The following is a 72,089-nucleotide window of genomic DNA, read 5'->3' on the forward strand; positions in this document are numbered from 1 at the left end:
TGCCTCTTTTTGTATTGCCTGACAAATCTGTTATTGTTGTTGTTTTTGCTCAATAATTAAAAAAAAATTGGTTAATGTCCTGATAAAACAGAACTATCCATTAAAAATGCCTTTATTCATGTTGTTTAGGCTACCTCCTGCTCCAAATTTGAAGGTGTGGTTCAATTTACATCTTTCTTTGCTGAGGCCTTCTGATTTACCTAGCCTCCTCAGACATGAGTTCCATAGAGATTAGGTGACTTACCCAAGGTCACACAGCTTGTAAGCAACCAAATTGAGATTCAAAACTAGGTCCTCTGACAACAAATTAAACATTCTTTCCTCTCCACCATGCTATATTTAATTTTATAATTAATTTTCATCACATTCTACATGTTATGGCCTATCAACAAAGACAGATATGAGCATAATGCTTAATAGATCTTAATGTTTTCATTCTTTTATCCCATTTTCAGCTCTACAAGACATGAAATTAATATTAGAATATACTGATAGAAATTTTTCTCCCCTATTCCAGGTTCAGTCATATTCATGTTTAACAATTTGCTTTTCAGGGCATGAAGTCACAGGTTTGGCTCTGTGACCTGTTAATTAACATTTACTTATTCATTAGTCATTCATTAACTCATTGTTCATTTGTTTTCACACTTGCAATTTAAAAACTCATTTGAACTATAGTAGTAATACAGACAAATGACTTTAGTAACACAGTCCATTTGGTTCAACACTTGAATGACTCTTTTTTCCATAGGAAAAAAAAAGCTCAAGAAAATATAATAAGAGGGTTGAAATCACAATTGACCTTATATTACATAAGGGCACATAGAGAGAGTGATAACTCTTCAATGTGACTTGAACTCCAAATACCTGGGATTGTTAACAGTACCTTGTACTGTTTATCAAAACAAACAATGTAGTCTTGACAAAGTTTTTAGAAAGCATTAACCCTTAATCTGGGTATAAGGTTCCTAGTTTATTGATCATTTTTCTTGGTATTAGAAAGCTTTCCTCTGATGAATAGTTTTATGAAGGCCTGTGTTCTAAAGGCTGTTTTGAATATAACCAAATATTTTATAAAACTAATACAGCAGGGGCAGCTAGGTGGTGCAGTGGATAGAGCACGGGCTCTGGAGTCAGGAGTACCTGAGTTCAAATCCGGCCTCAGACACTTAACACTTACTAGCTGTGTGATCCTGGGCAAGTCACTTAATCCCAATTGCCTCACTAAAAAAAAAAACCCCAAAAACCAATACAGCAAGGTATTTGATCCATATTTTGTAAATATCCAATTTCAAGAACTCCACTAAACTATTTTCCTAGTTTATGGTTATATTACATGAAATATGCTATAATTGACAATCTCCCCAATACTCCCCATTTAATAGTAACAGAGAAGAATATAGTTTTTATTCTGCTTAAAACTTCCATAAAATTCCTTCTTTATTTCATTGCTAATCATTACTCTCTCTTTTCATTCTATCTTAAATGAATCACATGATTAGAGATGAGAGGGACCTTAAAGGCCTTCTAATACATTCCCTAGTTTTTACAGATGAGGAAACTAAGGTCCAGAGAAGTTAATAACTTGCCTAAAGTCCAACAGCCAAGTTCTTTGATTCCAGGTTCACTCATTTTTCCACTGAATCATGGGGATATGATGGAGATGAGACCAAAAAAAAGTCCTGTGATGGAGCATTTTTTAATGCTGAATATTATAGTATCTCATGTAGTCTGCTGCTCACTTTCTGTTCAAAACTGTCTGGTCTGGTCTGCTTGCAGAGAATGTATTCCTGAGCTATTTCATGTCTTTGACAATTTGGGTTCTCTATTAATAAAGTAAGGATTGCAACTTTTGGGGAAAAAAATCCTACGATTTTTTAAATGGAAAAAATATTCCAATAATTTCAACAATCATTATTGTTATCATTATTACCCTTTAATATTGTAATGTTATAGTAGTATTGAATATATTGTTTTATTTTTTATCAAGCATTGGACATTCCAAGCCATTGCACCACAGGTTAGGTACCTGTCTTCCCTGACCCCCAGAATGTGCTTGAGTGAGAACAATACTCTGTTTTGGGTTGGTTTTTTTCCACTCGAGCTCTATGGTGACTACTTCAAAATGTATCTTTGATAAACAAACAAACTCCCTGGGACCTAGGAGATTGCCAAATCTTAACCTTCAGAGAACAGGCCTCTTGAGATTTTATTGTAAGGTAGTTCAATACATTAAGAAAGTTTAATACATTAGGAAATTGGCTTGTTTCATTAAAGAATATCATAGAACCGAAAGGATCATAGGGATCGTTTAGTCCATGTCCCATCATGTGGGAAATGAAAATATTGAGGCAAATATAGACCAGTAAAGGGGAACAAAAAAAAAAGGAAGAAGAAACCTCCAAAATAAAGACATTTAGAGTGAAAGTTACCCTTTCTCCTTCCCATGTGCGTAATCAAAATAATTAGGTGCAAGCTGCTTAAGCAGCATCACCTTCCCAGCTCACAGTTTATTAGGAGCTGAAAGGCCAATTTTATTTAGATTTTCCTTAAGCCCCTAATAAGATCTGCAGAGGCCCGTTGCTTGGGAAAGGATGCTGAGACGGTGTAGCCACTTCGCAGTGGAGATAAACTAGCTGGAGCTGCCAGGTTGAATAATTGATGGAGGCACCATGTACTATTCAAGACTGTCCCGGGGGTTGGGGTTGGGGTGGGAAAGGAAAGGTTTCTGGGGGAGGAGGAAAAGTTAACCGTGCCCCTCCCACCTAGCTTTTCTCTAAGCTACTCCTCTCCCCACCCACATCTATACTTCCTCCTCCGACACACAGCCGACCAGTCCAGCAGGGGCACTAGCTAGTGACAATCTCCAGTCCAGCGGGACCAGCAGAAGCGGGGAGCGCAGCCTCGCCGGCCTCCTGGGTCTCATTGAGGGTACTGTGCAGCGCCTAAACCAGCACCATGCGCTCTTCTTTGGGGGCTCGCTGGTTCCCTCTGTCGCTCAGTTTCCTCCTTTACGTGTTTTCCCTGTGTTTTTCGGAGGACACTATCAAAGGTAAAAGCAAAATTCTTTACTGCAGCATCTTTGGGGTTCTTGCTCCTTTCCTCTGGGCCGAGACTGTCTAGGGAGAGGTGGGAGTCAGGAGAGTGGATGATCGTTATAGAAGGTGCTGCGTGCAGACCGAAATTACCGCTCGTCTGTTGCGCTTAGCCTTCCCAAAGGGAAGCTTGCGCCCAGCCCAGGGAAGGAATTAAGTTGCGGGGAAGAAGGCGGGAGTGGAAATAGTGGGTGCCCCAGCCAAGATGGGTGGAGAGCTAGGATTTACGCCGCTTTCCTATTGGCTCGTGTGTCGGATGTCGAGCTAAATGAATAAATGGGGAAAGATGGTGCCTCTGCTCTGGTATCGTCACATCCCTTCCTTGGGTGAATACAGAACTCGTTTTGGAGTCTGGATCTTATGTAGATTTAGGCTTGATTTAAGGAACTAAGTGGGGCTGGAGACGGCCTGGGAAGCTGAGAGCAGTGACAACCTCTGAAAGCTTTTACCCCTCGCCTCTCTTCCCTCTCCTCATATCGATTAGAGGACAAATAACAGCTCTTTTCTTCCTGGCAGGTGCACCTGCTCGAAGAAAGTGCTTCCTCCGCCTTTTCAGAGTTGAATTTTAGACTCCAGTAAAGGGAGACTCATGAGTTCCCAAAGAAAACTGGCGTATGTTTTTCTTTTCTCTGGATTAAAAAAAAAAGTTCCTTTTTGTGTAGGGAAGGCAGGCATCTATCTGTATAGAGACAGGCTTGATGCCGAAATTCAATAGTAAAGTTGCCATTTTATCTTAAGGGATGATTAAGATCACATGATACTATTACATTAAAATGAGCAGGCAAAAAATTCCTGTGTTAGCCATCACCAGAGTTAAAAAACGAATATACTCAATAGAAGAGTATTTTTACATATAGAACGAAATTTTTTAAAATTATAAATAAAACAGAACCAAAAAAGCTTTTTTATGAACTCAAAGCATCTATTTTTTATAACTTTGGAGTATGTTTAATATTCTGGCCACCAATCATTGTATGCTTCTAAAGAACTATTAGCATCCATTTCAATTTGGGGCCCAGTTTTAGGTGTGCCTTTGTTTCCAATGTCATTCTACTACCCTCTTTTCTTGTACCCCCATTTTATTGTTGACAGCCTGGAGCTCCCCCCTCTTCCCCAATATCTTCGGCTTGTCCCATTTCCAGATCAATGCCTTCCAGTTCTTAGTAACTCTACCTCCCCCTTACCCTTCTTTCCTCCCCACCCCCATCAGTCAAAAGAATGTATGTAATCACTATTTTATTGGAGAAATTTGACTAAAGTGAATAGCAAGGGAAACCCTAGAGGAAAAGGAATGCCTGGGTTGGGGAGGTTGTGGGTTGAGACCCTGGATTCTCTGAAATCATCCCTTTGTCCTCCATTTCCAACCTCATAGGTGAAATTAAGTTAAAATGAATATCAGAGGAAGGCTTATAAAGAAAAAAAATTAAGTTGTAAAAAGGTTATAAGAACCCTGGTAGAGGTGTGTGTGGGGGGTCTGAGCCCACTGTTCCGTTTTCTAGATTGAGTGTCTACTTGGTGTGTGTAGGGTGTGTGTGTGTTTAATCAACCCATCCAGGTCTGTTTTTTCTCACTTCTTTCCTGCTTGAAGCCCCTAAAACAAAGGGACTGGGTTGGTTTGCCCTAAATTAATCATACCTCCGACTTCATGGCAGATCCTTTTGGAATGAGACTTTAATAAGTACAAAGAATATTTGGTTAGAAAGATCTAGGTCTCTTCATGTTGATGGTGTTGTTCTCTTCAGTCTTGTTTCCTCATCTGTAAAAGAAGTGGCAAGGTTGAATTCAGCACCCCTCCACTCTATTGGTGGCCCTGTCCACCTCCACTCTATTGACTGATGTCTCCAGTGTGGAAGGGACAGCCAGGTGGCTTAGTAGATAAGAGTGTTGGGCTTGAAGTGAGGAAGACTCATCTTCCTAAGTTCACATCCTACCTCAGACACTAACTCTGTGACTCCGGGCAAGTCTCTGAGCCTTGTTTGCTTCAATTTCTTTATCTGTAAGATGAGCTGGATAAGGAAATAGCAAACCACTTCAGTATCTGTGTTGAAGTAAACCACAAATGAGGTCATGAAGAGCTAGACACAACTGAAAAAACAACTGAACAACCACCACCACCAATATGCAAGGAGTGGGGAGGGAATAAGATGAGGACAGAAAAAAAAGAGGAAGTAGGAGTTAAAAATGTTTTTTAAACATTCATAGTTTAAAGAAACAAAGACTTTTGATAGGAAAATATTTGTAGATGTGAAAAATTTGCCTCCTAACAACATGGGTAGTGACCACTGCAGTCAGTGTTAGGAAACATTAATTCATTGAATCTTTACACTAGCAGTGCTTTTGGAATCCTAAGGCTAGGTGGGATGGACATTTCTGTACCATACGTACTCTGTGTTCTACATTAGGCATTTACTAAATAATTGTTGCCTATTTCTTGTTGTTGTGATTAGGTTTTCTTGTGTAGGATGCTTTTTTTTAAGGACCTTTTGCCACTCAGTTCTCTGAACCTAATTAATTTTCCTAAGTTTCCATTGCATTTTAATAGTGTTAATGTCTGTCCCTCTGATGAGCTAAATGGTTCTATTTCTACCAACATTGAGTTTTGCTCCAGGTGGAAACTTCTAGGGCTTTCCCTTTTCCCTTGGTTTTATTTCTTGTTATTGTTGTTAAGTCATTTCAGTTGTCTTTGATCCTTTGTGACCCCATTTGGGGTTTTCCTTCTTTCTTTCTTTTTTTACGGGACAATGAGGGTTAAGTGACTTGCCCAAGGTCACACAGCTAGTAAGTGTCAAGTGTCTGAGGCAGTATTTGAACTCAAGTCCTGTGCTCTATCCACTGTACCACCTAGCCATTTCCATCTCCAGTGAATCCATTTTGTTAGGCAATCAGAGGTTAAGTGACTTGCCTAGGGTCAAACAGCCAGGAAGTATCTTGTGGCTGTAATTGAACTCAGGTCTTCTTGACTCCAGGCCCAGTGTTCTATCTGCTGATCTACCAGGAGCAGCTTCATATTTCTTAGCATTCTAAATTATAGTTTCCCATGATCTCCTTTATACTAAAGTTCCACCTGTCACCCCGAAGTTATATAAGATGCGGAGTGACTGGGCTAAAACAGTGAAAGGCTGGTCAATGCAGTATGGCCACCTTGTCATAAAGGTATGTTATTATTTTTCTAGTTACATGTAGAGATGGTTTTCAACATTTTGTTTTTATTAGATTTCTAGTTCCAAATTTTTCTCCCTCTCTCCCTTCTTTCCCCCCTCCCCAAGACAGCAGGCAATCTGATATAGTTTATATATGTACAATCACATTAAACCTATCTCTGCATTAGTCATTGTGAAAGAAGAATCAGAACAAAAGGGACAAACCTTAAAAAAACAAAAACAAAAAAAGTAGAAACAATATGGTTCAATCTACATCTAGATTCCACAGTTCTTTTTTCTGGATTTGGAGAACATTTTTCATCATGAGTGGTATGGTCACCTTGTAATTAGAATTTTCTTTAGACTGAATTACAGCCAACTATAAAGGTTAGTTATAATGGTTAGAACACTATGCCCTGAAATCAGGAAGATGGGAATTGACATATGACATCAGACTCTTAGTAGCTGTTTGACCCTGGGCAAGTCACTTAACCACTATATGAATCAATTTCCTCAACTATAATTAAGGATAAAAGTAGAACCTACCTCCCAGTGCTCTGAAGATCAAATGAGATCATATTTGTAAAGTGTTTAGCACAATACAGTATCTGACCCATAATAGGCACTGTATAAATGTTTATTCTCTTCACTTCCCTCCCTTTCATCTATTATATCATATCCTATTTTGTAGCCTACTGAACAAGACCTGAATGAATTCCATCCCCCACTTGTGCTATAGATTGAATTAAACCAAACCAAATCAAACCAAACCAAAAACTTGACTCATCTACTTCCATCCTTCTTGCTTAGGCTGAATACTTAAAAACCCTGATGTTCTTGTCATTTTTTCCTATATGGATAGATTGTATCTCATTGGCCTATTTAAATTCCACAGAATGCTGCTGATTGGTTATCTAGTCTACCTCCCCCACCCCCACATTCATTAATCTATATGCTAGGAAACTTCAACCAAGTAGTATTTTAGTACCCTATTTTTTTTCCTTTCAGTTTGGCTACTCACTTTATTTGAGCTATGACTTATTTTGTAATGAATAGCTGTGGTGTGGATCTATTTTGGAGGCTTTTTCCCCCTTAAAAAGCCACATGTTATACAAAGATTAGGAAGTATTGGTTCTATTCTTAATTCTATCATTAACTCTGCAATGCTGGCAAGTCCCTTTAGTATTCTGGGCTTTAGTGTCCTCTTCCATAAAATAGGAAAGTTAACTGATTGATGATGTCTAAAATTTCTTTCTATTCTAAAATTTTATGATCTGAAGATAGAAAAGTTACTAAAAGGATGTACATAAAATCAACAATGATGTCAAAATACTAGGTGAAGAAGCTTCAGGATAAGAACATTTTTTCTTAACAGAAAATGGGCAAAGTTGATTTCTATAGTATTTCAGATTCTATGATTTTTTTAAATTTTAGGACATTTTAAAAATTATTGTTTCTTTTGTCACTCTTTGTTGGCCAAATATTCAAATCCTTATTGGGTATCAAATAAGATCATATTTATAAATGATCAGTGAGGCATATAAAGTGCTTAGAACAGTGCCTGGCACATAGTAAATGCTTAATAAGTTAAATTCTGATTTTAGTTCTGTTAAGGCTAAAATTCTAGCTATTCTGTCTAAAATATCTAATGAGTGGTCACCAATAAATTATAAGCTTTAGCAAGAGTTAGACTTTTAAGCATTTATTAAGGAGAATAAGAATTTGGTAAACAGAGAGAGAAAGGCCTACATTCATCTATCTATTAAAGGGAGAGCACATTTCTAGCTCCCTTCTCTACCAGCATCCTCAGGAAAAAGCCCCAGTCAGAGCACCAGGCTCCCTCCTTCTTCCTCCCACCAGCAAACGTCACTTCCTGACACCAAAGAAAAGATGCATGGTCTTGCCCTCAAAGACTTTCCTTCATGGCGGAGCTTTTCTATAGTAAGTCTCCAGTAGGTGGTGTCATTCCAATCATTACAGTTTGAGTTTTATGTCTGAGGATACCATGTAAGATCAGTTGAATATGGGTAGATTCCAAGGCTTGCCATCCACAATGAAATTTAACATACATGTGAAACTTGTTATTTGAGGAAAACCCCTTCTTTTGAAAAAGAATCCAAAATTTCATCTACACAGATTAGATGAATAGCCTTATTTCTCTAAAGTCATTATAGTACACTATCTTCACCATTCTCAGTATCTCATGAGACAACTCTTTGTCAAAGTGGATGGAGTGCTGCTATGTCCAGAGTCAAGGAAACTTGTATTCAAATCTGGCCTCAGACACTCACTAGTTATGTCTCCTTGGGCTAGTGAATTAATCTCTGTCTCAGTTTCCTCAACTATGAAATTGGGAAAATCATAGCCCCTACATCTTATGGTTGTTGTGAGGATCAAATTAGATAATATTTTAAAGTGCTTATCACAGTGCCTCGTCCCATAGTAGGTTCTTCATAAATTGATTGCTTGTTTCTTTCCTTTCTTCTCATCATTCTTCATGCAGTATATCAGCTCTTTAGAGTCTAGCCAGTTCTGGCTACACATTATCATCACTGATTCCCAAACCAACCTTTGGAGCAATACTTTGTTGTAGTAGCTCTTGCTATGCTATGCTCCAGTTAATTTGTGTTTTTTTTTTAGTTGTATCTATGATTTCATCAGCATTATGTATTTCCATTGAGGCATTCTCCCTACTTAATGTATACAAACACACCTCTTCAAATTATCAATTTAGATAGTTGCCTAGAAGTTAATTGACCTGCCCATGGTCCCATCAGCCAGTATGCATCAGAGAAAATACTTGAAACCAGCAGGCCAGTTCTCTGTCCATTACTCTACACTGACTCTCTACCTAGCTATTAAAATAATAAAAATGTCTTAATGGGAGAACTGTTATCTTCAGAAATAGAAACAGTAATTATTTGGGCCCTAATGCTCCCAAACTACTCTGGTAGCTTCTCTGTGGGAACAAGGAGACAAGTCAAAATGAGAGTTGTTTTTTTTTTTCTCCCCACTTAATAATATTTTATTTTTTTCCAATGACATGTAAAGATAGTTTTCAACATTCATTTTTGTAAGATTTTGAGTGCCAAATTTTCTTTCTCCCTCCCTCCCTCCCTGCTCCTCAAGAGAAGAAGCAATCTGATATAGGTTATATAGTACAATCATGTTAAACATATTTCCATATTAGTCATATTGTGAAAGAAAAATCAGAATAAAAGAGAAAAACCATGAGAAAGAAAGAAACAAACAAAAACCAAGTTAAAATAGTATGCCTCAATCTGCATTCTGACTCCATAGTTCTTTCTCTGGACATAGATAGCATTTTCTATTATGAGTTATTTGGAATTGTGCTGGATAATTGTATTACTGAGAAGAGCTAAGTTTATCATAGTTGATCTTCACACATTTTGCTATTACTATGTATAATATTCTCCTGGTTCTTCAATGAGAGAGTTTTTGACAGTCATTGTGGGAGAGTGGTCACCTGGGAAAACAATCCCAAAATGAATTAAAGTTGCACTTGGTATCTCTTACCCTTTTCTTTAAAAAAAAAAAATCGAAAATCAAAGGAATGCCCATCAATTGGGGAATGGCTCAACAAACTGTGGTATATGATTATATTGGAATATTACTGTGCTTTAAGAAATTACAAGCAAGATGATTTATGAAAAACCTGGAAAGATTTACATGAACTGATGCATCATGAGGTGAACAGAACCAGGAGAATGTTGTACACAGTAACAGCGATATTGTTTTATGAAGAACTATGAATAATTTAGCCATTCTCATCAATACAACCATCCAAGACAATCCCAAAGGACTAATAATGAAGTATAATATCCACCTCCAGAGAAAGAACTAATATTGTTTGAATACAGACTGAAGCATGCTATTTTTTACTCTTTCATTTTTTTTCCCTTTCATGAGTCTTCTTGTATAAAATGACTAATATGGAAATGTTTTACATAATTGCAAATGTATAACCCATATGTGATTTCTTACCCTTTCAGGGAGGGAGGAGTGAGAGCATTTGAAACTCAAAACTTTAAATAAAAATGTTAAAAAATATAAAAAATAATTGCTTCTCAATTACATGTAAAGACAATTTTTAAAATTATTTTTTATTTTGAAATTTTGAGTTCTAAATTTTCTCCTTCCCAATGCTATCCCCAATAAAGATGGTAAGCAATTTGATATAGGTTATACATGTGCAATAATGCAAAACATTTCCATATTAGTCATGTTGTGAAAAAAGACAGACCAAAAAAACAAAAAACATGAAAAAGATGAATCAAACATAACATTTTTTGATCTGTATTCAGATTCCAGCATTTCTTTCTCTGGAGGTGGATAGCATTTTTCACCATAAGTCCTGTACTTCACCATAAGAACTGTACTGAATCATTGTATTTCTGAGAATAGTTGAGTCATTCACAGTTGATCGTACAGTATTGTTGTTAATTGTGTACGATGTTCTCCTTATTCTGCTCACTGTACTTTGCATCTATTAAGGTAAACCTTTCAGTTTTTTTCTGAAATCATCCTGCTTGTCATTTCTTATACTACAATGATATTATATTACAATCCTATATTACAACTTGTTCAGGCATTCCACAATTGATTGGACCATCTTAATTTCCAGTTCTTTGCTACCACAAAATGAGCTGCTATAAAGAGTTTTGTACAAATAAGCCCCCCCCCCTTAAAAAAATCTCTTTTGGATATAAATTTAGTATTGCTATTTCTTGGTCAAAGGGTATGCACAGTTTTATAACCCTTTGGGCAGAATTCCAAATTGCTTTCAAGAATGGTTGGATCAGTTCATAACTCTACAAATAGTGTATTATTGTCCCAATTTCCCCATACCCCCTCCAACATTTATCATTTTAGTTTTCTGTTATATTAGCCAATCTGATAGGTGTGAAGGGGTAGCTCAGTTCTTTTAATTTGCATTTCTCTAATTAATAGTGATTTGGAACATTTTTTTCATATGACTATAGATAGCTTTGATTTCATCTGAAAACTGCCTATTCATGCCCTTTGAACATTTATTAGTTGGGAAATGGCATTTATCTTGATAAATTTGACTCAGTTCATTGTTGAGAAATGACGCTTTTCTTAGAGACACCTGCTGTAAAAATTCCCTCTGCTTGCTTTTTTTCTAATCTTCGTTGCATTGATTTTGTTTATTCAAAACATTTTAAATCTAATATAATCAAAATCATCCATTTTATATCTAGTAATGCTTTCTGTCCCTTTTTTTTTGTAAATAGTATTTTATTTGTTCAATTACATGGAAAGATAGTTTTCAACATTATTATTTTTTTGGGGGGGCTGGGCAATGAGGGTTAAGTGACTTGCCCAGGGTCACACAGCTAGTAAGTGTCAAGTGTCTGAGGCCAGATTTGAACTCAGGTCTTCCTGAATCCAGTGCTGGTGTTTTATACACTGTGCCACCTAGCTGCCCCATAACATTCATTTTTTATAAGATTTTTAGTTGCAATTTTTTTTCTTCTTTCTCTTTCCCCAAGACAGCAAGCAATCTGATATAGATTATACATATGCAATCATGTTAAAAAATTTTCCACATTAGTCATGTAATGAAAAAAGAATAAGAACAAAAGGTAAAAACCATGAGAAAGGAAAAAAAAAGTTAAAATAGTATGCTTTGATCTGCATTCAGACTTTCTCTGGAGGTGGATAGCATTTCCCATAATGAGTCTTTTGGAATTGTCTTGGCTCATTGTAGCCTTAAAAAATACATTGGGAATCTGGTGTGCATATAACCTGTCTTCCAGAATATCATATCCTAAGTCCTCTGTTCCTTTTATATGGAAGCCATTAAATCTGGTGTGATCCTGACTGTGGTTCCATGATATTTGAATTGTTTCTTTCTGGATGTTTCAAGTGTTTTCTCTTTGACCTAGGAGCTCTGGAATTTGGCTATATTACTCTAGTTTTTGTTTCTGAATGTCTTTCTTGAAGTTATTGGTGGATTCTTTGAATTTCTATTTTACCCCCTGAATCTAAGATATTGGGGCAGTTTTACTTGATAATTTATTGAAATATGATATCTAGGTTCTTTCTTTGATCATGGCTTTCAGGTAGTCCAGTAATTCTTAAATGATCCCCTTTTCATCAATTTTATAGGTTAGTTGCTCGCCAATGAGATATTTCACATTTTCTTTTTTTTCCCCTTCTATTTTTTCATTCTTTTTGTTTTGCTTTATCATTTCTTGATTGGTAATAAAGTCATTAGCTTCCATTTGCTCAATCCTAATTTTTAAGTAGTTATTTTCTTCAGAGAGCTTTTGTACCCCCTTTTCCATTTGGTGAATTCAGCTTTTCAAGGCATTCTTTTCCTCTTTAGCTTTTTTTTTAAACCTCTTTTACCATTTGGCCTAGTCTATTTTTTAAGGTTATTTTATTCAGTATTTTTTTGTATCTCCTTTACTAAGCTTTTGACATATTTTTCATGATTTTTTTTTGCATCACTCTCATTTCTGTTTCCATTTTTTCCTTTACCTCTCTTACTTTAATTTTAAAGTCCTTTTTGAGCCCTTCTATGGCCTGAGACCAATTCATATTTTTCTTGGAAGTTTTGAATGTAGGAGCTTTGACTTTATTATCTTCTTCTCAGGGTGTATTTTCATCTTCCTTTGTTGTGAAAATGTCTAAGTCTGAGGAAGGAAAGAAACAGCAAAGTCTCCAAGCCATGAAAAATAGGTTTATTGAGAGAGGGTACCTGTCTCACAATAAAGCCGGTCAGTCAGGGGTAGGACCTGAAAGACCCAGAGCTAGGGGCTTAACAGGGTTTTATACCCCTACACAGCTTAAATGTTTATATACTATACTAATTTTAGACAAACTCCTCCCAATTTACAGTCCACCATAAAACATGTACATAGGTTGATCATCCAGACTTCCTCTCAATTTGCTTCTGTCTGTCTTCTCCCCCAATCTGCCCTCCCTTCTTTTGCCGCCCTCTCTTTATCCCCTTCCTCTCCTATTTTCCTGCAGGGTTAGATAGATCAATTCACCCAATTGAGTGTATATGTTATTCCCTCCTTGAGCTAATTCTGATGAGATTAAGGTCTTTGAGCCAATTCTGATGAGATTAAGGTCTTTGAGCCAATTCTGATGAGTGTTAGGCTCATTTACTGTCCAGATTAAATAGATTGCTCCACCCAATTGGGTGTGTGTTAATCCCTCCTTGAGCAAACTCTGATAAGATTAAGGTCTTTAAGCCTATTCTGATAAGTGTAAAATTCATTTACTGCCCTGTTCCTCCCTCATCTTATCTCCCACTCAGTAACCCCTTTCCTGTTTCTTTCATGTGGGATTTCTGCCCTTCCCCCTCCCCCAGTGCATTCCTCTCACCCCTCAATTTTACCCTAAAGATGTCATCATGGGACAGCTAGGTGGCTCAGTGGACAAAGCATCCACCTTGGACCCAGGGGGACCCCAGCCAAAACCCAGCCCCAGACACAAGACAGTCACCCACTGCATAACCCCATGTATGTCCCCCAACTCCAATTTTTTATGGTTCTCTAGGGTCTTGTATTTGAAAGTCAAATTTGCCATTCAGTTCAGGTCTTTTCATCATAAATACCTGAAATTCCTCTTTTTCATTGAAATCCCATTTTTCCTCTGAAAGATTATTATCAGTTTTGCTGGATACATGATTCTTGGTTGTAATCCCAATTCCTTTGCCCTCTGGAATATCATATTCCATATTATCCAGTCCTTTAATGTAGAAGCTGCTAGATCTTGTGCTATCCTGACTGGGGCTCTATAGTACTTGAATTCTTTCTTTTTGGCAGCTTGCAATATTTTCTCCTTGACCTGGGAACTCTGGAATTTGGCTATAATATTCCTAGGAGTTTCCCTTTTGGGGTCTCTTTCAGGAGGTGATTGGTGGATTCTTTCAATTTCTATTTTACCTTCTGCTTCTAGAATATCAGGGTAATTTTCCCTGACAATTTCTTGGAAGATGATGTCTAAGCTATTTCCTTGATCATGGTTTTCAGGTAGACCAATAATTTTCAAATTATCTCTCCTGGACCTATTTTCCAGGTCAGCAGTTTTCCAAAAAGATATTTCACATTGCCCTCTATTTTCTTTGGGGGTGGGGGTGGGGCAGGGCAATGAGGGTTAAGTGACTTGCCCAGGGTCACACAGCTAGTAAGTGTCAAGTGTCTGAGGCTGGATTTGAACTCAGATCCTCCTGACTTTTGGACCACTGCACCACCTAGCTGCCCTAGCCCTCTATTTTTTTATTCATTTGGATTTGCTTTATTGTGTCTTGGTTTCTCATAAAGTCACTAGCTTCCATTTGTTCAATCCTAATTGTTAGGTAATTATTTTCATCAGAGAGCTTTTCCATTTGGCTTTTTAAGCTGTTGGCTTTTTTCTCATGTCTTTCCTGCATCACCTTCATTTCTCTTTCTATTTTTCCCTCTACCTCTCTAACTTTATCTTCAAAGTCCTTTTTAAGCGCCTCTATGGCCTGAGACCAATTCATATTTTTCTTGGGAGCTTTAGATATAGGGGCCCTGACATTGACATCTTCCTCTGAGGGTGCACCTAGATCTTCCTTGTCACTAAAGCAACTTTCTATGGGCCTCACCTTCATCTGCTCATCTTGCCTTTCTTTTACTTGACTTTTAGCTCCTTAAAGTGGGGCACTGTTTCCAGGCTGCAGTATCCCAAGCTTAAGCAGTCCCAGGTGGTATGATTTAAGGAGGATCAGGTTCTTCCCTCACCTGGCCTGTTCCCTGGTCCTTAGATGATGCCAGACCAACTTGCTATTCAACCAGCTTTGTGTGCTATGGTTGTCAGCTCCAATGAGCCTGTGCCCCTCCCCCACCTCGGCCACTGCTACTCAGGCCTACTTCCTGGTTCCAGAAGGTGTGAAAAACCCAAGTTCTTCCTCAGCATCAGCATAGACCCCTGTAGTCTCCCCGTTGCCCAGGGCTCAGCCCTCTCACCAGACTGTGAGCTTAGTTCCAGATGACACTGGCACTTCAGCTTATTCAGAGGCTCTGGGGGTCTCCTTCTCTGGTGAGACCTTCCTGGGACTGGATCTGTGTCAGGGTGACTGTGGGGTTGGGCTCGACTCCTGTCTCAGCACAGCAGCTCCCTCCTTCTGACCTTCTAAGCCATCCTTGGTTGGAAAATGATCTCAGCACATTCTTCTGTGGATTTTGCTGCTCCAGGAATTGTCCTATGGCATTATTTGGATGTTTTTTGGAGTGATCATATTGTGAGTTTGAGTGGTCACTGCCTGTCCTCTGCCATCTTGGCTCTGCCCCAAAGTCACCTGTAGTATATAATTTTAACAGAATATTATTTTGCTATAAGAAATGACAAGCAGGATGATTTCAGAAAGGCCTGGAAAAAACTTATATGAACTGATGTATAGTGAAGTGAGCAGAACCAAGAGAATGTTGTGCATAGTAACAGCAATACTGTGTAAGGGCTAAAATTCTAGCTATACTATCTAAAATCTAATGAGTGGTTGCCAATAAATTACAAGCTTTAGCAAGAGTATTTAAGTGTTTAAGTATTTATTAAAGAGCATTAGGATAAGAGAGAAAGGTAAAAATCTAACTATTTCTAAGAGACCCCATAATCCGACCCACCATGGTGAGGTCAGGAACAAAAAGGACCCAATGCCTCCTGTGAAGCTGGGAACATCCCCCCCCCCACATGCACATACAGCTCCAAGTTAATTGGCTGGTAGCTTTGATGGACAGCACCCACGAGCAAACGTCACTTCCTGATGCCAAGGATCTGACCACATGGTTTGCCCTCAGATGCCTTCTCCTCATGGCAAAGCTTTCCTACAGTCACTCTCCAGCAGGTGGCATCACTCCAGTCATCACAACTGTTTGATAAACTAAACTATTCTCAGTAAAACAATGATCCACGAAAATCCCAAAGGACTAATGAGGATGTATACTATCCAAACCCAAAGAAAGAACTGATATTGATGGAACATAGACTGAAGCATCTTGTTTTTTACATTTTCATTTTTTTCTTTTATTCAAGTTTTCTTATGCAAAATGACTAATATGGTAATACTTTACATAATTGCACATGTATATCTGATTTTTTATTGCTTCGGGAGGGGGAGGGGCAAGGGGAGGGGAAATAGAATACGGAACTCAAAACTTTAAATAAAAATATTTATTATCCAATTTTTTTTCTTTGTTAACCATAAATGAGACCAAAAAACCCAGCTTGCAGAAACACATCTATTTTTAATCATTCTGTCAGCCTCTTAGTGTATTAAATAGTAGGTAGTATATTCTGTTAGCTGATACAAACCAGTTTTTCATAAAATTAGCTGGTATATCTTAGCTGGTGGTATGGGGACTAACAAAATCATATTTATCTTTTTACTAATAGATTCAGATTTTACAACTCAAGTTCACAATGAAGAATTTACAGAAATGGCTGAGGAAACTGCGACAAATTTGTCATACCCAGAGTTAATCCCCATGGAGGAAACCCTGTTCATAATGGGTAAATATATGGCATTGTACATGTATCAATGTTTTGAAATTGTTTCTTTTAGTTTTAATCCACTTGGCATTGGTAAAATGAAACATACGTTTGGATTAATTACTAATCTTGCTGCATTTATGTTTTCAAAATACATTACATCCATTGTGACATCATATTGTATTTCAAGTTGATTTACAGATGAGATTTTTATACTTTTTAAAGGGATGAGGTTCTTCATTATTTTAGGTGGGGAGGACTAGAAGTTGAATGACTTTCAGTTGAAACTCTGAGTGTCTTATCTCTTTCCATGATGACCTTTACTCTACAAGGGAATCAACCCATGCCACAACAATTGGCTCTATGTTTTTCTAGTGGAAATGATGAGTTATAAGCCATATTTTTACCCTGGCAAAATGGTTAAATTTTGTCAAAGTGCATTTTTGCAAAGCAGATTTTCAGTTTTATAGTCTAGACCATATGGATTCTTCATACCCATCAAAGCATTCAATGAATAGACTGGCCAAAAAAAAATTATAATAATAATAGCTAGAATTTATAGAATGCTTTAAGTTTGTAAGAAGCTGTATGTCTATCTATCCACACACAAACATATATACATATATATATATAGAAACACACACACACACACACACACACACACACACACACACACACACATATATGAGAGAGAGAGAGAGAGGGAGGGAGGGAGGGGTAGGGGAGGAAAGGAGGGAGGATGACCTAAAAGTCTTATGGCAGTTTCAAACTGTTAAAGCTAGGTTAAAACTGCCATTAGACTTAAAGGACATTTTCTATAGTAACTCATTTGGTCCTCATCAGTAAACTTCAGTGTCTTCTTATTGTTTCCAGGACCAATTATAAAATCTTCTTTTGAGCACGTGAAGCTCTTTATAACCTGCTGTGCCTCCATCTTTCTAGGATTCTTATACCTTGCACTCATTCCATACTCTGCAACCAGTAACACTGGCCTCCTTGCTGTTCTTTACAAGACACTCCATCTCTGGACTTTGGACATTTTCTTTGTTTTCTTTTTTTTTTTTGGTGAGGCAATTGGGGTTAAGTGATTTGCCCAGGGTCACACAGCTAGTAAGTGTCAAGTGTCTGAGGCCGGATTTGAACTCAGGTCCTCCTGAATCCAGGGTCGGTGCTCTATCCACTGCGCCACCTAGCTGCCCCAACTTTGGACATTTTCACTGGTTAAAACCCCCATGCCTAGAACCCTTTCTCCTCCTCTCTGCTTCTTGGCTTCTCTAGCTTCTTTAAGTCCCAGCCAAAATCCCACCTTTTGTAAGAAGCCTTTCCTGACCCAGTTTAATTTCTAGTGCCTTTCCTCTGTAGATTATCTAATTTATCCTGTTTATAACTGGTTTGCACATAGTTGTTTGCATGTTATCTCTCCCTATTAGACTGTGAGTTCCTTCCTTAGTAGAATCCTTAATAAAAGTCTGTTAACTGATTGACTATTCATTGTTCTTTAAATAAGGTCACTTACTTTTAGAATTGTTTCATTTTACTTTATCTTTTTTTTTTTTCATTTCTTCCTCCTCTTCCCCCAGCTATTTGGTAGCTGTTCCTTTAAATTAAAATAGTTTTTGAGAGTTTCAAACAAATATATCAACCTGCACAATCTCTGATCAGCAAAATTAGCATCAAATCTTTCCACACTTACCTACTGATATAGCTAATGCATCAAATGCAGACTAAGGTTTTAAACTGAGTAGTACATACCAGATCCAGAGTTCAGGTAGACTGGCAGGTATGATAAATTAGGTAGCTCTGGATGGTGAAAGGCTGGTCTAAACAGGCAGAGGATCAGGTCCATGGATATCTGCCAAAGCAGGGAGAGACAGGCAGCCCTTGCAGACCTGAGCAGGCAAGAGATCCAGAGGCTGGGTAGTTAAGATAACAGTGCTCAGGGATCAGGAACCCATTTAGAATAATAAAAGCAACAAGAGATTAGGAGATAGATAGAGGGTGTAAATAAAAGGAATGCTAACTCAGTAGGTGAAATAGAGCTAGATAGTGAACAAAGAGCTTTGTAAAGCAAAGATTCCTATGTTTCCTCTTCTGGACCAGAACTGATCTCCCAGTGGAGTTGGGCCTACAGATGGAGGCTGGTGGGTACATACCTACCTGCAATAGGGGAATGAGGAGTGGGGGACAAACTAGCTAGAAAATAAATCTGCCCCTGCATTTTGAAAAGCTCATGTTTAGGCCTATGGATTCACCTATGGATTTTGTTTGTTGTTGTTTTTACTGGCCTTATCTTGATTTGACTTCCCCACTCAGAGTGGCTTCTATATATAGATATATACATATGCACATGCATATAGTGATTCAATTGATATTTGTCAAATGCCAATGGAAGGATGAATCTGTGCATGCCATATAATCCATGCCACTGGTTTCACACCACTTCTGGTGGAAGGTATTAGGCTCAGTGCTTTTGTGTTTATAAGGAGACTATGATCAACAATACTTAGAACCAACAGACCCTATCCACCTCGTTATATGTTAGAATTGGGTGAAAAGGCAAATGACAAAGGTGAAAGAAAAGGCAAGATGTGATGGTGGGCTGAGAATCTAGAGGAAAAAAATGATTGTAGGATGTCTGGATCCTGGTGAATTGAAAGCAAGTTGGTTGTTGACATTCAGTGCCCCCTTCTCACTTGTCCTGAGGAAAGGTATTGTAGTAAAGTGTGGTAAACCAAGGTGGAAGGGCTATTGTGGAAAAAGGCAGGAGCTGGCAATGGCCAAACTCTCAGTTTTGTATATACTGTCCAGTTTCAGCACTAGGGTTTGTTAGCTGGGTGTAGTTGTTTTTTAAAATCAGTTTAGGGGCAGCTAGGTGGAACAATGAATAAAGCACTGGCCCTGGATTCAGAAGGACCTGAGTTCAAATCTGGCCTCAGACACTTGACACTTACTAGCTGGGTGACCCTGGGCAAGTCACTTAACCCCAATTGCCCCACAAAAACAAAAAACAAACAAAACAAAAACATAAAATCAGTTTAGATTACCTTTGTGTTAGTAAAATCATTTGAAAATAGTAGTAGCAAGCCTATATGATGGTTAAGGCAATGTGTCTAACCACTGAATCTGCTTCCCTTTTAACTGATGATACAGTAAGATTTGAAATACTACTCTATTCTTTTTGCTGTGGAGCAATGATTGTGCAAGAATTGGGCTATTATTCATTGCCATCCACTAACAATTACTATTCAACTGTTGAAAATAAGAGTAGAAATACATTGTTAAAACGTAAGTAGAAACATTTGCCACTTTGTCATCTGTCTCCAAAAATGACAAAACACTTGCATCTGAAATCAATTTTCAAAATGGAGAAATAGCAGAGTAAATGTTTTAATGTCTATTATAAGTGTAAATGGAGGAAAACAGTGAGCCAAGAGCCTTCACTAGCAGGAAATATGGTTTAGATCTTCACTTGAATAGTTATAAGATAACCAAAATTTCTCAATATTTGCTAAATGTTTCAGAAAAGTCACCATTTTGCAAATGTGGTCTAAATTATGTGAGCTCTCCAGATCTTCTTGCATTGTTAAAGCTAAATATGTGTGTCTAAAAAAAGGCTGTGTCTCTCTGGTATGTTACCTTTGCTTTTGTTCCCATATATTCTACTCATCTATTATAAATAGATGATTCTTTATCACTTATATGCTTTTGTACATGTATGGTGCAGACACACATAATATATATCTTAGTACTTACACATGCAGCATGCTGGGGGCAACCCACCCCCTTCCTGCACTTGTTAGTCACATCCCCCAGAGGATGGATACCTCAGCTTTATGGTACTCAGTGGGTCTGAAATTCTGAACTTCTGGAATTACAGCCCACAAACATGCACTGGTATGTTTAATCATAATAATAACAATAATAGCATTTTAAGGTTTGCAAAACATTTTCCAAACATCTCATTTTATCCTCACAATGATCTCGGGAGATAGGTACTATTATCTTCCTACTTTTCATATAAGGAAACTGATAGCAAAGTCACATCAAGTGAATTGCTCAGATTTACATAGCTCGTAAATATTTGAGGTTATGTTTGAATTTAGATCTTTCTGGTTCTGCGTCCAATATTGCTCCACCCAGCTGCCTCATATCTTTTAATAATCAACCAAAAGACATAGCTCAGTAAGAAAATTAACAACACAGTATCTTCGTCATAAACCTAGGGTACACTTTCTCATAAGTATTCTCAGTGCTGAGAGAAGACACAGAGGTTATAAGTGTCATGCTTCTGATGTTCCTGGCTTTAATACTATGTCTCACATGCTGTCTTGCCTTGGAACATCCATCATCCCATGCTGTCTTCTTTCCCTGGAATATCCCTTTGTTATGTCTGTCCTTTCTCCCATTGATGAATTCCTCCAGAGACCTTCATTTTGCAATGGGGCCCAGGTGAGCACATCCTTCATTCCCCTTCCTGCCATGCTTCTGACTTTCTGGACTTGCACACTATATCCTCTAATTACTGCTTTCTAGCTAGCCTCCCTTTTGTCTGTTGTCTTCCCTTATTAAATTGTCAACTCCCTGAGGGCAAAGATTGTCTATTTGCTTGTATTTGTACACCCAACTAAGTCTTAGCATAGTACCTGGCACTTAATAAGCACTTAAAGGTTTATCTTAAAGTATATAACTCAACTTTAATTTATTTTTAAGTATTTAATTCAACTTTAAAACAAAACAAAATCTACATAATAGATTTGTAATTTCATGCACACTCTCCTGTTCTACAATGTCTATAAAAATTATTATTTAATTAATATTTAATTAGTATTTAAGTTTAGAATAAGATTTAAAAAAAGAAAACATAAGACCATTGATATTCAGTAATGAAAGTTATCAAACAACAGTGAAGGTTTCTATGTTTCAATTCTTTCTTGCCTCTGAAACAAAATATTAAAATGATAAAAAAAATAAAAAGAAGTTATAATGAAATTAGGAATCAGATTTTATTTTATTGATAAAGGGAACTTTAAAAAAGTATGTAATTCAAATGGACGGCTACATGGTGCAGTAGATAGAGGATCAGGCCTGGAGTCAGGAAGACGATATGGCCTTAGACATTTACTACCTGTATGACCCTGGGCAAGTCATTTAACCTTGTTTGTCTCAAATTTCCTCATTTATAAAATGAGCTAGAGAAAGAAATGGCAAACCATTCCATTATCTTTGCCAAGAAAACCTAAGTCAGATATGACCAAAATGACTGAACAATACCAAAAACAACAATATATTTCAATACCTAACTTTGAAAGATGCTCTGCTTATCTCTTATTGCTTCTGGCCTTGCTTTAGTTCTGTTCATTTCTGGGGGTAGGGTGGACAGAGCTATCCCTAGACTGCCTTTCTCCCTAAGTTTTCCCTCATCTTAAAAAACAAAATAAAACTAAACCCTTCTAAAAACTATTCATAATCAAACAAAACAAATACCTGTATTGACCATGTCCAAAAATGGGTGTCAGTCCCATTCTGCATCTTGAGTTATAACCCCAGTATCAGGAGATTGATAGCATGCTTCATCATTGGTACTCTGGAAAACTGTGATTGTTGATTGCATTGGTAAGAGTTCTCAAGTATTTCTTTTCTTTTTTTTAAATTTTAACTTATTTTATTCTGAACTTAAGAAACAAAACAAGCATTTTTATAACAGAATAGAAAAAAAAAGATTGCATATGAAACTGAAGCTCTGTTAAGAGAAACTTGCTATTCCTTTTAAATATTTGATAAAGTTATGCAATTTTCTCCACCCCCCCTTTTTTCTCCTTCCTTCCCCCACCTCTACCCTAGATATGGGTATCATTAGACACAAATACACGTGTGTGTATTTATGTATATAAAACCATTTCTCACATATAGTATGGAATAGATTCCTTCATAGATCCCTTGTAGTTATTTTGGGTATTTATAATAGTTAGAATGAGTTGGTCTCTCAAAGTTGTATGTAAAACAATGTTACTCTTACTGTATAGCATGTTCTCTTGGTTCTGCTCATTTCAGTCTTCTATTTCATGCAAAGTCTATCTATTTTTCCCTAAGATCATTGAGTTTATTTCTTATAGAACAGTAGTATTCAATCATAATCATATACCACAACTTGTTGAGCCATTTTCCAATTGATAGGTATCCCTGCAATTTTCAGTTCTTTGCCAACCGCAAAGAGAGCTGATACAATTATTTTAGGACATAAAGGTTCTTTTTGTCCCACCCTCCCCAATCATCTTTAGAAAGAGACCTAGTAGTAGTATTGCTGGGTCAAAGGCCATAGGCAGTTTAATAACTTTTGGGGCATAATTCCAGATTGCTCTCCAAAATGGTTGGATTAGTTCACAGTTCTACTACCAACAGCGAATCAGTGTCCTAATTTTTCCATATCCCCTCCAACATTTATAATTTTCCCCTTTAATCATTTTAGCCAGTGTGATAGATGTAAAACGCTATCTCAATGTTGTTCTAATTTGAATTTCTCTAAACAATAATGATGTTGAACATTTTTTCATATGGCTATAAATTGTTTTGATTTCTTCATTGGAAAACTGCCTATTCATATCTTTTGACCATTTATCAATTGGGGAGTAACTTGTATTCTTATAGATTTGACAAAGTTCTTTATATGTTTGAAACACAAACTGTCTACAAAAATGTCCCCCAATTTTCTATTTTCCTTTTGATCTTAGCTACAAAATCAGAATTATTCATTTTACACTTCACACTCAGCTCTATCTCTTGTTTATTTGTAAATTGTTTTCCTAATATTTTCCATGTTATTAAAATTTTCTTGTAATAGATCTCTTTATATTTAGGTCACATTTCCATTTTTACTTTAACTTGGTAAATGGTGCAAGATATTGTTCAATGCCCAATTTCTGCCAGACTGTTTTTCGGCTTTCTAACAAGTTTTGCCAAATAATGAGTTCCTATCCTAAAATCTTAAGTTTTACACTTGTCAAATACAAGGTTACTATAGTTATTTCATGATCATTTCAAAGTTGGTTGTATTTTTAGTATTTTTGTTATTACATGAATCATTCTACTGGTTCTGCTCACTAATTCTGCATTACTTCATATAAGTCTCCCCTGGTTTGCCTCTCATCATTTTATGTGGTACAATAATATACCATTATATCTATAAACCGTAATTAGTCCAGCCATTCTATAGCCATTCCAAAATGGGTAATGCACCACCCTCTTTGTGTTTAGTTCTTTAGGCCTTGTATTTCCAAAGTTTACAAAATAACTATTTCCAATTACTCTCAGTCCTATGTGTATACTTTCTGAATATTTGATTTCTTTTTTTTCACTAATAACTCACTTTTTCCAGTGGGTACTTGATTGACTATTACATTATACAGAACTGATACTTCAATGCTTTTTAAAGAGGACAGTGGGGTAGCGAGGTGATGCAGTGGATAAAGCACCGGCCCTGGATTCAGGAGGACCTGAGTTCAAATTCAGCCTTAGATACTTGACACATACTAGCTGTGTGACCCTGGGCAAGTCACTTAACCCTCATTGCCTTGAAAAAAATAATAAAGAGAATAGAAAAGCTCAGAATTTAGTTATTTTTCTAGAGATAACATTCTTCATCCTAAAGAAGATAACTTGATTCTTTATATCCTTGAGGTTATTCAAACACCAACAAACTTGGCTTTCTTTAAGACACAGGTCAAAGTGCCAATTCCTACAGGCAGCCTTTGCAATTTACTCAGTTGTTAATAGACTTCTTTTTGAAATAACTCTGTATTCTATATCTACTTTGACCATACATAGGGAATCCTTCCAAGTGGAATGTAAGCTACCTGAAAGCAGAAATAGTCTCATTTTTGTCTTTTTCTCCTCTGTAGCCTTTCATTAGGTCTTGATATGAATGTTGCTTAATTGAATTGAGACCATAATACATGGTCTCAAAAGGGAGCAGAGGGTATTTCAGATATCCTAGAATATTTAATGGTATTTAAAACTATTTTTACCTGTACTATGTGTTTTTTTTAATTAATTAATTTATTTTAGTTTTCAACATTTGGTTAGATAAGATTTCCAATTTAAAATTTTTCTCCCTCCCTCCCCACCCTCCCCTAGACAGCAGGTAATCTGATATAGGTTTTATATATATATATATGTATGTATGTATATATGTATATATGTGTGTGTATATATATATATATATATATATATATAAAACATTAAACATATTTCTGCATTAGTCATGTTACACGAGAAGAATCAGAGCTAAAAGGAAAAACCTCAAAAAAGAAAAACAACAGCATCAAAAACAAAAGAAATAGTATGGTACAATCAGTGTCCATATTCCACAGTTCCTTTTTTTTTTTCTGGATTTGGAGAGCCTTTTCCATCATGAGTCCTTTGGAACTTTCTTGTACCGTTGGATTGGTGAGAAGAATCTAGTCTATCACAGTTGATCAACACATAATGTTGATGATACTGTGTACAATGTTCTCCTGGTTCTGCTCATCTCACTCATCATCAGTTCATGCAAGTCCTTCCAGGTTTCTCTGATTTCCTCCTGCTCATCGTTTCTTACAGCACAATAGTATTCCATTACATTCATATACCACAACTTGTTCAGCCATTCCCCAGTTGATGGGCATCCCCTCAATTTCCAATTTCTTGCCACCACAAAAAGAGCAGCTGTAAATATTTTTGTACATGTGGGTCCTTTCCCCTTTTTTATGATCTCTTTGGGAAAAAGACCCAAAAGTGGTATTGCTGGGTCAAAGGATATGCACAGCTTTATAGCCTTTTGGGCATAATTCCAAATTGTGCTCCATAATGGTTGCATCATATGTTTTTAATTTATCATAATTTCATGTTTTTTTCTTAGTGTCTGATATTTTGTAGGCTCCATTATTCTATACTCAAAGGCATTCTGTTTTAAAGCAGGAAATTCAATTCAGCTGTTTTTTAATTGTACAAGCAGTTATTCCCAGCATTTGCTCACAAAGCACTTCAGAGTAGCTGTGCATACAGTTTTAAAAACTTTATACTTCATTGCTACTCAGGAAAGCATTTTCTCACCTTCTAAATGTTTAAATGTAATTATAGGCAATGACACTGTAAATGATTGGACAAAAGCTATTTTCTGCCCAGCTTTTCCAAACATCTTGTCCTTTATATCCTAGCTTCTTAAGCTGTGGGTCGCGACCCCATATTAGGTAGCATAACTGAATGTGGAGGTTGTGACAAATTTGGCAAACAGTAAAAGGTTATACATACCTATTTTGTATACCTATATACCTGGAGTCATATAAAAATTTCTCAGGTGAAAAGGGATCACGAATAGAAAAAGTTTAAGAAGCCTTGTTTTATATAGTCTGTTAATTTGGTAGGTGTGGGACATAGTTTTCTAGAGAACTGAGTGTCTTACAGAGAATTATGGCAAACTTTAAGAAGCTATGTAAAAGGGGGCAGCTAGGTGGTGAAGTAGATAAAGCACTAGCCAGGAGGACCTGAATTCAAAATCCTGCCTTAGAGGCTTGATCCTTACTAGCTGTGTGACTCTGGGCAAGTCACTTAACCCTCATTGCCCCGCAAAAAAAAGCAAAACAAAACAAAACAAAAAAACTATGTAAGAAGAAATGTGATTGATAGTAGCATACCCTTAGGACCTGACTATTAACAATAAGGATGGTGATTTCATTGATATAGGGAACCCCTGGTTGAGGTGACTGCTATTATCCAGTACAGGGCAGTCCCTTCTCTGCAACTTTTGTCTTAGAGAGATGTCTATAGAATTGACAGGTTAAGTGATGTGATGCGGTCATACAGTGTCAGAAAAGGAACTTTTGAACCTAGCTCTTCCTGTTTGTGAGGGCAGCTTTCTATTTACTACTCCATCCTGCCACTCTTTAACAGTAATAATCATAAAGATGAGTTCTTATGTAGCTACATGTTTAATGCTTCAAACTTCATATTATTAAGAGTTCATGTAATAAATATTTTTATCCTACTTAGCACTTTTCATACATCATCTAATTTGAACTTCCCAACAACTTCATAAAGTAGTTAAAATAGGTATTATTATCCCCATTTTGTAATTCAAAAGTTAGACAATATTATTGGAATTGGTTCAGAAAATCCTTTAACTTGTAAAGTTTTTCTTTATAGTATAACTTTTGTTGTGCTCTAATCAAACTTTTGGACCATATATCAACCAGTAAGATAAATTTATTGAACACCTTCTCTGTGTCAATCATTATTCTATGGATATAAAGGGAAATACAAAACTTAGTCTCTGTATTCAAAGAGTTTGAAATCTAATTGAGAAAACAAGGCAATAGGTGCTATAGGATTATGGCATACAGCTATGCATTTCTATCAACATTAATTTTTTATTCAAATTTGAAAAAAATAAGTGAATCAAATGACATAAGTAGACCTCTTGAAAAGCCATGTTTTGTTATGAAATTATAAAGTTGTAATTGATATTTTAAAGCTGCTCCAAATGTTTAATTTTCAATACTTATCCTTTATCTTTTTTTTAAATTAATAGAAAAATCTGATGAAGTTGTGGAAAAAAATGTGACAATAGGAAACCCTGCTAGGATAGAATTAAAATGTAACTTCAGTACCACCAGACACCCACAGTTTGTGTATGCATATTGGAAAAAAGGTAATGATCGGATCAATGGAACAAGTCACGTCAGAGTGTTTGAAAATATCATGCAAGCTTATATCACGTAAGTAATGCAGAAATTTAACTTAAAAAAAATTTTTATAACCACAAAGTAATTGAATTTTAATTATTTTCTTGACTTGTTTTTTCCAAATATTATTTTTACCCCCTCACTTGTTTACTTCATAGTATTTTTGTATTGCTCAAGCTTATGCTTTATTGAATGCTTTTTCATTCTTGAAGGTATAAAGGCAAGAAAATAATCATTTCAATTATCTCTAGGTTGATGGTCACTGAAAGGATGCATATGGAAAACTACTCTTGTATTTTTGAAGGGGAAAAGGAACGAAAGGGCACATTTCACTTTAAAGGTTAGTACTGGAAACTTAACAATGTCAATATTACATTCTAGGAATTATAAAACTTCATTGTTTTGTTACATTTTTAATGAATAAACAAAACAATCAACAACATATATTTTATATATGTACACACACATACTATGTTGAATATGAAGGAGCCTTCCTTGGAGTATACATGATCTGGATTTAAGTTCCATTTTTTCACACATCCTGGCTATATGACAACAGGCAAGGCACTTAGCTTCTTGGTACCCCACAGAATACTCTAGGACTTTCCATTAGAGAAGAGTTGGATATTTATATTGATGGAGACAATCTTCATACCAGTAATTCCTTAGAGTAACTGGATCTCTCTACCTCTTTCTCCTTAAAAAATAGAGTACAACTATTACCAGGAAGGAGTTATACCATGAATGCAGGGCTGGTTCAATATTAGGAAAACTGTCAACATAATTGACCACATCAATAACAAATCTAACCAAAATCATATGGTTATCTCAATAGATGCAGGAAAAACGTTTGACAAACTACAGCACCCATTCCTATTAAAAAATACTAGAGAGCATAGGAATAAATGGAGCTTTCCTTAAAATGATGAGCAGTACCTATCTAAAACAATAAGCAAGCATTATATGTAATAGACATAAGTAGGAAGCATTCCCAATAATATCAGGGCTGCAGGGATGTTCATTATCACCACTATTATTCAATATTGTACTAGAAATGGTAGCTTTAGCAATAAGAGAAGAAAAAGAAATCGAAGGAATTAGAATAGGTGAGGACTAAACAAAACTATCACTCTTTGCAGATGATATGATGGTGTAAAAAATTAATATTAACAAACTAATCTTACCTGGAAAAATTTATAATTTGACTTATGAAAAATTATAAGTTTATATGAAAAATGATACATTTAGAAAAATCAGAATTGGGCCATAAGTCCCTTCGTGGTCGCCATTAAGATGTAGAAATATTTTTGACTGACTAGGGCTAATTTGGGGGGCTAAATTTGACTGGAGGACTAATCTGGGGACTGTTGACTAACTGGCTATCTGACTGCTATTAATTTAATATGGGCCGTTTATAAAGTTCCACCACACTGCTCTACTCCCAAATTGATAAACTAAAGATTAAGAAGCCTCTTAACTAAATAATCAAAGCAGAGTTTATTTATGAGATACTATTGAAAATTACGAATACAGGGAAATAAAATGTACAACCTGACTGCTTTCCTGCGGTCTATTTCCACTGCATCTCTTTCCCATCTGCTGCACTTCGAACTTCTTGAATACAATAAGGGCCTTAGCTGCCTCTCACCTCAGGGCACTCAGGTGCTTTATTCTAACTCCTCTTAATCTTCACTTTCTCCAACCTATACCCTATGCTGACCACTTCTGTGCTCTCCGTTGCCTCCTGTTCAGTCTGTCTTCTGCTGCCTTTGCTCCTAGTCCTGCGTTGCTGTTCGTCTCGTCCCCCCCACCTTCTAATCTCATCAGCCACCCTCTTGACCTCTTCTCAGCCCCCTGTCTCCTCGTCTGAACCCAAACCGCTCCATCCTTGTCCGCTCCCCTGACAGATTTCCAGGTAATATATATATATACCTTTTTTATCTCCACTCAAATCTCGGGGCTTTCTGCGCCCCCACAGACCAAGCTAATCTGCCAGTCAGGGCTGCAGCTGGGGCTGGGGGGATGCTCCAGCATCACATGCCTCACCAGAGCCCAGCCTGGACAAGCCCGGTACCTCTCGGATCCCTCCACTCAGGTCGGAGGGAGCTGGGGCTTTTTTCCCCCAGCTGTCTGACCTGGCATCTTGTACAGCCCACAGGGCTTTATGGCTCAGCTGAGGCAGAGGGGGAGGGGAAGAGACCCTGAGGGCCTAAGGCTTTCTAATCTCAGCCTAAAGGTAGGGTTCCCAAATAAAAATAAATTTCCTCAATGGTATACTTAGAGAATCCAAAAAAATCAACTTAAAAACTACTGGAAACAATTAATAACTTTGATGAAGTTGCAGGATATAAAATAAACCCACATAAATCATCAATCAGCATTTCTATATATGATCAATAAAGCCCAACAGCAAGAAATAGAAAGAAAAATTCTATTTAAAATAACTATAGACAATATAAAATATTTAAGAGTCTATTTGCCAAGACAAACCTAGGAACTATATGAACACAATGACAAAACACTTTTCCCACAAAAAAAATAGTGTACAATGTAAGAAAATGATTAGGAACTTGAGATCTTTTCCATCCATCAGTCTTTTTGCAGTGCAATGAGGGTTAAGTGGCTTGCCTCAGGGTCACACAGCTAGTTAAGTGTCAAGTGTCCGAGGCTGGATTTGAACTCAGGTCCTCCTGAACCCAGGGCCTGTGCTTTATTTATTGTGCCACCTAGCTGCCCCATCAGTCCGTCTTCAGGGAAGTACATTTCTCGAACCCTCAGACTTCATGAAAATTTTCTGTATTTCTAAAAAGCTCCAAAATGTGATTTTTCACAAACAGCTTATTTGTGAAAATGAGAATCACTTGTCAGAAATGGACAAGTTTCTGAGATATGAAATTTTGTTTGGCAAATAGGAATAAAGTATTTTCATAGCTAGATCATGATAACATGAGAGCAACATGGTCCAGGTTAGACTAACTATAAAGAAGTCTTAACTATTAAAGGCTTTTGTTTCATTTTAAGTTACTCAGGACTTTGAAAGAGTTCTTTAATTTTCTTTTAAGTTTCCTGTTAGTAGCCACAACTCATTGCTTTTTGGTGATCATGATTAAAGACTGTGCTCTTCTTTACTCATTTCTCTGTATTTATCTACCACCTTACACACAGGCTCTTCCTTTTTTTTTTGACTTGTCCAGGGTCAAACAGCTAGTAAGTGTCAAGTGTATGAGGTTGGATTTGAACTCAGGTCCTCCTGAATCTGGGGCCGGTGTTTTATCCACTGTGCCACCTAGCTGTCCCTGTTCTTCATCTTTTACTTGTTAGTAACCTACGTTTTTTTTTTTTTTTTGGTGAGACAATTGGGGTTAAGTAACTTGTCCAGGGTCACACAGCCAGTAAGTGTTAAGTGTCTGAGGCTGGATTTTGCACTCAGGTCCTCCTGAATCCAGGGTCAGTGCTGTATCCACTGTACCACCTAGCTGCCCCTAGTAACTTACTTTTTAAGTACTCTGTACTGTTTTTTTCCCCTTTTTTTCCTTTGTGTTTTCCCTTTCACTTTCTTTTTCCCTTCTTTCCCTATTTAGAATTTAATAGACACACAGTATGTATCCATTACATGTTTCTTGTTAGATATACTGATTTAGGTCAAGGAATAGATTTTGTGGAATAAATCGTAACAAGTTCAAGAAGAGAGACAAGTAGAATAAATGTCCAACACGTATTTAGATATTACTGTTTTTTCCTTTTATTAAAGCTTTCTCTTTTGATGAAAGAATCCCACTTTTACAGAGTAGAACTATTATTGCTTTGACAATGCTAATTTCTAATTCATGATGTAGCATAATTAAAAGTGATATTTTTCACTTGAGATGCTAATTCCCCCCTTTCTTTGAATTTTTCATTCTTCCCTTCTAGTACTCTTGTTTTTTGTTTTTCCCAAAACAAGAACAGATAACATGTGTGCATGTCTATGCCTATGTATATATATGCATATATGCACATGCAATATACATGCACACACATATATACACATGTATATATTCACACACATATACACATGACTATATATCAGTGGGCACCTTTTGATTACTTGTCTGCTTTGATTTAGTTAAATTAATTCCTTTTTCTGACTAGACCCTCAACACAAAGCCTGTATGGTATTAATCAAGGTTTTGTTTTTTTGTGGTTTTTTTTTTATATAAAGATACCTGTGTTACCAGAATTTTTTCCTTTTTCTGCAATTTAGATGGAAACATTTCAATTGGGCTTATTAGTTTTTAATGTGCATTTAACTTTAATGCAACTTTAAGCATACCCGGTATCCTGGATATATTTATAAAGTTAATAAATGTATCCCTTCTAGCTCTTCTTTCCTAAGAGAGAATCCTGCTCTACAATTCATTTAAAAAATTAATATTGCCTGAAGCAACAATTAATTTCATCAGAATACAATTTAAAGGCTTCCATGGAACAATTCATATTGCAGTTATTTAACCAGAACTTCAAGGCATAGATATTTTATAAATACTCAATCTTCCTGTTACTCTGCACTTGTATGTGACTTGTCAGTTCTTCTAAGAAAAGATCTTAACTTCCTTTTCTGGCACAGCTGGGCCCAGTACATGCCTGAAAGTCTATTGAAGCCTCAGTTTTAAATAGGGCAGGGGAAGTCGGCTATTAAGTGTAAAAGTCAAAAACAAGCATACAAGTTGGAGCCCTGGGAACAATTCAGCAGTGATGTCACTGACTCAGTCTGTGTGCAAGGCAAAGATGATTTATTACTATGAGATTATAAAATGGCCTCCACATAGCTGATTAGTATGATGAGAAAAAAAAGCTGCTGTCTTTTGGTATTTGGCTGTCAGGGGGGTATTTGAATGTCAGAAAGGGAATGTTAAGCAAATTGTGCACTCTGAACCTGCAGCTGCTAATGAGTTGGAGATGACTTGTCATACTTAACCTTTAACCATCTAGTCTTCTTCCTCAAGAAGACACTGAAACATATTACTTTGACTGATATTTTCTAGAGAATTTTATTACCAGTATTGGTTCAGCCAAATTGTTCACTTGTATCATGAGGCTGCTTCCAACGTTAGTTTGACAGGTTGCCTCTGTCTACAGGGCTAATCATTCCTTTTTAGCTGACGGACAGGCAGCTGCATAAGAAAACTGAGCTGAGCCTACAAAAATACTTTTGCAAAAAGTGGGTTAAGCAATTATGTAAGGGAAGTGCATCCTTTTCTATTGCATTATCACATGTGCTCTTTTAATTAGAAAAAAGATGATTTGCCAGAGATGCTGTTTCACTTGGTATAGGAAGTTCCCTATTGTTTACAATTTAGCCTAAACACTGCTTATGAGGTACATTATTCTCTGGATCTTGTTGATCACATCAGCTGGTCAAATTAGCCTATATTCTTTTTTTCTCCTGTGATATGATATTTATTGAGATCCACTGTAACTTCTACCATGCCCATTCCTTTTTATTGCAATGGAACAATTAAGGAATGCCTTGATTTGCTAAGATCTCATTTACACTTACATTGGAAAAGGTAGAAACATACTAGCTGTTGTACAAATGTTATCAGAAAAAGTTTCTTCAGCTAGGTTCTTGTTCAACCTCCCATGCAGTCAATGCCCAATTGATTGACAAATACTTTTTACCTTTTCTTTCATAAGATTGTCATGACAGTCTTCTTGGATTCATTATTTTTCAGCTTGGATGTCACAGTGGGAAGAACACTGTATTTGGAGTCAAAAGGCCTGCATCAGATTTGTGGCCCCATCACTTGCTACCTGAGTAACCTTGGGAAAATCTCTTAGCTTCTATGGGCGTCAGTCTCCTCATCTGTAAAATGAGACTGTTGGACTAGATGGCTTCAAATGTCTCTTATTGATCTAAGTCTTTGGTCCTCTAATGTTATGATATTTTTTTTAATTGTTCCTTGAACTGAAAGTGCAAGCTCAGCTTTCAGTTTTCTGGCCTCCGGTCTTTGCCAGTATGATTTTTCTCCCCTCCTTTTGCATCAGAATCTTCAATGATATGGATGCACAGATTGACATTTCTACATTAAATCTAATTTCTACACATTAAGTTGCTCTAGTTGCCTCTCCTCTCTGGTTAGATAAACATTGTAAGGAGAAAACTCATAAAGTTCTTCCTACCCTAAATACTACTTGATTTAATTTCATTTCTGTGACTAGAGCCACACTAACATCTTTCTTCTAATATGAATCTTGCCAGGTCTTTCTCTGTGTTTGTGTGTGTGTGTGTGTGTGTGTGTGTGTGTGTGTGTGTGTGTGTCTGGAGAATCCTTAAACTCACACCTGCATAGCTTTGGACAAAATCAGATTCACAGATACAGCTGTGAAACCATGTCACTAACCATCTTTTCTGTATGCCTTAAAACCTTAATACAAGCCATCATGTTGTATGAGATGATTATGGATTTGAGTCAGATTAAACTCTGTGGATGGGGTCTGGAAGGTACCCAGCCCCTCCCCAGTATAGTTAGTTTAAAAGTTTATTGCGGGGGCGGCTAGGTGGCGCAGTGGATAAAGCACCGGCCCTGGATTCAGGAGTACCTGAGTTCAAATCTGGCCTCAGACACTTGACACTTACTAGCTGTGTGACCCTGGGCAAGTCACTTAACTCCCATTGCCCCGCAAAAAACAAAAACAAAAACAAAAAACCAAAAAAAGTTTATTGCTTGTCAAATTCTCACTGTCTCCTTTGTTTTATTGCCAATTAATGGTATTTTTACTTCTGCTCAGTCTCCCCACTTGTCAGCTACATCTTAGTTTTATCTGGAATCCATCATGTGTCAGAACCCCAGTCCCTGTTGAGTGGGTCGGGGAGTTTGCCCACCAATTCAATACTTGGGACTCAAGAAGAAAGGACAGGGCTTGGCACAGGATGTGGCAATTAAGTTGAGATCAGATGTTAAGTGACATGTCCCTTTTTTTTCTCAGAGCAGAATCCCCTTGACCCTAGGGTCCCAACAATGGATTATTCTTTTATTCTTTATTCTATTTCTTTGATTTCCCAACATAGCTGAAGATAAATTTTAACCCTGTCATCCTTCTAAAATTAACACGACTACAAAATAATGCTGAAACACCTGAGTGACTCTTCCTGTTATTCAAGTTGAATATCTTTAGAGATAGAGGCCGGAAGAAGGGAGTCAGTGGGAACTGTGAGATCTGAAACATCTGACTGTCACTCCCCCATTCCCTCTTCCTTTGGTTTGACCTTGTTCCCCCTCCCCATTTCCCCCTTGTTCTTGGAACACGTATGCATGTCTCCATACATTGATCAAGAGCTAAACACGCACCGTGGGTGAGACAGGATTGGATGTTAGATTGTGAGCTCGCCCTAGTGTGCATGGGGACTTCCCCCCTAACATTCCTATAAAAGGTCAAGGCATGTATTAGCTATCGCAACTCAGTTATTGAGTTTGCCCCTTCCCATGGGAATGTAATAAATCTGTCTCTGCTTGACTTGGTGGTCTCCTCGAGTTATTTGTGTAAACTGAGGCAGTTTGCCCCAAACAACATGAATCTCATCCTAGTGGAACACACAATATCATTACACTGGAAAGACCATATAATCAGTTTTCTTAGAGCCATTCTGATCTCACCAGGCTAATCACTCTCCATCCAGTCATATTCTGGAGTCAGTTCATACTGTCTCTTGAGAATAATTGTTTCAATTTTCAATGTGATCACTCATACCTCAGAAATAGGCAAATGCTACAAATTAAGGCTTGACTTATTGTTTTATTGATTGTCTGGGCTTATGAAAGTGATGGAGAAAACAGTAGAAATTAAACATAATAGCATTTTCTGCATATCCCACACCCCAACTCTATGTGAAGCCAATTGTCAAATATTTATACCAGCTCATCCCTGTCTCCATCCTATTAACAGTATAAAGAATTAATTGTTATTTGAGGTTTTTATGCCTTGGCGCACACTGGCCTGGGGCTCCACAAACCACATGGTGCTCCACCCACTGGTTGTAGCCGTTGCCATGGCGCTGGCACCTCAAGTCATCACCACTCACCGATGCCTATATGGGCCTGGCAAAATTATAATGATTAGAAGCCTAGTGAGGGCAGTCATGTGACTGTCAGAGCAGCCATCCCATTGGCTGGGTCTGGTGTGGGGTTTTTCTGGGATTGGGGGAGGAGAATTGGGTGTTCTAGCAGGACACTGGAAGGACAAGAGGTCTGCTGCATATTCTCAGCTGATTCCTGGGCATTGGTATCTTCTGAGGTTGTATAATTTACCTTTCCCCATTTTATTTCCTTTCACTTGATCCTACTGATCCTGTTTGTGTGGTTTTTTTTTTTAAGTTCGTTCTTGTTAAAATAAATCCTGTTCTGTTTTGAGGGAGGCTGCTGGTCTCTTTCCTTGCCCCAATATTGAGGTGAGAAGCTTAGCTTATACTCCCCAATTAAAAATTGGTCCCCACAACAGATAGCTTGGAGGTAGTAGGATGGATTTAGTGTCATTGAAATCTGATAATTTTGAACAAATTATTCCTAATATCAGAAAAGTTGATTCTTTATCGCTTTCTTTTTTTAAAAAAATATTATTATTATTATTATCTTAGCACAGACAAGCATTTACCTATACAAAGAATAGAAAAAAGGAGTGCTTTTGTTATGTGTATTTCAAATTTAACCCAGTAGTTCTGACACCTAATTGGCTGTGTACCCTTTGAATTTATTTTCTTTTCTGTGTATTTTTGATGATTCATTTATACCCTTTTCCCTAATCTCTTCCTCTTTTTTAGTATCTCATCATTTCCCCTCTACTCCCTCACTACTCTCTCTGCCATGTTATGTTGCACCTTATGTTGTAACAAATAAGTATAGTTACACTCTTACATACAATCTTCATGTGGTCAGTGTTTGTAAATGTAAGTATCATCCTTTTCCTTTTTGGCGGGGCAATGAAGGCTAAGTGACTTGCCCAGGGTCACACAGCTAGTAAGTGCCAAGTATCTGAGGCTTGATTTGAACTAAGCTCCTCCTGAATCCAGGGCTGGTGCTTTATCCACTGTGTCACCTAGCTGCGCCCGTATGTCTCATTCTGTACCATCATCTCTTTATTAAAAGTCAGGAAGCATGATTTACCATCAGTATTCTAGAATAGTGATTGGTCACTTCATTAGTCATTATTAAATTTCCATAGCTTTTTAAAAAATATCCAATGCATATTGATGTTGATTCGTAACTGTGTTCTACTCCAATATTTCTTGGTCAACATTGATGAGGTTTATATAGGACTTTCTATATTAATTGAAACATAGATGAGCATTTCATTTCTTCTGACGTTATTTTCCTAATCATACGGAACCAAATAGAAGATAATACCATATTATAGTTCATTAATAATTTAGAAACATGGGCGGCTAGGTGGCACAGTGGATAAAGCACCGGCCCTGGAGTCAGGAGTACCTGAGTTCAAATCCGGTCTCAGACACTTAACACTTACTAGCTGTGTGACCCTGGGCAAGTCACTTAACCCCAATTGCCTCACTAAAAAAAAAATAATAATAATAATAATTTAGAAACATGAGAGAAGAACTTTTAAAGGAAATATTTAAAACACAAATTTGTATTTTGTTTAAATTTATTTTTACTAACTATGCATTTCTCTTAATTTTCCTTAGTTCCTGAAATTTATACAAAAGAAAAGCCATTGGTGAATTATGAACGGGATTCTGTTGTCTTGAATTGTGCTAGTAAAAACTATGTCCCTTTGATGTGGGTCTGGTATGCTAGTAATGGAAGTGAAAAGGTAAGATTAAAATTTTCTGATTAAAGAAAAAAAGGTAAGAGCTTTTTTTTTTCATCTTTCATAATAGATACATGACCCTAGGTCTATGTTATTCTCAGTATTAGGAAAAACAAACAAACAAACAAATGGCATTTATGATAAATGTGTTGTCATTGACATAATCAGAGTTCAGAAATCACTTCTAAAAAGTAAAAAAAAAAAACCTGACTTTAAAGGAACATTTAGTAATTTATTCAATCTTTTTGAGAGGAAGGCACAATTCATTAACCTTTTGAATTTTTAATTGGTGATTTGGAGAAAAATCCCTGAGGAAAAATACCTTATTCATTATCATTCCATAGACCATGTGCATAGTGGATAGAACTATCTTCTAAATCAAGCAGACCTGTGTTCAAATTCTTTCTGTGACATATACTGGTTCTGGGAGATTAGACAAGTCACTTTACCACTCAATGCTCCAGATGAATTTCTAACATTCTAGAGTTCCAAAGTGGTGGCAGATATACATTAATAGAGAGGGGCTTTCCTCACTGATAATTCCTGACAACAACAACAAAATCATAGTTAAAAACTCCAACCCTTGCAAAAAATCTGTCACTCTTTTTTTTATCCCTCTCTCACTACTATCATAATATAGAGGGAAGGGATGGGGAGGCGATAAGTACCCACTATGTCCAGGCATTGTGCTAAGTACTTTACAAATATTACCTCTTGTGATCTTTATAAAAACCTTGGGAGGTAGGTACTATTATTAGCTCCATGTTACTAATGAAGAAACTGAGGCAGACAGAGATTAGGTGACTTGCCCACTTGGTCACACAACTAGTATGTGCCCAAGATTTTAACTAGGGTCTTTTTGATATTACATTATTACATTATTGATATTACATTATTACATTACGCTCTATCCACTATACTATCTAGCTTCTTCAAACTCACATTGGAAAAGAAAAATATCAGGTTTTCCTAAATTGTTTTTATTTTAACCTGCATGTGCAGTTATTCTGCCTTAAATCAGATATGCAGGTTTTACTACCTAAATGAAGCAAGATGGTCTAGGGGTGGCAGGTGGTCAAGGGAAACTTAAGAAAGTCAATTCCTAGTAGTCTAGAAGAGTGCATTGTCCCATCACTGACTATTAAGACATAGATAATCAATAATGCTCATCAAAGCTTCTCCACATTTTTTGATAATGGCAGTAAAGGGGACTATGTCACCATTGTATTCTTTCTCTTCCCCTTCTGTAAGACCTAATGAGGAATAAAAATAAATTCCTGTCAAAGGCAAACTGCTTTGTTAGCTAATACCACTATGTAGCTGTGCTGAGCTTCCAAATCTGATAGGACATTCCAACTCAAGCAAGACTGATTTTTGCTTCAGTTTTTTGAGGGCAGGGTGTTGGGAGTCCATTGTTTGAGAAGAGAGAGTTCTCAATGCCACTGTGAAGCCAATGGAGATTTTGGTAGAGTGTTTCAGAGGTTAGTCCTCAGATAACATTCAGGTATGAGTTTGTGGTATCATATGTCCTTGTCTTTGTTGCTAATGCAGCAAAGAGAAAAGAAACAGCCAACAATTTATGTATCAGACAACATTAATTTGAGTGAGTTTGGTTGAATGATGGGGTTTTCGCAACATTTAAATTGCTATTATTAAACTCCCAGTTATTTGTAAACATGATAGGAAAGAATAGTAGATAGTGTTTGGTGCCTAGTATATACTTAATAAATGCTTGTTGATTGAATGAAATACAAAGAAATATATATATATATATATATATATATATATAAATTGTATTTTCAAATACAATAAATATATGCTTATATTTCTCTCTAGTCCCAGGATCAACCTCCTCTTGAAGGGACCCCCCAGATAGCTGCTGGTTGGCAGGAGGTCTGGAGTTTGGATAACAATCTCATTGCAGATAATAAAGAGCAGGCCACTAGGTCTTAATCAGATCTTGAAATAGTTTAAATTGAGATATATAGTCATGACATTCAGCCAGTAAACTGATTTATATTATATTGAATTTTAGTCTTAGACAATATCTGAATATGAAAAATCTTGAGAAATCAAAAAGAATATAGGGAATATTTAGAATTTCTTCCTCATTCAAAAAAACCCCAAACAAACAGTAAAAGGAAAGAGCCAAATTTAAGTGTACTGATATACCATTGCTCAAGATGACATCCCATCTCCATTCTGTTTCTACTACACCAGTGAGTGGTAATGAAATTATATTTAAACACTGGCCTTAAGTCTTCTGTTAGCAGAGGTAGGGGGTTTTCTTCCTTCAGAGGCATGCTTAGACTTCTTTGGCTGACCAACAATTTTCAGATACTGCTTTTGTGTACTGGGGTCACTTTTCTATAATTTAAGAGTATTTAAGGTCACTAGCTTCCATTTGTTCAATCCTAATTCTTAGGCAGTTACTTTAATCAGACAGTTTTTTAATCTCTTTTTCCATTTGGCTTTTCAAACTGTTGACTTTTTTCTCATGACTGTCTTGCATCGGTCTCATTTTTCTTTCCATTCTTTCCTTCCTTTTTCTACATCTTCTTTCTATTTCTCCTACTTTCTCTTCAAAGTCCCTTTTGAAAGCTTCTATGACCTGAGACCAGTTTGTATTTTTCTTGGAAGCTTTGGATGTTGGAACTTTGACCCTGTTATTATTTTCTTGTTCTGAGGTTGTATTGTGGTCTACCTTACCCCCAAAGAAGTTTTCAATGGTCTTCTGCTTTCTCTGCCTACTCATCCTGGCTTACTATTTCTTGGCTTTTAACTCCTTCTTAAAGTGTGGTGCTGCTTCCAGGACACACTGTTCGAACTACAATGTGGCCCGGGGGATGATTGGGCTTTCTTCTCATCCTGCCTGGCCTCACTGGGGGTGGGGCAGGGGCTGCAGCTGTGGCTGGGGTTGCTTCTTGGCTCTGCTCCTGTTCCCAGCTTCAGAGGGTCCCAGGTGTTTTGGTTTAGGGGGGAGCAGATTTTAATCTAGCCTGGCCTGTTCTCTGGTTTGGAGATAACCTCAAGCCTACTTACTAAACAACCAACCAGTAAAGCAAAAGAGTATAGACTTGTGGGGGCAGCTAGGTGGCTCAGTGGATAGAGCACTGGCCCTGGATTCAGGAGGACCTGAGTTAAAATCCAACCTCAGACACTTGAAACTTACTAGCTGTGTGACTATGGGCAAGTCCTCATTGCCCTACCAAAACAAAACAAAACAAAACAAAAAATAAAAAACAGACAAACAAAAGAGTATAGACTTGCTTTTAAAGTATATCTATGACAGAGACATTTCCCCATAAATGATTATGGGATCATAGATTTGAAAGTTGTCTAGTTTCAAAGGTTTTTAATGTGTGATCCTTGAAGTTTACATTTATAGATAGATATAAACATAGAGATATATATGCATGCGTATCTATCTGTCTATCTATATCTAGGTATATATAATAGTTATATAATATATAATAGTTATATGTATAATCTAGTTATATACAATCTAGTTTTATATATGCATATATATATATATATATAAAACTAGATTCCAATACAATTGATTTTCTTTGTAATATTTAATATTTTGTTTTAGCTACTTAAAATCTTTGTTCTGAGAAGGGAGTCCACAGACCTCACCAGCCTAACAAAGGGATCTATAAAAATCTGATTAGTAACCCTTGGTTTAATCCAAACTCTTATTTTACAATAAGAAAACAGAAGGCTAGAGAGGGGATCTCCTTGTTGAATTTTCAAAACCTGAAAGATGATTCTTTAGAATTATAATATATTTTTTGCTTTGCTCTCCTTGGAAATGATCATTAATAACACAAGATGAGTAGCAGTCAAGAATTAAATGCCTTCTGCATTCTTTGCACTGTGCAAAGTATTTATTTTATTCTAGAGGTGAAAGGAAGCGACCAGAATTGAGAGAGTAGGGGAATGACATGGTCAAATCTGTGCTTGAACAAAATTATTTTGGTAGTGGTATTTAGGATGGAATGGAATGAAGAGGGACACGAGGCAGGTAAACCAATTATGAGACTATTGCAGTAGTTGAGTCATTATGAGGACCTGGAATAAGGTAATAGTTTTGTGAGTGGAGAGAAGGGGTCAGAAGTAAAGGATATTTTGAAGGTGGAAACTACAAGACTTAATGATTGATTGGACATATAAGGTGAGATAAAATGAGGAATCCGGGACAATGCCCATGTTATGAACCTGTGAAGCTGGCAGGTTGGTGCTGCTTTTAAAGAAATCATTTGCCTGTAAAGTTTTAGATGCTACTTCTTGGTTTTTTAATATCTTTCCCAAACAGCTCATAAATATAGAAATATTTTGAGAGTTAATGTGGCGACATTGATAAAGAGCTGGATTTGGAGCCAGGAGAATTTGTCTGATGTTGGGCAAGTCACTTAACTCCTAAGGTCCCAGACCAATCTCTAGAAGTCAATAAGCTAAATCTGAAGAGGAGATGCCAGTCTGCTTTGGTTGGGGAAGTTCTTCCACTAGAAATAACTTCCCAGCTGAAATAATAGGTCCAATTTAAAAACAATCTCCCAAATCCCAAATTCTTATACAAGTGGTTTGAATGTCTCTTTATATTAGGTTCCCATTGACACTACACTGAAAAACAAGTATGAAATTCTACCATCCAAATATAATGAAACAAAGCTAAAGATAAAGCACCTTCAATCAACAGACAGTGGACTATACTGGTGCCGTGCGATATTCCTCCTAGGAGATAGTGAAGGAAAGCAGAACCTCATAGTGCTATCCTACCTGGTGCCGCTCAAACCATTTCTTGCAGTAACTGCTGAAGTTGTCATTTTAGTAACTGGTATTTTTCTCTATGAGCTGTATACCAAAAGGAGACAGACATCCTCAGGTAGGAAGCTATTCCAATATACTTCATTATGACCTATCAGTGTACCATAAAGTTTCAAAAGTTTTACTTACCCTTCTTTTACTCCCAGAGGTGGTCGTTATTAACATTAATAGCCTTTTATTCTATACCACTAATTACCAGTATTCCATACCAGTGAAGTTGGAGCTCTTAATCAATTTTTCATCTTAACCTGCTAAAATGTCTTAGTTTTATAGAGTACTTTCTATTTTTACTTAGCTCCACTGTTCCCCAAATGAGCCACATATGTTATATTTATGGTATATAAAAATATATACAATAGAATATGTCAGTGAATTTTGTGATGGTTCTTCATAAAATGTTGCAAAATAAAAATACTCATATTAATCTATTTTATTTATTTATAATATTTATAAATCTATTTTATTATTTATTTATTTATTATTAACATTTACATAATGCTGCAAAATAAAAATACTCATCTTAATCTATTTAAGTTACAAATTTTTAATTAAATATAAGACTTAGGAGAATCAAGAATTTTATGTCAATTTTACTTTTTAATTAAAACATTTCATTTAAATTAAATAATTTAAATACAGCATATATACATGAAACTAAATATTTTGAGAAACAAAATTTTTGGTATATGAAGTATTGTCCATACCACTGTGGGAATTTATTGTGATTTGGGGACCCTGCCTTTGGGCTGAGATAAAAAAGCCTTAGGCCCTCAGGGTTCTTTTCTGTGTAAGAGGGGCTGTTGCCCCTCCCCCTCTGCTTCAGCTGAGTGGAGAAGCCTGTGGGCCTTAGAGAACACTGGCTGGGCAGACAGCTGGGGAAAGCCCCAGCTCCCTCTGCCCTGAGGGGAGCTGCACTGGAGATCCCAGGCTTGTCCTGCCAGGCCCTGGGCGCACAACAGGGGGCATGGGCCCCTCGAACCCTGGGTGTGGTGTGCACGGCAGACTCGAGCTCCCGGGCCACAGCCCTAGTGCGGTCGGTGGATTAGCTTGACGTGATAGCTTGATGTGTACGGGGATGTAGGGAGCCCAAGGTTTGAGTGGAGAGAAGGAAGATATATACCGGGGAATTAGACAGTAAGGGAAGACAGACATATGGAGGACAGAGAAAAGGAAGATGCTGGAAGGATGCCTGAGGACTGAGGGAATGCAAGGAGGTTGGTGAGAGAAGGCTAGAGACGCTGAGAGGTTGGTGAGAAAGGGACGCTAGGGCGCTGAGGGGGGCGGACTGACAGAGCAAGTAGAGAAGACGTGGGGGGTCGAAAAAGTGAAGGGGGCTTGGAGCTAGAAGAAAGGAGCTGAGCAGTGAAAGTGAAGCAGGGGAGCTGGAGTGAAGGAGAAAAAGAGTGAAAGTTGGAGAGGACTGGAGGTGAACAGGTCCAAACAGCATACCAGGTATACGGCATACCAAACAGCATAACAGGCAAGAGGCTGCAATGGCCCTTATTATATTAAAAGCAGTCAGGTCTTATATAACTTTGTATTTCTTATCTCTTACATTTATTTCTATAAATAAACCCTGGTTTGATTATTTAGTTAAGAGGCTTCTTAATCGTTTGCTTATCAATTTGGGAGCGGAGCAGTGTGGAGAAATTTTTAAAAGGCCCTAACAGATTGGCTTAGGAAATTAATAGCAGTCAAATAGACAGCCAGTCAAAAGTCCCCAGATTAGGTCTGCAGTTAGATTAGGCCCAGCTAGTCAGTTAACATATTCTTACATTTGAATGGCAACCACGATGGGACTTATGGCCCAGTTATAATTTTTCTAAACTTATAATTTTTCATATAAGTACAGTCATATAATTTTTTCAGATTAGTTATAGTTAATATTTTTACACCACTTTATTTCTTTTCATTGGAAAATTGTAAAGGATCACATCATAGCTTTTTATTAAATTATTTATAACTTGAAAATTGACATGCTAATCAGTTCTCATTGCATTCTCTGGGAAAATCTACTTATAGAAAACTGATTATATATGATCCTCAAAAAAATAATAATCCTAAGATTTAAATTGTCCTTTTTTTTTAATCACAGAAGGTGGAAAAGACTTTGAACAAGCTGAACAGCTGTAAGTATTAATATCAAATTATGTAAAATAATGTAGTTGAGAAAAAAGGGACTATTTAATGTGATTATTATTTCACTAAAGACTTTTCACCCAAAGGTTGACCAAGAAGTGTTGAAGTTATTCTTCAATTCAATTCCTGAAACAAATAAGAGTTGAAAATGCACATGAACATAATCATGGGTCCAAATATTTACTTGTTTTACTCTTTCTCTTAATAACTAAAGAAATTCTCACATGATACATGTGAGATAGATGATAGTCCAGTTTTTATAAATACTTAGTCAATATAAACAGAAGGTCTGTGATCTCTCCAAAATTGTCACTATTGTATTAAGGGACCAAGATCTAAGAATGGGATATGGGGCAAGAGTCTCCAGATAATCTCTCTACCTTTTTCTCTTGTCTATAACAGCTTTTATTCCATTTGTAGGAATGCTCTGGCTACATAGTATTTGGAGTAAATGTATTTCACTTCAGAAGTGGGGATATAAAATTTATTGGAATGCCCTCTAATATGTATCTGTTGGTTTCTCCATTAATGTGCTCACAACATACTTATTTCTTGCCAAAATTTGATCTGTAGCAATTTGAAGAACAATTTTGTCTTCCATTTTGACCCCAAGAGGATTGTTGAGGACAACTTCTTTCTGTGATTTATGGCATAAAATCAAATACCTTCATGGTATTCAATAGACAGACATAAAACTGTTTCATTTGGCTAAATGAATTGTTGTGAAGGCCACCCATCTTAAATTTAGCACCACTGTAAATTTAGTTAATCTGGTCCTCAATCAACAGAATGTCACTAAACTATTAATGTGGTCCTCAGACAACAGAATGTCACTAAGCCATTACATAAAGCTTCTGTAGCTTAAGGTCCTGGACCACCTCCACTTCATGGTGGAAGGAGGTAGATTTTGGAGGGCCAAATTATGTTTTGATGATATCTATATAATATCAAATGGTGTCCTGATATGATAAATGAACCTAATATAGGTTATATAGAGTAAGCATGTGATGATTTTCTTTCTTTCTTTTTCTTTCTTTCTTTCTCTTTCTTTCTTTCTTTCTTTCTTTCTTTCTTTCTTTCTTTCTCTCTCTCTTTCTTTCTTTCTTCTTGTTTAAATTTTATGCAGAAAATCAGAAGATCACAATGGAGTAAACACAAATAATCAAAGAACCAGACACAGAAAGAGTGAAGTCAGTATGAATTAATGCTCCAATTACAGGTAAAATTAATTTTAATGTATACCATGGATGTACACATTTTTTCTTGCTTCATAAAAAGACCTAGAAATTTATATTACACTTTCATATTTTGGACAAAAATTATGTAAAAGATACATGAATTTCAGTTAAATGAAAAAAGTGATGATGCCTCTTTGCATAGAAGGCATGTAGACCTTCCTGAGAGGTGAATCATGGTGTGTTACATTGCTGATTTTCTTTTGCATTCTTCCCATCTTGATCTCATTGTGTTTTTTTTCTGCTGCTTTTTCAACTTGTGACACATTCACATCCTTTGTAATAAAAGCTCCTTAGTCATATATATCACCAATTTTGCTCCTATTTCTTCACTTATTATATTCTGATTGTATTTTCTTCTATGTGGTAACATTTGTGAATTTAGTCTAGGGACTTCATTTGAGCAAATTGTGTGAGTTCCACCCTACTTCAGCACTGTATAATCAATGCTATAGAATCATCATAATAATGCTACTTGTCAAAGAAAATGTCATATTAATCATATTTAAAATGCTTTATTTAATTCAGGAAATTTGAAGCCAACAAAAGAGAAATCATTTAATAATGAAGAATCCTGGGAAGCTGTGTTCACAGTTGCCACATTTCAAGATTGTTTATGTTTTCTCTCAAGGGTATATGGTTTTTCTTGTTGATGCTTTAAAGAATGAAATGTCATGTAATAGAAACATTATGCCTTCCCTGTGCTTGATAAGTTATTTCATAAATTGTATAAATTTATACCAGGGTTGAAGGCATATTTCCATGTTGTGATTACTTCACAATATTAGTGAAAAGCAAAAGTATTATTACTATTTACATATGCAGATATTAACATTCTTTTTAGTAAAATGTTGCTAAGCAGGGTTTTCCTTAGTGTTATGAAAATCTTAACTTTATGCTAGTCTTCAAAGAATGGACAGAATCGATACCAGCAAAAATCCTTAATAGAGGGGCAGCTAGATGGCACAGTGGATAGAGCACTGGCCCTGGATTCAGGAGTACCCGAGTTCAAATCCAGCCTCAGACACTTAATACTTACTAGCTGTGTGACCCTGGGCAAGTCACTTAACCCCAATTGCCTCACTAAAAAAAAAAAAAAGAAAAATCCTTAATAGATACTGCTGCACAACCACCAAAGATAACATTAAAAGGAAAGCCTTTGCCATGTGTTTTAATAAAATGCTGAAATATTTTTGAAGGGATAACAAAGTATAGGATGCCTATTTGGAAAAAATATAACTTAAAGGGTCACTGTTAGTGAAAATGTATTTTATTATGTTGAGAGAGATAGCATATCATACTGACTAGAGAATTGGCCTTGAATCCAGGAAGATCAGGGTTCAATTCCTACTCTGACAAATAGTGGCTCTGTGACCCCATTGAAGTTACTCAACTTTTCAGAGTTCTAGGTAACTCTTTAAACCCTAAGTTGCTTAGAAAGTGCCAACATCCATTGGTAAAGAGGGTTTCCTTAATTTAGAGTTCTCTATACCAGTGAAATCACATATCTAGTCCCTGTCCCCTATTGGAAAAGCAAGGCCTTCTTCCTCTGTAAAAGATTGTAGACTATTTCCTGTTTAAACAAATACCTTTTTACCTATAAATCTTAGGACAAATAAGCATAAAAACAAACACTTTTATTATAGTATTAGATTAGATCTTGTCACACCCCCCCACCCCCAAAATGAGGTCAATTTGTGTCACTTTCTATCTTTTACCTTCTCACATTGGGGCCACATTGCTCCCTAGTTTTAGTGTGGGGCCATTTAAAATTCAAAGACCATCATCTTGAAACCACTGGAGATGGTCAGAGATTTTATACTTCACATGTGGCTACCCTGGATTGGCTGTTTGACTGCATATTAAGGTTTGCTTTGCAGCCTTACTTTCAGAGATGTCTAGTCTTCTAGAGATGTCTGCTTCTATACATCTTTTAATTTGTACTTCTGGGCTTTCTCCACAACCCTGACCCTTTCCAGAGGACTGAGACTAAACATCTTATTTACTATACCTCATATAGTTGAAAATAATGCTAATTCCTTAGGTGTTATTTTTCCCAGCCTATGTGAGCTTTTTAAAAATGTCAATGACTAATCTAAATACCTAATCAATCAGTCCATCAACAAACATGTTTTCAAGTGCCTTCTATAGTCCAGGCACTATGTTAAACACCAGGGATACAAAAACAGAAAGCAAAATGACTCCTGTCCTCAAGAAGCTAAGGCATTAATTGTTATATATTCCATAGTACTCCATTGCAATTCCTTTTCTGACAGAAGGTTTGACATCCTGAGTGAACTGGTATGCTTTTAAGGGCATAAAGTAGTTTATTTCTTGTCTTGTTTAGAATTAATTGTTCTTTAAAAGTATTTCCTAAAAGAAAAAAAAAGAACAACATTTTTTGTTAATTTTTGTTGGTTAAAATCCTTTTAACGAGGATAACTATTTGCGTATATTTCTCCAAATATTTGTTTATTCTATTTACTCCAAATCAAATGAGATGTGAGTTTATGTGATGTTTTTAATACCAATGTCTTTTTATTTTGCTTGTTTTTGTATCACACACACACACATATATATATATATATATATATACATATACACACATATATATATATGTCTTGTCCAACTATTTTTGACAATAAAAATGCTATTTCTCTCTTTTTAAAATGTATTAGTTAAAATATTGCTATGAATTTTATGGCAATACAATTTGGATTTTGTTTTGTAATTTAGCTTTGAATACTCTGAAAATTAAAATAATTCTCCAGAGAGATTTTTTATCAATCACTCAGTAAACATTTGTTAAATGCTTCCTATATTCTGGGTAAATAGCTCAAATCTGTTAAGCAGAAGGAGACTACTTTTTCTGATTTAGCTTGTTTAACCCTAAATGCCAGCATGAATAAATTTCATCTATTCTTGGCAAGATGATTAACATGATAAAAAAAGAATATGGGCTCTGAGGCTGAATTTGACTTTGTCATCGCCATGATACCTCTTTTCTGCCCTTTGGGGGTGTCCCAGGTGTTCCTGTTGCAGAATGGAGATGGGAGCAAAGGGTGGATTTTTGGTTATGGTAGCAGAGAGGTGCACAATGGTGTTATTGAGGATTCTATTCTGGCATTGTGAAATGAGAATGATGGGTAGCAGACATGGATAGTATTACCTGGCTTGAGTTTCAGGTCACTCAAGGCCCCCTAAACTAGCTTGAAAATTCACTCACATGTTGCTTTGAGTGACTTCAATTGGCAAAACTACATTAGGGTAATGTTAGCCTGAAGACTAATGTATTTTGTGCCTCACTGCTACCTTACTAAGTGCTGATATTTCTTTAAAATGAAAATGTAATGTGTGACCATTGCCCAAATGGAACCCAAGGCAAGGCATTTTGTAATAATGATAGCCACCAATATTTTTGAAGCCCCTTAGGGTTTGCAAAGCATTTTTGTCACAATATCCCTGTGAGAAATAATAAGATATCTTGGGGGACCGAGTGATCACTTCTTTCTTAGTCCCTTCTCCTCCCCTACTCCAAGGTCTACTTAGCTCATCTGGGTCAAACCCAACCCAACCAAAGCTTGCAAAGAATTTTGGGTGGAGATAGATCCATTTGTCTAGGTTGCCCCTCCCCCACCCCAAGGATTGATGAGATTTACCCACACCTAGATGGAAACTATTTTGTCCTGATCAACATGAGTGTGTGTGTGGGGGGGGGCTCATACATTTTTTTCTCTGATGTCATCTTTTTTAAGAGTTGAGTGACCTGAGTCATATATCCCCAGATTTCATTTTAATACAACCCACCTCCAATCATGTCAGTCAATTAGATTTCAATGATGTCAACCAATTAGATTTGATTGCTATGTGATGGACCTCCTACAGTTAGAAGGGTATATGAACTGAGACCCCACTGAAGCATCTTTGGTCTAAGAGAGATGGCCAGTAGACTTTCTTTTATTATTATCCTGCCAGACTATTAATAAAATGATTAAATTGTCCAGAAACTATGTGTCTGATATTTTTTAATCATCCCAAGCCCAGGTGGTTATAGAGCAAGAATTATTATCTCTGTTTTACAGATAAGGAAACAAGGCTCTGAGACTTCCCTGTGAAAACTGAGCTAGTAACTGACTCAGGTAGGATTTGAAGCCAAGTCTCATTCAGATTCTTATCCATGATAACACATGCTAAGGCATAAATTCTTTTTTTTTTTTTTTTTTAGTGAGGCAATTGGGGTTAAGTGACTTGCCTAGGGTCACACAGCTAGTAAGTGTTAAGTGGCTGAGGCCGGATTTGAACTCAGGTACTCCTGACTCCAGGGCCGGTGCTCTATCCACTGTGCCATCTAGCTGCCCCTGGCATAAATTCTTTAGGATTGGGTTTAAAGATCCTGGATGTTTGACATTCTTGTGCCCTCATATTGACAGTATTGCTATAGTAGAAGGAGGTCTTGGTAGACCTCTAATTATAGAATTAAAACATGCACACAAAGATACACACAGGCCAATTATTACTTGTAGACTCAAAAAAGAAATGGTGCTGTGGCTTGGAAATCAAATTACAAAAATTATTAATGAGTGCACATAGATCTGATCATTGTTTTTAAAAACTTATTGATATTATTGAGCAAACAAATTGTGACAGTCCTGACTCCATGCTTGTTAATTGCACTTATGTACATTATGACTGAGCACTCTTGAATGAAAGTGTCACTTCTACATGATGCTAGTCCCCTAACCCTGAATCTCTAAGCTAAAGCTACTTCATTTGTTTTTGTTTGGAAGTACCTTAAGCCTGAATAGACTTAGGTTGATTTCAAAATAACTAATCAATTGTGTCAGTTGTGTTCAAAGAGGTTATCAGTTACTTCATTGGAAAAACACAGGTGATCTAGCTTTCAGATGAGTTCATTAAATCCAAGTAAGTGATGTTTTTAATAGTCCTGAGAAGACATAGTTTAAAACATTTCTATCTCTGCAAGTTAATAATTGGTGCTCTCTCTTTCTCTCAACTATTCACACAGTGCTTTACCTCTACTTACATCCATTTAGTGTGAAATAATTTGCAAGGAAGAAAAATTGCTATATCATAGTAGTCTAAAATATTCATACAGTAAATTGATTTTTTTAAAAAGTAGCAATGTTTTAACTTTTTTCCTCTTGGAAAAAAGCTTTATGGAAAATTATGTGGATCAATAGAACATATTTCCTGAATAATAAAGTGAAGTTGCACCTTTTTCAGAGTGCTCAGATGGGTTACATTTTTAAAGAAAACACAAATGATCTTACTGGCCAAACTCATGGACATGCTAAATGGATTGACTAATGAGGGACTGGGCTAGCCAAATGATTCTAGTGCCTAAGCTGCTTCATGATGTTGTTATACACTTGGGAAAAATACATTAAATTTGTCATGCTAACAGTGTACTGTCTCTGTAATAAATAAAGCCTCATTAAGTTTGTCAGTGGCATGCTTCCTAAAATATCTAAAGGCATTACTTTTCAGGGTAATGTACAAATTCAATAGAAAGTCATTGATTTCACTTAATTGGTAGGAATCTCTATCTGAATTAAAAAAGTCTGAACTACAGAATATTTTCAAAGAGAAACGTTGGTTGTTTTATTTATAAGAATGAGCACATAATGAAAAATAATGAGTAAACAGAACTACAGACTTCCTTTAATAACCAAATAAGAATTCTTCCTGATTTTCCCTTTTTATATGTGGATAGTTCTAAATTGCTTTAAATAGTTGGAGCATCCTATTATCCTTCCTTAAGTATCTTTAATCTCTTCATTTATTTCAGAATTTCATTCTGCCCCCTTCTCCCCCCATCCCCCAGATTGCGAACATTAACTTCAGTGTCTCATGTTTTAATTATCACAAATTCCCTATCTTTGTATACAGTGGTACTTCATGTTCAAAAAGGTAGTGTCGTGATCAATTGTGCTTGCTCCTTGGCTTGAAAGATACAACAGATGGCTACTTTTAAAAATTTGGACTCAAAGAAAATAAGAATAAATTAGCAAAATTTTCTGTTCTTGGTCAATTTCATTAAAAATATAAACAAGACAACCAATTATCAGTTCTCTTTGTCATTTCTCCTGCTCTTCATTTCAGAGTTACTTGTATGGATTTATACATAGGTATTTATCATTTGGCTGCCTTATTTTTATTCATAGGACAAGGAATCAACGTTTCATTAAATAAGCAAGCAAAGGACCACTTATCTCAAAATGGAAGGAGGCAAAAATATTGTAATATTTACATTGCAGGGTCTTCTATAGAGTAGCAGTACAATGAAAATTTCAAAGAATTTGGAGCTGTAAGGGACCATAGCGATCAAGACTAGCCCTCTCGTTTTACAGTTAGGGAAATTTAAGATGCAAGAAGATGAAGCCATTTACCCAAGGCCACAGAAAGCAATTAGCTAAGCCAGAATTAGAACTCACGTCTTCTTAACTCCAAATTCAGTACAGTATCTTTCTTGAATGAATAAAATTTTCTGTGACCATTAAACCATGAAATGACTGCCACTTACCAGCAGTATGATAGAAAGTCCTATAACCTTTTTGGGCCTCAGTTCTCCTAACCTGTAAAATGAGGGTGTCTAGCTCTAAACCTATTATGTTATTGTTATAAAGTCACTATTAAGTCTTCTCCCTCTAATCATAATGAGACAATTGTCAACACATTTTTCTGCTCTTGGCAATGACTTAAGGGGTCCATACTTAACAGCCTTTTAAAAGTGGGCTAATTAATTACAAGGATATTGACAAATGTGGCTGTTATCTTGCCTGCAGATTTTTGTTTAGCAGCTTCAGGATTAGAATTTAAATATAAAATAACAAGATATGCATTATTTGAACTAACCTAAGGGGCAGGATCTAACCAACATCTGAATGTCCATTTTAGGAATATTAATAAGTTTTATAATTAATGATATTTGCAAGGCATATAGCCACATTGCAACCATGCTGGGTAATCTTTATGTTGTCTTTGTGGATTGGAAAGATTATGAAATACCTTAGAGAATGATTAAGGTTTAGAAACTTTCTTGCCCAGTCTTGAGAGGCATTGGTGGAAACAAACAGGCACATACAGTTTTCCTTTTAATACTCTATATGACCAGCTAAATAGCTGATTTTGCTGCTTTTCTAACAAATGGTTAGTAAAAAAAAATATTTAGTAGTCTTCTACTGCATAAGAGGATACTATTTTTTATTTACTTCTTTGTTTAAGGTACAGTTTAACCAAGTCAAAGATTACTAAAGGAAGCATAATTTTTAGAATTACTTTTAGCAAACCACAAGATGAAGACCCACGTTTTCTTGTCTACAAGTCAAAGGGAAAGCAATAGCAGTATGTTTAAGGCATTAGTAAAAAGTTGTTTAGTGTATTCTTTATTATGTTTATCAACATACATAAATTTTTTACAGTTATGGAAATTATTAATATGTTTTCTCAAATATGATACAGCTCAGGATATTGTCTTATTTTCTCTCTTTAACCTCAAGGACATATATAATTGCTCATCAATGCCTTACTGTATTATATAGAGAGTACAGAATGTATCAGTTTCAAAATGTTTATCTGTTTCAGAGTGAATGCAACTGAAACCAAAGAGATCTAATTTGTACTTACATTAAATAAAAAAATAATAAAATAAATAATAAAACTTACTATGTACTCACTATTGTGTGAAATTTAAATTTGTGAATTGGAGTATATTCATGTTAATTTTAAATTTTTCATTTTTTATAAATGCTAAAGAGTGAATATATACATTTAATGGCAAACCATAAATATATTTTAACTTTATTCTACAGACTCATGCGTTGTATAATTCTTTTACACAGGCATATATTCTAATCCTTCCAATTTGCCCCGCACCCCCACACAGATTCTCATCTCAGGGTTCTAAAAAACAATTCCTAAAGGTATATTCATATTTATTTAATGGGTATAACATACACCCATAAATTGAGACATTCTTCATAAGAAGCTACTTAGAAATAGAATAATCATTGTAAAATTAATGATGCATAATTATCTTTTCATGGCTTTGATAGAAGAAATCATAAAACTATTTGAAGATTTAAAAAATTACATAAAATTAATTGACATTTTAGGGAATCTTCTTTGAGGACCAGATAGACATGTTCTTTGTAATCATCTATGAAAATTATTAACAGAAATTGGTCTTACATTTTGTACTGTTCAAGTCTTAGTTATTTTATTTGGTGTTTCCCTTCAAAAAATTAGCAAATGATGCAAAAATCATGACTTTGCTTTGGGTCCACTGTCTGAATGTGAAAAACTGGCTTAGGAAGAATTTTTTACGGGGGAGGGGGTTGGGAACTTTTTGATATTCTAAAGCTTTCAGAAATAAGTAAACAGCAAAACTTAAATACAAGACATGTACAAAGTAATTTACTGGAGAAAGACATAGGTGTATAGTGAGGGCAGTTTCATTTTTTAAACTTCATGTTCTAGAGTGGGCAATGGAATAGCAGGGTAGAATAGAATAGTGAAGAGAACGGGTCCGGTATAGATTGGCTATAAGGCTACTACTACTTTTAGTATCAGAAAAAGAAACTTAAAACTAAAAACTTAGGTAACTAAGATCTCAGAATTCATCAAGATTTTGAGAGGATCCCGTGGCTACTAGATTGTTATGTCCTTCATACTAGCAATAGTAATTATTTGATTAAAAATTGGAAACTGAAAAAAAAAAGATTTGGAAACTGAGTTGTGTGTTTTGAAGCAGGTCAGATGTTATGCCACTGCTTCTTCCTGATCACAGTCCTGAGTCCTGCTGGCCAGTTCTCAGCCAGACCAGTTTTGCTCTGGGATTCATTCCAAGGTACCAGTCACTCTAGTGTTCCCTTAGTTACAAAAGATAGACATAATGTTGAAAGGTAGGTCTAATGAAAACATGGTTACTGTTTTTAAAAACTCATTAGAACTAACAACTATGTGAAAGATTCCCTGAAATCACTAATAATAAGAGAAAGATAAATCAAAATAACTTTTTAGGTTTTACTATAAATAACAAATTGGCAAAGATCTCAAAGGTAGAAATAGCCAATGTTGGATGGATGGATTGTGGAAAGGTAGTATGTCTAATACTAATATACTATTAGTGGAGTTGTGGACTAATTTAGTCCAACCATCTTAGAAATTGATTCCAAATTATGCTAAGAAAGAGACAAATATATTAATTGAGTATCTATTGAGAGGTTACATTGGTAGACATATATCCCAAGGAGCTCAGAGATGGAAAGGTCCAATAGTCCAATATGCACCCAAGTAGTCAAAGTAACATTTTCTGTAGTAGTAAGGAACTCAAAACAAAAGATGTCCGTTGATTGGGAAATTGCTAAGCAAATTGTGGTACATGAGTATAACAAGATAACATTGCACTATATGAAAAAAAAGAATATGAAGAATACAGAGAAATATGGTAAGTCATGAATAGATGCAAAATATAACAAAACTATAATAAAAATATACATGATTACAAGGTAAATTGGAAGAGGGAACTAGGTGACCAAAAAAAATAGAGGCAGGGGGAAGCTAGGTGCTGCAGTGGATAGAGTACTGGCTCTGGAGTCAGGAGGACCTGAGTTCAAATCCAGTCTCAGACACTTGACACAAGCTGTGTGACTGTGGGCAAGTCACTTAACCTCGATTGCCTCACCCTCCCCCCCCCAAAAAAAATAGAGGCAGCTAGGTGGCTCAGTAGATAGAATGCTGGGCCTGGAAGATCTAAGTTTAAATCTAACCTCAGACACTAGGTGTTGTGACCTTGGGCAAACTACTTAACTCTGTTTTCCTGTTTTCTCATCTATACAATGAACTAGAGAAGGAAATGACAAACCAATTCAGGGTCTTTGACAAGTATTGGCATCACTATGGGGTCATGAGTCACATACAACTGAACAACTGAAAAACAAGTTAGTATTTTGTCCTAATAGTACAGCAAAAATGAATATGGAAATTTTTCATCTCTCACTTATTAAGTGAAGTAGAACATAAATAGAAAAACATAGCTGAAATCATAAAGTTTTAGAAATTCAAGAATAAAATTTTAAAATCCTTAAGTCTCTAGACCTTTGGAGGTTCAGGTTGAATGATACATGTTAAAGAGTGAGAACAAAGAGAAGCAGGATAAGTGACCCATACCTGGGACACATATATCTACCAATGAAAATGAAAGTCCATAGGATTTGCACTCTTTCCTCTTGTAGCTAATGGCGTCTAAATGGAAAAGTAAACATTATTTCAAGTCTGAGCCAGCATCTCTCACAAATCTAGACTGCTGATCTCTTATAGATCCCGTGTCCATAACTTATTTAGTATCTCATAATGTGGAAAATCATATAGATATGATGTTAAAATCATAAATCAAATCTATGTATATATACATTTACACACAGTGTAAATTGGATTACACTCTGTGTGTGAGTGTGTGTGTGTGTGTGTGTGTGTGTGTGTGTGTATGCATAGCCATTATAGGAGGTAGAAAATAGGGTCTATTATGCAAGGTTCAAGGTAACATATATATACCTATACACCATACACTACACACACACAAATATACACACATGTATTAACCTCTATATATAATTATGTGGTCCAGCATCAAGTGTTTTGTATGTAACAGATCCTCATTTTATGTTCTGCCCACTATTTATGATCAGAGGGTCCTTAAGCAAAGCTATTTTTGTAGTTATATCCTTCAAGGTATTAATAACAATTTTCTACTTTTTGTGGCATTGAGACATGTATAGATATAGATATAGATATAGGGGTTTTTTTGAGAATGGAGAGACATGATGGATGTGAACTGGTTGAAAAACATTTATCAAATGAGAAACTACAAAGATGTTATGAAGAAATTGTTTACCTTGAAGGAAGACAGGATGGTCATCTGGTAAAGGTATAGTGCATTCAGTGAGCTCCATTTATAGTGCATTGATAGGAGACAAGTATTATACAAAATAGGCAAGCAAGGGAAGAGTTGTGATCTATATGACTGGAGAAAAGTTCCAAACTGACATCACAAATTAATTTGTATTTTTTAAATTCAATAAGTATGTATTTAGTTCCTGATGAATGCAAAGAACTATGGATTCAGAGACAAAAATAAAAGACCTATCCTGAAGGAGCTTGTATTGTTGTGGAGATTTCATCATATTTTAAAGATGCTTTTGAAAGATTACACTATGTTTAGAATTTTCTTTTAGTACTTACACAGGCTTGCCATATTAACAATGAGCAAAAAATAAATAAAAATAACCCCACTGATAATATACCTCATTGACATTTTACATAAGTCAATACTGATTCTATCAACTTATTGATTAAGTTTCAAAATTCTGGCCTTAAAATGAGTGACTTGATTATGATTTTCCCATGAAATGGGTAATTTGCCTTAGAGATACTGTATAAAATGTTTTTGTTTAGTTGTTTCTGAATAACACCAGTGATCCTACAGTAAGTGCTAACCTAGGGTTTCATTCTTACCTTCACAAGTTCACAACTTGCAATAATATTTATTTGCTACTACTGAGTAGTCAATATGAAGACTGGGTAGAAGTGTATTTAGCTTATGAAGAAGAATGAAAATCTATGGATATTATTTTCATTATGATAGGCAATACTTTTATCTTTTTCCCTTTCTTTCTCTTCTCTTTCCCCTTGCTCTGGCAGTCCTTTCTTCCCCTTAGAGGATTAAGTGAATATCAGAGAAATTGAGTTTAAACCCACTTACTCTCTATGATAATGATGTTATTACCCTAGACAAATCATTTAATATTCTTAGGTCTCAGCTTTCTGATCTCCAGAATGAGGGAGCTGGATTATATGGCCCCCTTTTCAGATCTAAATCATTGATCTTATGGTGTCAGTAAGGTTGCTTTCTGTGTATTACAGAAGATCTATTTGAAGGCTCCCTTAAATCTAAAGACTTACCAAATTGTCCTTACCAAAATGGTATATCCATGAGATTTTAATGAGCATTTGGATACTTTAATGATGCTTACTTACATGTAGCAAGAGGGAACATGAGTTCAAATGACTGGATGAGGTGTCAGAGCAAGATGACTCAAATTATAAACTGAATAAAAAAATAAAAATGATTTAAAGTCATTGAAAGATAACAAAATAGGGCAGCTAGGTGGCAGGGCGGCTAGGTGGTGCAGTGGATAGAGTACCAGCCCTGCATTCAGGAGGACCTGAGTACAAATCCTGCCTCAGACACTTGACACTTACTAGCTGTGTGACCCTGGGCAAGTCACTTAACCCCAATTGCCTCACCAAAAAAAGAAAGAAAGATAACAGAATATATATATATGTGTGTGTGTGTGTGTGTGTGTGTGTATTTATATATACAAACACACATTCTGCTCTTTCATTGCCTAAGAGGCAGGGTGAATTCAAAAGTATAAGTCATATATGTGTTTGTATATGTGTGTGTATGTATGATCTATTATTTTCTCATTAAAGGAAGATAAAGTATTGGTAAAAATATGATGAAATGGAAAGGGAGGATTGATTTAATGCTTACATTGTCAATTAACTGATAAAACATCAAAATAGACACTGCTCTTCGTATTACTGTATTATTTGACTTACTGTATCACCATTGTTCTAAAGTCAAGTGGAAAATCTAACTCAGATTTAAGATCATTGTCCTCTCTCAGGTTCATATGTGCACATAGTGATATTAAAAAAAGTTAAGGTTTTTGTTTTGACATTTCCTAGTTTATTTCCCATCCCCCAAGTCATCCTTTATAATGAAGAGGGGGGTTGGGTGAAGAAAGTCAGCTAAAGTACTCAACACATGAATTAAATTTCAGATTATTTGTAGTATTCTACATTCATTGTCCATCATAAGCTATGTAAAGAAATGAGATAAATGCCTCCTCATCTTTTGGGGGCCAAGCATGGTCATTATAGTTTCATATCATTCAATTGCAATTATCTTATTCTTTCAGTTTGCCTGGATTTGTATACAAATTTAGCACAGTGTCCCTCCCTCAAGGAGTTTACATCCTGATGGGGAAGATCACACACAAAAGAGGACTAGAAGTTGGCAGAGGGCCAGTAGGGGAGAAGGTAGAGAAATCTCTAGAAATCCCAGGCATAAATGAGTGAGGGCTTTTTTAAAAATGTGCATCATTGGGGCAGCTAGGTGGCACAGTAGATAAAGCTCCGGCCTTGGATTCAGGAGCACCTGAGTTCAAATTCGGCCTCAGACACGTGACCTTGGGCAAGTCATTTAACCCCAATTGCCTCACCAAAAAAAGAAACAAACAAACAAAAAATACACATCATTTAGTGATCAGAAAGTTGTCCAGTTAGCCACAGAGGAGCTATGTACCCCTATTCCCACCCCATCATGTGAAAGAATTGTTATTCATAGTTTAAGAAAGTGGCTATTGGGGGCAGCTAGGTGGCACAGTGGATAATGTACTGGCCCTGGATTCAGGAGTACCTGAGTTCAAATCCGGCCTCAGACACTTGACACTTACTACCTATGTGACCCTGGGCAAGTCACTTAACCCTCATTGCCCCAACAAAAACAACAAAAAAAAAAAAAAGAAAGAAAGAAAAGAAAAGAAAGTGGCTATTTTCATGCCCCCTATCTCCAGGGGCTAAATGGAGATGTTTCTTTTTGACCACCATCATTTAATGTGAAGAAGGGATATGTATTCTATATGCAGGAGGTCCTCTTCTTGGAAGTAAAGTGTGACCCAGGATTTTTATAATTAAGGGAAGAGGGAGCACAGATGCACTCAAGTTTGATAAATACAGGATACATACAAGGGGTCAGGGAACTACCCCTTCACTTCTGCTCACTTTCTGGTTTCTTCATTCATGTCTTTTTTTTGTGTGTGTGTGGGGCAATGGGGGTTAAGTGACTTGCCCAGGGTCACACAGCCAGTAAGTGTTAAGTGTCTGAGGCCGGACCTGAACTCAGGTACTCCTGAATCCAGGGCTGGTGCTCTATCCACTGCACCACCTAGCTGCCCCCCATTCATGTCTTTTTGCTGACAAAGTTTCCCTCCACTATGGCCAAGTTCCTCATTCATGGGGATCTGCACCTGAGTCAGTAGGGGAGCATTGTCCTTTAGAGAAGTAGCCATCATCTACTGCTGTATATTGTAATGATTGGAATGACGCCACCTGCTGGAGACTTATTGTAGGAAAGCTCCACCATGAGGAGAAGGCCTCTGAGGGCAAGGCCATGCGGCTTTTCTTTAGCATCAGGAAGTGACGTTTGCTCGTGGGTATTGTCTATCAAGGCTACCAGCCAATCAACTTGAGGAGCCTCCCATTTCTGGGAGGAGGACACAAAGTAGGAAGAGGACACTGGCAGAGGGGTGCTCGCTCTTTTGGTTCCTGACCTGTCGTGGTGGAGGCTAGACTCCAGAGGACTTCACAGGGTAGTTGAGGAAAGATAGGATTGCCAGGTTGTAGGAATTCTGTTCTCAATATTTCTCTTTCTTTTACTATCTTTCAATAAATCCTTAAAAACCTAAACTTGTTTATCAGTGATTTTAGTCAGTTTCCCCCAAAAATTGGGGGGACAGATTAGAACCTACATTTAGAAATTTAAGTTACACCATATCCTGACATTCTAGTAGCTGACCAAATGGTTTGGTTTGCTCAGCACAACTTATGTCTTTCCTAAAATGATAGTATTGGGAAGAGAGTCACCAGTCAGGAGAGGAGGACATTGGGACAGAGGTTTCTCCAGTATGACAATGAAGCAGGTGAAGGGGAGAATCTGTAGGGTGTCCAAGTGTGAATGAGGTGCTCACTCACAAACTGCTTCCAAATATTATGGTCCATAGGGCCCCTTTCTTTTTAGGTGATCTCTCCTTTAGGACTTCAGATGAATCACCATTCAAAGAAGAAGCCACTTTGGCTGTTCATCTAATTTCAAACAATCTGAAGTTTGCCCGTCTTTCTTGTTCCTTTCCTTAACCACAGGGATTTCTCTCCAAGTGATCATTCGTTTTCATTTGTATCCCTGCCATTATGCCCATGGAATGGGCTTTAATAAATGCAATGATAGGTTTCAAAAGATTAATCAGGACTCTCAGGATAGCTCTCACTGGAAGCTTCTCAGCTCAAATGATAGTTATTAAAATGGCAGACTATCCCAGGGTAAATGCTTTCAACTCTGATGAATGCTGTGAAAAGCATGAGCCACAACGTAGCTGAAAGGTTATTGCAAAAACCAAGATGTTTCAAAACTTCCCATTTTTATGAGTTTAAAAACATTCTTTTTTATCATGTTCTTTTTTATCTGCTTTGCATCTACATTCCCCACCCCCTCTCCTGCCAAACAGGTATGATATAGACTGGATTTAGAGTCAGAGGAATTGAGTTCAAATCCTGCCTCAGCTACCACATGTATGACTTTGGGCATGTAATTTTACCACTCTGGGTCTCAATTTCCTCACTTAAAATGAAGTGATTGGGCTAGATGGCATCTGAAGTCCCTTCTTGGGCAGCTAGGTGACACAGTGGTTAAAGTACCAGGCCTAGAGTCAGGAAGATGAGTCTTCCTGAGTTCACTTCAGGCCTCAGACACTTATACCTATGTGACCCTGGGCAAGTCACTTAATCTTATTTGCCTGGATGTCCTCATTTATAAAATGAGCTAGAGAAAGAAAAGGCAAACCACTATTGTATCTTTGAGAAGAAAACCCCAACTGAGGTCATGAAGAGTTAGATATGACTGAAAAATGACAAACAAAAATCCCTTTTAGTTCTAAAGCTATGATTTTTGTGATATGATTACTGCTTTAAGGCAAGATGGATCTTAAGCAAAATTACAAAGTATTCAATAGGAATTGTTTTCCTTATGATCAATCCACAGTCATCTTGTCCATTATTTTCCATCATTTTTATCACTCATTTCTAATTTTATTTTCATTTCAGGAAAAGAAGAAACTTATTTAATGTTAAAATTCCCTCAAAGACACTTTTTTTTTTTGCCAGAACACATGAGAAATTGGCCTTGCATGTGGCCATACAATTTCTCTTAGATCTCCCTTTCCATTCCTCACCCCCTACCACAGACATGGTTCAAAAGTATGTGTCCCTAAGGACTTTTAAGGCTAAGAACTCTATACTGGATATATCTCCTCTTCAATGTACAGGGAACATGACAAGAACCTTTGTGCTGACAATGCATGAAAACTCTGACTGGTGTCCAAATCACTACTTTTGGCATCAGGCAACCCCCTTCAGACAGCTCCTGGGCAGAAGTCCAGTTACAGCAGAGAAGCAGAGTATGGCAGAAGGAGGCAATTACTCACCCTGTGTCTAGCAAGCTATATTTGCTAGTGCTTTCTTGGAAATGGAGAATAAAACCAATCTGAAATGAGCTTTTTCATGCTAGTTAAAAAAAAAAAAATTGCCCTCTCTTTTGTAGCCACTAAGACCCAATGTAATTTCCTGGATTGAGTACATTAGCAAAAAACAACAAGCACCTATTAAGTGCCTACTATATGCCAGAAACCTTGCTGGATTTGGAGATACAAAGGGAAAAATGAAACAGTGCCTGACCTCAAGGGTTTATAGGGACCCTCAAGGGTTTATAACAAAATAAATGCAAAATATGTACAAGGTAAATACTAAATAATAGGGACATTTAGTGGTATCCAGAAAGGCTTAATGTGAGAATTGGCTCTTAATCAATTAGTCAATCACAAACATTTTCCCTCACCAAACAGTATTTTATTTTCCCCAAATTACATGTTAAGAAAGTTTTTAATATTAATTTTAGTAAGATTTTGAATTCCAAATTTTTCTCCTTTCCCTCCCCCCTCCCCGAGGCAGAAAACAATCTGATATAGGTTACATATGTACAATCATATGAAACATATTTAGACATTAGTCATGTTGTGAACTAAGAAAGTGAAAATAGTATTCTTTGATCTGCATTCAGACTCCATAGTTCTTTTTCTGGATGTGCAGAGCATTTTCCATCACGAGTCTTTGAGAATGGCCTTGGATCATTGTATTGCTGAGGAGAGCTAAGTCTATCACAATTGATCATTGTACAATGTTGCTGTTTCTGAATCAAAAGCATTTATTAAGAGTTTGCTATGTATCAAGAACTGTGCTAAGCACTGGGAATACAAAGAAAAAATAGTCCCTATCCTCAAGATACTTACATTCTAAAGAGAGAGACAACATGTATATAAATAGGTATATATAAGATACATACAGAATAGTTTCATAATATCCTTAGAGAGGAAAGCACTAGCAACTACAGGAGACTGGGGAAGGCCTTTTACAGAAGGTTGCACTTGACCTAAGTGCTGAAGGAAGCCAGAGATTCCAAGAGGCAAATGCGAGCAAAGAGTCTTCCACCCATAACCAGGGTGAAAATAGACATGGGAAATGGAGCATTCATTGTGTTTAAGGAATTACAAATAGACCAGTATGGTTAGATCATAGAATACCATGGAAGGGAGTAATGTGTAAGAAGACTGAGGACTAGGGAGAGGCCAGGTTGTGAACAACTATAAATGTCAAATAGAGGAGTTTGTACTTGAACCCAGCAGGAGTAAGGAGCCAGTTAAATTTGCTGAATAGTCAGGTGGTATAGTTAGAATTATGCTTTAGGAAAATCACTTTGCTAGGTGTGTAGAGCGTGGTGTGGAATACGAAGGAACTTGTGATATGGAGCCTAGCTTTGAAGGAAAGTAGAGGTCTTTTTATAGTATTTTCCCCCCAATTACATGTAGATATAATTTAAAATAATCATTTAAAATAAGATTTTGAGTTTCCCCTCTGAAAAGCGACAATCTAATATAGAATATACATGTGCAATCATATAAAACATATTTTCATGTTGTGAAAGAAGAAACAGAATAAAAGGAAACCTCCCCCCCCCCCGCTGCCATAAACCCAACCAAAGTAAAAATAGTATGCTTTGATATGCATTCAGACTACATCAGTTCTTTGGATGTGGATAGCATTTTCCATCATGAGTCTTTTGGAATTATCTTGGATCATTGTATTGCTGAGCAGAACTATAGAATGAATATTACATAAATATATTTATATTTATATATTATACTTACATATAAATATAGAATTATCATAGTTGATCATCATACAATATTTCTATGACTGTGTATAATGTTCTTCTGGTTCTGCTCTCTTCACTCAGCATCCATTCATGTAAATCTTTCCAGGTTTTTCTGAAATCCACCTGTTCATCATTTCTTATAGCACAATAGTATTCTATTACATTCATATACCACAACTTGAAGGTAGGGATTCTAAGCAATGAAGAGAGTACCTTCTAGTCATAGGGGACAGCCTATGTGAAGGCAAGGAATAAGAGAGGGAATGTTGTATATGAAGAGTGCCAGAAAGGGAGCAGAAGGTATAATATATCTGGGATGGCAGACTGGAGCCAGTTGATAAAGGGACTTAAATGTCCAACAGAGAAGTCTTCTATTTTTCTGTAAAGATAATTAGGAGTCAATAGAACTTGGTGAGAGTGCAGCCTTGCTATCCCTGTGATAAATGAGATGCTAACAGGACAACTAGTGAGAAATGCCCAAGAGGCAATTAATGATATGAGACTGGAGTTAAGGAGAAAGATTAGGGCTGGGTATATAGATGTGGGAGTCATCAGCAATGATATGATAGTTGAACTTCACAAAGCTAATGAGGTCACCATTAGGATTAGAGAAAAAAGGCCAAAGACTATACACTGGGCCATGCCCACAGTTAGGGGATGGACTATGGATTTGATCTAGTTAAGGAGATTGAAGAATATCTAGATAGGTAGGAGCAGAACTAAGCTAGAATAATACCATAAAAATCCAGAGAGAAGGAAAATGGTGGTTACTAGTATCAAGTACTGGTGAAAGGTCAAGAAAAGAATTTGGAAATTAACATATAATGTATAGCTTTAGAGAAAGCCATGTCAGTTGAGTGATGAGACTGAAAGAGAGAGAGAAAAGGGGGTTGAGAAATGAGAAAAGAATAAGTGGAGGCAATGGGGACAGAAAACATTTTCTAGGGATTGCAAAAGGGAATTGAGCTGTGAAACAACAGACTGAGAAGATTATTTTTGCTATGTCTAGGGGTAGACAATGGCAATGGGCCCCACATGTGTAGTGAGGCTCCACATGTGGTGAGGAGGTCTGTCATAAGGCTCAAAGGGAGGCTGAATAGATATTTCTAGCCTCTTCTCCACACACCCTTTCTCCAAGGAACACTTTTATTCCTACCAGGAGGGAAAGCAGTAGCTTGTGGCCAGAAGCCACCATTGCTCTCCTCAGAGAGTAGGGTAAGAGTCCAAAAATATCTACATCTGCTCCTTAAAATATTGTTCTTCTATGGGGTATGATTGGGTTCTGTGCAAATTCTGATTGCTTTGTCATTTTGGGGAGAAGGGGAAGCCCCAAGTTCTGTATTTGAGGCTTGATTTCTTTCATATCTAATACCAATTCCACAGTGAACACACATAGCAAATAGCACAAATAACACAAAATAGCAGTAAACACAAATAGAAAAGGAACCCATTTACCCAAATCATCAGCAAAACAGAAAATAAGGGAAGGTACACATAGGAAAAAATATACCAGACAATATAGAATAAAGAAGCTCTCTAATTGGGAGCAAGGAAACTCAGTTCCACTGAAGAGTGTCTTGGATTTCATCCAAGCGGAAACTTCCCAAAGTCTTTTGAGTAGCAATCTGGGAATAGGGACTTGATGGACACGTCCCATTCCTCTCATGTCTTCCCAGAGTGAGTCTTTTCCATAAGCAACCTGAAGTGGGGTTTGTCTTTTCCATGTTTTCTCTTGAAGTTGGAAGCCAGAAGCAACTTGATGCTTGAAGACTTGAAGCTTGAGGAGTTCTGAAAGGGTCCTCTAACTTGGAGAGTCCCAAAAGGGACTGGCAAATCCTTCATGTCCACCAATAGGAAGATAGTCCTGTACCTATGGGCTTTGAGATGGGGGATTCATGAGTATGTTTGTATTCATTAAGGAAAGAACCAGTAGACAAAGAGAGACTGACAGAATAATCTTGGTAATGATTGGATGAATAGTCTGATGAAGAAAACTGGAGAGGATAGGATCAGTGGGAGAAATAGAGGGGATGCCCTTGGTCAGGGCGTTGAGTGTAGGAGAGAAGGTGTAGATTGCCAAAGAGTGGCATTTGTATCACATTATTTCAAACATTTTCACATGTATTTAATTTTGCATTCATTCAAAACATAAAAAATGGAATAGTTCTAGCAGGTATTATGTCTGTTTATAGATAAGAAAAAAGCTGTTTGAAATGATGTATTGGAAAGTGAACAGAACCAAGAGAACACTGTACACAGAGACAGCAATATTGTTTGATGAAGAACTGTGAATGACTTGACTATTCTCAATAATACAATGACCCAAGACAATCCCAAAAGAATATTGCTGAAACATACTATCCACCTCCCCCCCAAAATAACTGATATTGATGGAACAGACTAAAGCATGCTATTTTTCACATTCTTTCATTAAGTGACAAATATGATGATTCTTTGCATGATAATATACATATAACCCATATTGGATTGTTTGCCACCTCAGGAAGAGGGGAAGGGAGGGAAGGAGGGATAGAGATTGAAACAGAAAAATATAATAAAAATGTCCAATGTGAAAAAAAGAAAAAAAAAGCAGAGAAGTTGTCACTTTTCCTAGAGTCCGTTGATAATCTTTGGCTTATCTGAGACTGAGAACTAGTACTTGTTTCCTGAGGCAACATAGCAGGGTAAGAAAATTGATAAAATATCTTCCCCGTCCTTATCTCCCATTAATATTCAGATTTTTAGTAAGTAGTAAGTAAGTCTGGCATTCTCAGTAGTTATTACATATTTGCTAAATATTCTAGAATACTTACAATAATGTTTGCACATTATTTTAGAATACTTACAATAACATCCAAAGTTATGACATGGCCAAGATCCCTCAAACAGCTAATATCCCTCAATGACAAGAAAATTGGGATCTTGTGCTGATATTGATATTTCACTTCTTAGATGAATGTTGTGTTTTTTTTTTTAATTGAACTGACCATAGGAACTTTGAATATTGTGGATGGAAAAGGAAAAAAAAAAGAAAATGAAGCTCAATTGTCTACATTTTGTGGTAGAGAAAACATGATGTAGGGGAGAAAATATGGAATGGGAGAAATCATTGTATTTGTAGTTACAAGACGTGAGGCAGGTCACCCAGCCCACCTTGATCTCAACTTTATCATCTTTAAAGTGAGAAAACAGGACATTTTATGTTTTGTTTTGTTTTGATGTGCTTTCCCACTTCATGAGCCAGGTTCTACCAATATCATTTTGATGAACTTAATAGTTTCCATTCTCAGATCTGGGCTTAATAAAATGACCCTGCTACCCACAGTAGAGCCTGATATTAAGAATATATCCCCCCAAAGGAATATGTCCCAAGTTAAAGAAATGAAATATTAAATTTAGGAAGTATCCACACAGGTACAATTTGTTAATTTCTTATTGTTGGCAGAATATGTATGGGTTTCTGTGTGTATGTATGTGAGATTATAGATTTTTGATTTATTTTTAAATGAATGTTATTATGCTATTCAGTTCTGTATTAGAAGGCCCGTTTCCATGGCCCAACAAATCATTCATATAGAACGCCATTTTGTTAATGAGGACCTAATAGTTATCCAAAAGACATTTTCACAATTACCTATTTAGCACTAGGTGCATTTGAGTTGATATTTTTCTGATAAGTCATCTAAATATTTTTTCTTATATAGTTTTTTATTTTCCCCAATTACATATAAAAACAATTTTATCATTCACTTTTAAAGTTTTGAGTTCCAAATTCTTTCCCTCTCTCCCTTCCAACTCCCCTCGTTAAGAAGACAATTTGATATGTTATACAAAGTCATCTCTATTTTGTAAATATGACCAAAAAAATCTGTAAAGCATTACGTGTGCTGAGCAGCAAGGTGGTACAGTGGATAGAGCATAGTACCTGGTGTCAGGAAGATCTGGGTTCAAATCCAGTTTTAGATACTTACTAGTTGTGTGACCCTGGGCAAGTCTGTTTGCCTCAGTTTCCTCATATAGAAAATGAACTAGAGAAGGAAATGGCAAAGTATCTTTGCAAAGAAAACCCCAAATGTGATTATGAAGTCAGACATGACTGAACAACAGCAACAATATTAAGTATGCCAATAAAATTTGGCACGATTTCAAACTTTGTGATGTTTAGGTGTGGTGGAAGAATGAGAGTGGGTTTCTTTCTCTGACTGAATCTCTGATCTCTGTCCATCTGTTTCTGTCTCCACCTCTCTCTGTCTTTGATCTCTGTCTTTCTGTGCATTTCTGTTTTTATCTCTGTCTCTCTCTACCTCTCTGTCTCTCTTTTACACACACATACACACACACCCCACATGCACACATATATGTACTCCTTTGAATGTCTTCTCTCCCAACTAAATTGAAAGTTGCCTTAAATTCTTTTAGAAATAAATATATTACGGGAAGCAAAGGGGTAGCTTGGTTATAAGTTGCTGATAGACAACGTTCTTGTTTTATAAATTTTGTAGATCACAATATCAAAGGAGAGGAATCATGGTGTAGTAGACAGAGGGTTATCCTCTGGTCCAGGAAGACCTGAGTTTAAGTTTTGCCTCTGTCAAAAACTGACTATGTGAACCTGGGCAAGTCATTTAACCTTGGAGAGCTGATGGAGACTCTAAAGCTGTAAATTTTAAAAAAGGGCGGGTATAGGAAGCTAATCTGTATTGGAAGAGGGAGTTCCCTCATCTGGGAGTTCCTTAAACAAATGACATTACAGGTCCAATCCATGTTGCTACAGTTTCAAATATGTACTGGGTGTTCAAATAAATATTTGACATCTTATTTTCTAATAAAGAATGTTTCTTCTGGGAACTGTAAGGTTTTTTTACTAGAACAGAATTTCAATATAAGACCTACCATACTGATCCAAACATATCAGAACCAACCATATAGTTCACACCAAATGTCCTTCTGTTTTCTTTCTTTCTGCCTTTTCTCCAGCCATTTTCTATGCCTAGAATATACTAAGCCCTCCTGCACCTTCTGGAATTCTAAGCATCCTTCAAGGTCATGCTCAAATGTTATTTTTTCCTTGAAGCTGTCTCTGATCACTCTTTCCCGAAGTCAGAAGTTATATTTATCTTTTTAAAACTTCCTGCTGCCACATTTCCTCTCCTGTGGCACTTAACCAAAGATCTATAGTTCCAGATTTGGAGGCAACCTTCTGAGTGTGAGCATTTGAGAGATCCTGGGCCCTTTAGTTAGAGATGCTTGGAAGCAAGATGCTCTTCCTGATGAAGATGACCATTGGTATGAAGATAAACCCATTTGGAAAGAGACTTGGGTCTGGAGAGAATTGTTTAGAAGGTGCAGAACTAAGATGAAGTTGAAATGCAAATTCAGCATTCCCACAAACTGCTCTATGTTTTGATGGTTTTAAGTCTCTCCTTCCCAGAGGGGAATAACAGTAGTTCTCTGGTTACTGGGTTCTGTTTTGAGTCTTTGTTAATTTGAGCTTTTGAGTTTCTTGTGTCAGCTTTCTATTTTAGGTGGAGAAAATAAATTGCTGGTCTCTTCCTAATCTACACCGTGCACCGTATGTTTCCATGCCCCTTCTCTCATTTGGGAAAGAAACTAGTCTTGAGCTAAAACTAACCTTGGAGTATTTTCCCCTAAGGATATAGGAAAGGGTCAGAAAAACCAGAGTTTGAGAAGTAACCTAACATTTTAGAGTTGAGGCTCCCCCCAGATTGAACCCAGCCTGTACATATCTGGGTCCAAAGCTGAAAAGTGCCCCTTAGTAGAGAGGAAGGAGGGTGCCATAGCCTCTCTGAGTCTGATATCAATACTTCCTATTCTTATATGCACATGTATTCCATGATTATATACATATATATATGTCTACAATGCATGCATATCTACATATAAATCTGTATATATACCTATATATTCATATACATATATATTTTGTGCATTTTTGCTTACAGGATTACAGTGTTAGAAAATTAGGAAAAAAAACTTCAATAGTCCTCTACTCTAACTCCCTCATCATATAGATGAGGGACCTGAAGATAAGTGACTTCTCTAAGGTCACATAGGTGGCATTCCCAAGATTTGAACATAGGCCCTCTAAGTCTAAATCCAGGTCTTTAAAAAATATGAGGTGCAGCGTTGACTTAGGGCTCTAGAAGGCTGTGCTTGATAAACAAAAGTGCTGGAAGCACCCAACATTCTGCAGAGACTTTGAGGGTGGACCCCATGATGAGCTGATATGCCTGCATTCTAAGAAATGGCCTAGCTAAATGCAGAAAGTTTTACCTTGAGAAAGCTATCTGCCAGTGGGCAAATTTTTTTGGCCATAGAAGCTCATAAAAACCATCTCTCTAACATATAGGGTGGTAGAGGAAAAGAGGACCCACTGGTTGTTCAGTCATGTTTGACTCTTTGTTACCCTCTTTGGGGTTTTTCTTGGAAAAGATCCTGGAGTGGCTGGCCATTTCTTTCTCTGGTTCATTTTACAGATGAGGAAACTGAGGCAAACAAGGTCAAGTGACTTGTCCAGGGTTACACAGATAGTTAAGTGTCTGAGGCCAGATTTGAACTCAGGAAGACTTATCTTCCTGGCTCCAAGCCTGATACTCTATCAACTGTGCCACCTAGCTGCCCTATAGAGGTCCCATACAAGAAACCATAAAACCTTTAATTATTGAAGCTTGTGTTGGTACATGCCTATTTGTATCTATCAGGCATATGTACCATGAACATTTTTTAAAAAGCAGTTGAAGTGCATTAAAAACATACTTTGTCCCTTATGTTTAAAGAAAAATTTCATCAGAAGGGACTGCTTCCACACTGGCATAGCATCCAGCTCTGCAAAGCCACCTCCCACTGGTTCGTTAGTGTTTGCATATTCAGAGGGCACTAAACATTTGTTTTATGTAAACAAATTCCAAACCCAATAAGCAGTTCCTGGACCCCTTCTGTGCCTTGGAACAATAGGATTTTATTTCAATGAGGTTGTGATGTTCCCTAAAGCTCATTAAAAGACAAGTCTCTCTATGCATCACATCTATGGAACTATGCACACTCAGGCCATTGAAACACACTGACTAGACTCTGTCCTCATTAGTCACTGTCAGAGGAATTACTGATGCCATGTAATGTTCACTGGGATAATGCAGACTCTGGACAAAGCATTCTTCCATCAGCCAGCAAGCACAGCTGGGCTCCCACTAAGAAATGAAGTTTCTACTTATTTAGTAGAGAAATCTCTCTCCAGTGAAAGGCCAGGAGAGGGCAAAGAACGGAACAAGAAGTGAGTCAACCTCAGAGAGAGGTTGTGCTGAAGCCACCGGAAAAAGGATCCAGAAGCATTCCCTGGGGGGTGACTAGTTTCCTTGTGATTTTCAGATTAATCATTCTGACCACATGTTCTTGATATCATAGGATGGTTTTTCAGCAGAAAGGGCCATATTCTGTTTTGATCTCTGTGTAGATTTTAAGATCAAGCTTCAGGAAGGTGTGATCAAAGAAGAGAAAAAGATAGCAACAAATGATTTCTGATTAACTAAAGAGCTGGCAATTTCGATTTATTTTTCTACTTAACAAATCCTTACCTCTCTTACATTACAAAAAAGAAAGAAAAAAAAACCTTGTAACAAATATGCAGTCAAGGGAAACATTGGCCATATCCAAAAAAATGTGCCTCAATCTCAACCAAGTACATGACCTCTTTGTCTGGAGGTTGATAGCCTGTTTATCCATGAGTCCTCTGGAATTATCATTGGTCATTGCATTCATTGATCATTATTCTTAAGTCTTTCAAACATGCTTGTCTTTACAACATTGTTTTTATTTTTCTCCTGGTTCTATTCATTTAACTCTATAGTAGTTCATACAAGTCTTCCCAGGTCTCTGTGAAACTGTCCCCTTTAAAATTTCTTACCTAAGAATAGTATTCCATTATATTCTTAGCTGGCTTAGTATATCCAAAATGACTTATTATGCTTAATATCAAGAACAAGTTTATGAATAGGCAGAAAAGGTAGTCAGTTACTTGGGCAGATTTGCACTGAAGCCAGATGAATGGGCTCACTGAAATGAAGTGCTAAATTTTCATTGTGAGCATTTATACATCATAATTCAACAAATGCTACTAATTAAGGCTTGATTTATTGTTTATTAATTGCCTAAACTTAAGAAAGTGATGGAGAAAAGTGCTAATAATGCACATTAAACTTAAAAGTATACCATGAGAACATTTTTTTGGGAGTCAGTTGTTAAACATTTACCAACACATTCCTTCATGTGAGGTATGATTTGAGTCATATGATGACCATTTGTCTACCTGAAACAGCTAAGGGACCTTAGCGAATAGGCTTCTGAGCTTGAAGTCAGGAAGATTTAAGTTCAAATCCAACTTTAGACATGTACTAGCTGTGTGACTCTGGGCAAATCACTTAACCTATGTTTGATTCAGTTTCCTCAACTGCAAAACTGAGATAACAACACTT

At 36.6% G+C, this 72,089-nt stretch overlaps 1 protein-coding gene across 1 annotated transcript; it reads left to right on the top strand.

Moving 5' to 3' along the window:
* The first annotated feature begins 2,831 nt into the window (after nucleotides 1-2,831).
* EMB (embigin) lies at nucleotides 2,832-48,036 on the top strand. The gene is made up of 9 exons (XM_043975131.1): nucleotides 2,832-3,052; nucleotides 16,652-16,768; nucleotides 27,309-27,495; nucleotides 27,714-27,802; nucleotides 37,142-37,269; nucleotides 41,875-42,154; nucleotides 44,192-44,225; nucleotides 45,362-45,454; nucleotides 45,999-48,036. The coding sequence occupies exons 1-8, from the start codon at nucleotides 2,959-2,961 to the stop codon at nucleotides 45,438-45,440; spliced, it is 1,008 nt and encodes a 335-aa protein (XP_043831066.1). The 5' UTR covers nucleotides 2,832-2,958; the 3' UTR covers nucleotides 45,441-45,454; nucleotides 45,999-48,036.
* Nucleotides 48,037-72,089: the final 24,053 nt, after the last annotated feature.

The sequence above is a fragment of the Dromiciops gliroides genome, chromosome 1, assembly GCF_019393635.1.
Source record: "Dromiciops gliroides isolate mDroGli1 chromosome 1, mDroGli1.pri, whole genome shotgun sequence".
Classification (NCBI taxonomy): domain Eukaryota; kingdom Metazoa; phylum Chordata; class Mammalia; order Microbiotheria; family Microbiotheriidae; genus Dromiciops; species Dromiciops gliroides.

Excerpts from the sequence above, each read along its gene's own strand:
- EMB (XM_043975131.1), top strand. The coding sequence starts at position 2,959 with ATGCGCTCTTCTTTGGGGGCTCGCTGGTTCCCTCTGTCGCTCAGTTTC. Across the intron at positions 3,053-16,651 it reads TTCGGAGGACACTATCAAAG|ATTCAGATTTTACAACTCAA; the intron begins GTAAAAGCAAAA and ends TTTTACTAATAG. Across the intron at positions 27,496-27,713 it reads ATCATGCAAGCTTATATCAC|GTTGATGGTCACTGAAAGGA; the intron begins GTAAGTAATGCA and ends AATTATCTCTAG.